Source organism: Notamacropus eugenii, chromosome 3, assembly GCF_028372415.1.
Source record: "Notamacropus eugenii isolate mMacEug1 chromosome 3, mMacEug1.pri_v2, whole genome shotgun sequence".
Taxonomy (NCBI): Eukaryota; Metazoa; Chordata; class Mammalia; order Diprotodontia; family Macropodidae; genus Notamacropus; species Notamacropus eugenii.
Window position 1 is genome coordinate 4,232,153 of NC_092874.1, and position 72,089 is coordinate 4,304,241.

Here is a 72,089-nt window from a genome sequence, read left to right on the forward strand (position 1 = left end):
TTTAAAAAAACGAAATGAATGAAAAAATAACAGACAATGTAAAATATCTTATTGGAGAAACAACTGACCTGGAAAATAGATCCAGGAGAGACAACTTATAAATTATGAGACTGCCTGAAAGCCATGATCAAAGAAAGAGCCTAGATATCATCTATCAAGAAATTATCTAGGAAAAATGCCCTGATATTCTAGAACCAGAGGGTAAAATAAATTTTGAAAGAATCCACTGATGGCCTCCTGAAAGAGATCCCAAAAGGAAAAATCCTAGGAATATTGTAGCCAAATTCCAGAGCTCCCAGGTCAAGGAGAAAATATTGCAAGTAGCCAGAAGGAAATAATTTGAGCATTGTGGAAATACAATCAGGATAATACCATATCTAGCAGCTTCTACATTAAGAGACTGAGGGGCTTGGAATATGATATTCCAAAGGAACTAAGATTAAAACCAAGAATCAATCATCTACCAGCAAAATTGAGTATAATACTTCACGGGAAAGAAATGGTCATTCAATGAAATAGAGGACTTTCAAACATTTTTGATGAAAAGACCAAAGCTGAATAGAAAATTTGACTTTCAAACACAAGAATAAAGAGAAGCATGAAAAGATAAACAGGAAAGAGAAATCATAAGGGACTTACTAAAGTTGATCTATTTACATGCCTACATGGAAAGATAATATTTGTAACTCTTAAAACTTTTCTCAGTATTTGAGTAGTTGGAGGGATTATATATGTATATATATATATATATATATATATATATATATATATATATATATATATATATATATATATCGAGAGAGACAGACAGACAGACACAGAGAGACAGAGACAGAGAGACAGAGACAGACAAAGAGATAGAAAGACAGAGGGAAAGACAGAGACAGAGGACAAAGGGTGATTTTAAATATGAAGGAATGGTATTTAAAAATGAATTAAGGTGTGAGAGAGGAATATATTGGGAAGAGAAAGGGAGATACAGAATGGGGCAAATGATCTCTCACATAAAAGAAGCAAGAAAAACCTTTTTCGATGGAGCAGAAGAGTGGAGAAGTGGGAGGGAAAAAGTGAACGTTACTCACCACAATTGGCTTAACGGGAATAATGTGCCCATTCAATTTGCTATGAAAATTTATCTCACTCAACAGGAAAGTAGAAGAAGAATAAGTGGGGTGTGGGGAGATGATAGAAGGCAGGGCAAATGGGAGTAAGGGATAACTAGAAGTAAATATTTTTCAAGAGGGAGAGGGACAAAAGAGAGAATATAATAAATGTGGGGGGCAGGATAGGATGGAGGGAAATATAGTTAGTCTTTCACAACATAACTTTTATAGAAGTCTTTTACCTAAGGACACATGTATAACCTATATCGAATTGCTTGTCTTCTCGGTGGGGATGGGTGGGGAGGGAGGAAAGGAGAGAAGTTGGAAGTCAAAGGTTTAAAAACAAATGCTAAAAATTGTTTTTACATACAACTGGGAAATAAGATATCCAGGCAATGGGGTATAGAAATCTATCTGGCCCTACAAGAAAATAGAGGAGACAGAGAAAAGGGAAGGGAGTGTTGTGATTGAAGGGAGGGCAGATTGGGGAAAGGGGTAATCAGAATGCACTCTGTCCTAGGGTGGGTGGAAGAGACAGACAGGGAGAAAATTTGGAACTCAAAATCTTGTGAAATGAATATTGAAAGCTAAAAATAAATAAATATATTTCTTAAAGAAAGAAATTGCCTGCTACTGGAGACAAGACAAATCATAAAGAGGATTGCAAAGGTTGGGACCACCTGCACAGTTATGCAATATCAAAATCTCTAGTAGAACTAGGCAAGGTAGGGATCTATCAGCTTGCTAGATAAGGGAGAGAGAGGGTCTAAGGTAAAGTTGCAAGGAAGTTGAGGATGACAGTGTTGATTACATGATGAGGAGATGGGACATATCTGGAAAGTGGTATGAAGACTTGATTTCTAGCAACAGAAGGAAAAATTCAATCTATCAGAATCAGTACAGCCCAGGACAGGAGAAGAGCAGAAGAGTGAATTAGAAAGCACAAGGCAACATGTGGTTTGTAAGAAACATATTTGAAATAAAGATTCACAGAGTTAAAATGAAAGAACAGAGTCAAATTTGTTATGCTTCAGGCCAACGCAAAAAAAAAGGAGTGAGAAGCAATTATAGTCTCAGATGAGACAATAGTAAAAATAGACACTTCGATTATATAAGGAGGAAAACCATATTATGCTTTAAGGAATCATATCTAATTAAATAATATTAATACCCAATATATATTAAACACATTTCAAAGTATCTAGATTCTTTTTTTAAAATTTATTTATTTAAATTTTCAACATTCATTTCCAAAAAATTTTGGGTTCCAAATTTTCTCCCCATTTATCCCTTCCGCCCACCCCAAAACGCTGAGCATTCTAATTACCCTTATCACCAATCTGCCCTCCCTTCTAACATCCTTCCCTTCCCTTATTCCCATCTTCTCTTTTGCCCTGTAGGGCAAGGTAACTTTCTATACCCCATTACCTGTATTTCTTATTTCCTAGTTGCAAGAACAATACTCAACAGTTGTTCCTAAAACTTTGAGTTTCATCTTCTCTTCCTCCCTCCCTCCCTACCCATTCCCTTTAGGAAGGTAAGCAATTCAATATAGGCCATATCTGTGTAGTTTTGCAAATGACTTCCATAATAGTTGTTTTGTGTAAGACTAACTATATTTCCCTCCATCCTATCCTGTCCCCCATTTCTTCTGCTCTCTCTTTTGACCCTGTCCCTCCCCAAGAGTGTTGACTTCTAATTGCTCCCTCTTCCCATTGCCCTTCTTTCCATCATCCCCCCTACCCTGCTTATCCCCTTCTCCCCCGCTCTCCTGTATTGTAAGATAGGCTTTCATACCAAAATGAGTGTGCATTTTATTCCCTCTTTTAGTTGAATGTGATGAGAGTAAGCGTCATGTTTTTTCTCTCACCTCCCCTCTTTTCCCCTCCACTGAAAAGTCTTACTTGACTCTTTTATGAGAGGAAATTTGCCCCATTCCATTTCTCCCTTTCTCCTCCCAATATATTTCTCTCTCACCCCTTAATTTCATTTTTTAAAGATATGATCCCATCCTATTCAATTCACCCTGTGCTCTGTGTGTGTGTGTGTGTGTGTGTGTGTGTGTAATCCCACCAACTACCCAGACACTGAAAACAGTTTTCAAGAGTTACAAATATTGTCTTTCCACGTAGGAATGGAAATAGTTCAAATTTAGTAAGTCTCTTACGATTTCTCTTTGCTGTTTACCTTTTCATACTTCTCTTGATTCTTGTGTTTGAAAGTCAAATTTTCTTTTCAGCTCTGGTCTTTTCATCAAGAGTGTTTGAAAGTCTTCTATTTCATTCAAAGACCATATTTCCCCTGAAGTGCTATACTCAGTTTTGCTGGGTAGGTGATTCTTGGTTTTAATCTTAGTTCCTTTGACTTCTGGAATATCATATTCCAAGTCTTTCAATCGCTTAATGTAGAAGCTGCTAGATCTTGTGTTATCCTGATTGTATTTCCACAGTGCTTGAATTGTTTCTTTCTAGCTGCTTGCAATATTTTCTCCTTGACCAGGGAACTCTGGAATTTGGCAACAATGTTCCCAGGAGTTTCTCTGTTTGGATGCCTTTCAGGAGGTGATTGGTGGATTCTTTCAATATTTATTTTGCCCCCTGGTTCTAGAATGTCAGGGCAGTTTTCCTTGATAATTTCATGAAAGATGATGTCTAGGCTCTTTTTTTTGATCACGGCTTTCAGGTAGTCTCATAATTTTTGAATTGTCTCTCCTGGATCTATTTTCCAGGTCAGTTGTTTTTTCAATGAGATATTTCACATTATCTTCCATTTTTTATTCTTTTGGTTTTGTTTTGTGATTTCTTGGTTTCTCATAAAGTCATTAGCTTCCATCTGTTCCATTCTAATTTTTAAAGAACTATTTTCTTGAGTAAGCTTTTGAACCTCCTTTTCCATCTGGCTAATTCTGATTTTTAAAGCATTCTTCTCCTCATTGGCTTTTTGAACCTCTTTTGCCAATTGAGTTAGCCTATTTTTAAAGGTTTTATTTTCTTCAGCATTTTTTTGGGTCTGCTTTAGTAAGGTGTGGACCTGCTTTTCATGCTTTTCTTGCATCTGTCTCATTTCTCTTCCCAGTTTTTCCTTCACCTCTCTTACTTGATTTTCAAAATCCTTTTTGAGCTCTTCCATTGCCTGAGACCATTGAATATTTAATTTGGATGTTTGAGGTACAGAAGCCTTGACTTTTATGTCTTTCCGTAATGGTAAGCATTGTTCTTCCTCATCTGAAAAGATGAGCGAAGATATCTGTTCACCAAGAAAGTAACCTTCTATAGTCTTATTTTTTTCCCTTTTTTGGGCATTTCCCCAACCAGTTACTTGACTTTTTGGTCATTTGTCAGTAGGGTATACTCTGGGTATCCGTAAGATCTCAGTTCCTCCAACGTAGCACAATCTAGTGTGTACTGGTCTGGGAGTAGGCAGAGATTGCTGTGCTCGGAGCCTTAGCAGTTACCTCTCCACAGGCACCTGGCCTCCAATTCTGCCAAGCCAGCACTGAGGGGCTGGGATTCAGTCAAGCTGTGGAGGCAGGGCCACCATTCAGTATGAGACAAAGACCAGCTGCCTCAGGTAAGATTCAGCTCTTCAGTGCCCCCAGGGGTTTTTACGCTCCAACAGTGGAGCAGGCTGCATGGGCTGCTGTGCATCCTCTGTGGCTGCTGCCTGCTGCCAGAGCTATGGGAAGGCCCTTCTCTCTTCCTGGCCAGCTGAAAAAACTCCATCACTGACCTTTGGTGCCTGTGGGTTGAGGGATCTGCAGACCTGCTGCTGCGACTGGAGATTCTGCCCCCAAAGTGTCCTCCTCCCAGAGCTGAGCCATGCTGTGCCTCTAGGCCAAGGCTGGGCTGGGCTCTGCACTCTGCTCTAGTCTGATGCAACCAATGCTTCCCGTGGGCCTTTCAGGTCACCCCAGGCTGGAAATCTCCTCCACTCTGTTGTTCTCCACTTCTGCTGCTTCAGAATTTGTTGAGAGTCCCTCTCTAAGGGTATTTTATGGGCTGTGTAGGGGCAGCCACCATATGTGTGTCTTTCTACTCTGCCATCTTGGCTCCACCCCCGAGTATCTAGATTCTTAAAAGACATTTATAAATGTCTAAATTATAGGGAGAAGTAAACAGCAAAACTAAAATAGTTAGAAAACTTAATGCACCTCTTTCCAAACTAGACAAAACTAACAAAAATATAAATAAGAAAGAAGTTAAGGATTTGAATTCAGTTTTAGAAAAGTTAAATATGAAAGCTCTCTAAAGATTCCTGAATGCTAAAAAATAAAGTAATATACACCTTTCTCAGAGGTTTATGATACATTTGTAAGAACCAACCATTTCCTCCAGTATTTAAAACAAGGCAAACAAAAAAACCTTCTAATGTTTTGTAAGCCAAAATGGATTGATAATAGTAATATGCTTTGAGATATGACAACAATCTCTACCTGATACTTTACTCTCCTTTGCTTTCTGTTTAGAGAGCCAAGCTTCCTCCTCTTTAGGGTAAATAAAAGATACATAGATGAGTGATATAGATGATAGAACAATAGAAATATGTGGAAAGAATGATATAGACAGATAAATGATAGTACAAAATAGATATTTTTTTTAATCTAGTAGTGTTCTATTGAAGCCAACTTTGGCTGTTTCTTTCATTGTCACTTTATCCCAAGAATCCTTTCATGAGATGCAAAGGGCAGATTCATCTGAATAAGAAGCTTTCAATGACTCACTTTAATGGCACCTTCAATAACATCAAAATGGAAATTTGTCTTTAATTAGGAGGCCCTTACTTTGTGCATCTTTATTGAATTACATCAAGGGGCTCCCTGTTAAAGCACCAGAGAAATTTCAAAGCCCTCATCCAACCCAGTGCCAGGGGTGTGGTAATTAAGGAAATTATATGGAGACAGAGATGATGAGAATCTCAAGGGAAGTTCTACAGGTTTGAAACTCTTGAGAAGGAGCTGCTTAAATCAGGAATAGTTACGTTTCAGAATCTCATCAAATATCATGCCATCTAAAAGAAAAAGATAATATGCACAATCTGAAACTATATACCATTTTGACAAACTGTTCAACAGTTAAGGACTCATTGTTGTGCTTTTATTTAATGAAATTATTTTAACTTATTTTCTTGTTTACCTATTTCTGGAAGTTCCTGTGATGTCCTCTCTTTTGTAGCGAGCATCTCCACCTCCCCCCTTTTTCTTCACCTCCATAACCATCTGAGGCTTTGATTAGGGAGATTTCACCTTCTCTTGCCTGGGTCCCAGACTCTGACTTACTGCCTGGTTATCTCCATACCATACCTCCTCACCCCCACATTTTCCACTTTAATGTGCTATTTCCCCATCGAAATACAAGCTTCTAGAGGTCGAATGTTGTATGATGGCATTTTATACCCCTTGTTTAGCACAGGGGTGGGAAAGCTGCAGCCTCGAGGCCACGTATAGTTTTCTAGGTCCTCAAGTGCCACCCTTTGGCTGTTCTGAACCTGTTCTTTGAAGTTTGGGTTCAGTAAAATGGATGCACTTGAAAACTTAGAGAGCCATATGTGACTTCAAGGCCACAGGTTCCCCACCACTGGCATGCCTGGCACATAGTAGACATCTATTAAACACTTAACTTGTTTACTACACCAACTTATTGCCCTCTTTGGATTTTCTAGCTTATCAATGACCTTCTTAAACTGTCACACCCGGAGTTAAAAACAATTTTCCATATGAAATAAGATATTAATATTGTGACAAACAGTGCAGAAGCTGAGGAGAAATATAAATGTACTGTCTCAGAATCCCAGTAAAATCGGACATCATTCATGACTGCTGCTGGTTTACATTTTAAGTATTTCAGTCAATATTCATTTGTGAGAGCCTTTTGTGCTGAACATTTCTTGCATGTATAGGAATTGAATACCTGTCTTATACTTGATTCACTTTGTGTATATTGAGTTCTTCTCTCCTCCACCTCTTGGTATTAAGTGGTCATGGGGACCCAAGGTACAGGACAGAACACACGCTTTAGGTAAATCTCTGGGGAGCCAGGGTGGGAGCGTAAATAACCAGAGTACAAAATATGAGGCCCAGTCAAGTTCAGTCCTCCTCAGAGGCCCAAATATCCCAGGACTGACTATGGACACAACATGTGTTGATTCAGACAGTAGAGGACACAGGATTCCATTGCTTGAGAATCTGAAACATCCCAAGTATTAGATATTAATTCTAATGGATAAACAGTAAATATGTTAAGGGAAAAAGTACTCCATAAACTCAATATTTGAAATAAAAGGAACTCTCTTGGTAAATAACATATACTGAATGGAAATTTCAATAATTATTTTACTACCAAATGATCCACTGACTTAGTTACTTGTGGTTATAAATAATATCAAACTTTGCTTTTTTAAATGTCAATTTTCTTGTTCCTATTTTTGGTGTATTTAGCACAGCTTAGTACATTTAGTCTTTATTTCTTTTTGCTCACAGGATGAATCCACTTCCTATCTCCAATCTGATGCCAAATCTCATTACTACTTTGAGAACACGTCTCCTATATAGCTCCTGGTCTCCACTCTGGTGCCACCTCACATGTAGACTAGGGAAAAGGCTCAGCTCTCCTTGACTCCAGTCTTGCCTCATGGGTCTGTCTTCCACTAAATTACCAAAGCCGTCTTCCTAAAGGATATTGTGGACTCTCCCTTATACACACACAGACACACACACACACAGACACACACACAAACACGCACACACACATACACACACACACATAGACATATGCACACACAGACACACACTGGCACACACTCACACACACGCTTAGTAAATTCTGCTGGCTTCTTATTACCTCTAGGATAAAATATAAATTGATTTCTTTGGCATTTAAATCCCTTTTTAACCTGACCTCTTCTAGGGTTTCTGATCTTCTTTTTCTTTACTTCATTCCACATATTTTACAATCCAGCATCTCTGGCCTTCTTATTATTCCTCACACAGGACGCTTCATCCCCTGAATTTTGGTTGTCCCTCATATCAGTCATATTCGAAAGATCATGAAAAATTAGGATGACTCCAAAGGACTAGAGAAAGTCAAATGTGCAGAGGATGAGGAAGAAAAAGAAGAGAAAGGGAGAAAAAGGGGAAGAATGAAAAATAAGAAGAGAAGGAAAGAAAGAGGGCAATGGAATAAAAGGCAAAAACATCAAGAAAACTGAACATTAATTTTAAAAGGTAATTGGTGACTATCTAGAGAGGAAAACAATAGCAATCACAAGTAGTCAGAATGTCTTCAGCAGGAAGAAAAAGTCACAAAGGGTGAATCTCATTTCATTTTGTATGGGATTGTTAAATTGTTACATCTGGAAAATTCAGTAGATTCACTTTATCTGGAGTTTATTCATTAATTTTTATAAGACTTTTCATACTGTTTGTAGTGTGTGTATGGGTGTGTGTGTATGGGTGTGTGTGTATGTGTGTGTGTGTGTGTGTAAAACATGAAGAGCTGTGAACTAGGTGATAACATGATTAAACGGATTTATATTGTTACAATGATGGGATCCAATGGTCTGATTACATTTTGGAAGTAGGTCTCCACTGGAGTAGTCAGGGTATCTATGTCTGGTCTTATAGCATTTAATGATTTTAATCACTGATTTGGGTAAATTCACAAATTATTTAAACACCAATGGATGATACAAATAATGAGTTACAAACAATAATGTGATTTTATAAATTCATTTGAATTTAGGACAATAGGAACAGAACTCACTCCTCTCTCTTTCTCTTTCTCTTTCTCTCTCTGTCTGTCTCTGTCTCTGTCTCCCTTCTCTTCCTCCATCCCTCCCTAAGAATTGTTCTCTTTAAAGTCCCAAATCAAGTTGTTTCCCTTGTGTATTGGGATGGCTTCTATCATTCAATCCATGAATGTCCTATTTTATGCCATTGGGGAATACCTATCCTTCACACTGAGGTGCCATGTTCATAACTACAGGTATAAGAGTCATAATTACAGACTTGTCAGTCTGTAAGGAGGAGAAGACTTGAGGTTACTCAGCATCTACACTGCAGGACCCAGCCCAGTTATTGGTGTAGTCTTATTGTGGAGGGTATTCCTTAGCTCAAGAGAGCCCAAGGGGCTCTTCTGTCATGGAACCCTGGGAACAGCTACCTGGAGATGGTAGTACCACAGAATATCACAGGACAGTAAAGTCACATGAGCTATGTTGCAAGAATGGTTGTCATTATGGGGAAATGATCAGACAGTCTCCAAGGATTTGGTTAGGGTTTCCTAAATGCTAGGAATTGTGCTAAGAGGAGGCAATATACATAAAGACAAAAACTTTTCCCACCCTTGAGGAATTTACAATCTAATGGGAGATGAAACACGTGAAAACTATCTGTGTGCAAGATATAAGCAGTGATATTCTAGGGAAGAGACTAACAGAAGAGAGAACAAAGGAAACTCCAAGGAGAAGGTGGGATCTGAGCTTGATTTTGAGAAAGAAAGAGTCAAGGTTGATAAGAAAGAGTAGTCCATAAATGCAAGCAATCAAGTAGGGAGACAGACTACCATGTGTGAAAAATGCCACGTTGGTTACTATACTAGGACTTCAGAGTGTGTTGAGGTGTGTAGAGGGCGGGGGTCAGTGCTCAGGGATGCAGTCATTAATTTGCTCTTTGAAACATATGTAAGATTAGGTAGGGATTTGGTAGGTATTGATGGCACAGTGAGGTACTTTCCACCAAGAAGGAACAGAGGATACATGAATGAAGGGATGAGAGTGGAAAGGGCAACATTAAAGAGGCAGAGCTTATTAGAGGAGTAGAAATTATATGCCCAGGCTTCTGCCAGATTACTGGGATGCAAGGGCTGGGGCGGCAGTTGGGAAGGAGGGCCAGAGCCGAAAGTCAAGCAACACCATTTAGAAATGATTCAGAAGGAAAAATAGATTTTTTATGAATAGTAGAATAGATGAGAAACTTAGCATCCTGAGCGGCCTCGGGACCATCTAGAGCGTCACTAACCTGAATAAAAATCTCCTAAGAAGTGGTCACTTAGAACGCACTTTAAACTTCCTCCAAGGGGGATCTTATTACCTCCCAAGGCTGCTCTCATTTTTACCTTTTTGCCCCTGACGTCAAGCCTAAATTTGAGACTCTACAAAACTCATTTGCTGTTCCTTCTTGACTATTATTATGTAATAATAGTTGTTGTTGCTATTTATTTTACTCTGTAGGTGTGCAACCTGGAGAGAAATAGAAAAGAGACTGGATTTCGGGGCCACTGCTGAAAAATATCAGAGGACTTGTAGAGGATCGCCTAAGAATGAGAATAAAACGGAAACAATCATGGACAGCCTTTAATGAGTGACTTGCTCTGCAGAAAGCCTGAGGATAGAAATTAATTTCATTTCTTTTAGCTCTAAAGGGAAATACAAGATCAACCTACCCAAAAGAAAGCATCCACAGTGGTTATATGCTTCAGAACAACAGCCACAGGTGCCCTGTTCATAAACAACTGACCAAGACCCAGTGCCCTTCCTTTGGCATTTGGGCATACCTGGTCATTGATGTGGCATCTCTCCACTGCAAGGAGATGTTCTTGGGGACAGGCATCAGGTTTTTGTCTTTCTTTGTATCCCCAGGTCTTAGCACTGTGCCTAGCACACAATCATCACTTCATAAACACTTGTTGGTTGACTGAATGAGGTTCATGCTGACAATTTTCCTGCACAGAAATTGGAATCTTCAAACCCTTTTCCCAGCATCACCTTAACTGTGTAGATAATGTTTGGAAGACTAAATATGAGCTGTGCTGTCCACAACTTCCTACGGAGTTTTGCAAACTGAGATGAGCTGGAGAAGACCCCTCCCTACCCTCCAGGAGTTCTCACTTTCCAAGAGTGCTGAACCAAGTTAAGCAAAGTACTGAGCACGGCAATGGTGACCTTTGTCATCCTTCCTCACCTCAAACTCAGCAGGGCAGAGATGGCACTTTCTTCTCCTTTACCTGCCTCCGTACTGGTTGTCAGTGGCATCACCATTCACACTGCTACTGTGGTCAAACCCCAGGGCAGGGGGTGGGAAAGAGATGGCTTCTCTGATTCCTTGTTGCTCTCATCTGCAATCTAATGAAGAAATCTTCTTGACTCTTACTCTATCCAGCAAGCCCTCCCTCTCCTGTGTTCCCACTGGCACTTCCCTAGTGCAACCCTCCACCCCCACTCCCCCTAGATCAATAGGCTTCAAATTTATCTTGCCATTTCCAGTTTCATGGCATCATTGGGACAGGTGATGTGACAAGCTTGGAGTGATTATCAATTGTATAATTGATACCATTCCACAGCCATTTGCTGAGAACCAATTATGAGACAGTAGGGTGGCAGATAGAGTACTGGATCGAGACTCAGGAAGACCCGAGTTCAAAACCTACCTCAGACACTTACTAGGTATGTGAACCTGGGAAAGTAGCTTTACCTTTGTCAGCCTCAGGAACCTCATCTGAAAAAGAGGAAAATGACACCACCGAATTGCAAGGTTGTTGTCAATATCAAATGAAACAACCTTTGTAATGTACTTAGCATATAATTGACACAATAGTTACATGCTGGCTAACTAGCTACTAGTAGTAGTAACAATATTGGTGGTTTTAGCAGCAGCAGCCGTGGAGGTAATGGTGATGGTGGTGGTGATGGTAGTAGTGGTAGTAGTAGTATTAGTAGTAGTAGTAGTAGTATGTCTGAGGAAATGCAAAAAGAAACACAAGTAATACCTGCTTTGAGGAGCTTTAAATCTATTGGGTAAAAAAAGCTTGTACTGGTGAGTCAACACGCAAAAAATACAATAAGATAAAACATTTTCCTTTTTTTAGTTTCTTTTTTTATTTTTTTAAGTTTTCAACATATATTACCACAAAATTTTGAATTCTAAATTTTCTCCCCATTTCTCCCCTCCCTCACACCAAAACACCTTGCTTTCTGATTGCCCTTTCCACCAGTGTGTGCTTCCTACTAACACCCCTTCCTTTCCTTATCCCTATCTTCTCTCTCATCCTGTAGGGCAAGATAAATTGCTATATCCCATTACCTGTATTTCACATTTCCCAGTCGTATGCAAAAACAATTCTCAACATTTGTTCCTAAAATTTTAAGTTCCAATTTCTCTTCCTTCCTCACTCCCCACTCATCTGCACTGAGAAGGCAAGCAATTCAATGTATGCTACATATGTGTAGTTTTGCAAATGGCTTCCATAATAGTCATGTTGTGTAAGATTAACCACATTTCCCTCCATCCTATCCTTCCTCTCATTTCTTCTATTCTCCTTTTCGACCTTGTCCCTCCCCCATAGTGTTTACTTCTAGTTGCTCCCTCCTCCCGTTTGCCCTCTCTTTCATCATTTTCTTCACCCTGCTTATCCCCTTCTCCCCTACTTTCCTGTAGTATAATATAGATTTTCAGACGAAATTGAGTGTGTATGTTATTCCTTCCTTGAGCCAAATATGATGAGAGTAAGCTTCACCTTTCCCCTCTCCCCTTTCCCCCTCTACTGGAAAAAGTTTTTTTTTGCCTCTTCTATGAGAGATAACTTGCCCCATTCCATTTCTCCCTTTCTCCTCCCAATATATTTCTCTCCTACCCCTTAATTTTATTTTTTAGATATGATCCCTTCCTATTCACCTCATCCTGTGCTCTCTGTCTCTGTCTCTCTATGTATGTATGTATGTATATATATATATATATATATGTATGTATTTACATATATACATATACATATGTGTGTGCATAATCCCTCCATCTACCCAGATACTGAGAAAAGGCTCAAGAGTTACAAATATTATCTTTCCATGTAGGAGTGTAAACAGTTCGACTTCAGTAAGTCCCTTGTGATTTTGCCTTCTTGTTTCCTTTTCATGCTTCTCTTGATCCTTCTATTTGAAAGTCAAATTTTCTTTTCACCACTGGTCTTTTCATCAAGAATGCTTGAAAGTCCTCTATTTCATTGAATAAACACTTTTTCCCTTGAAGTATTATACTGAGTTTTGCTGGGTAGGTGATTCTTGATTTTAATTCTAGTTCCTTTGACTTCTGGAATATCATATTCCAAACCCTTCGATCCCTTAATGTAGAAGCTGCTAGATCTTGTGTTATCCTGATTGTATTTCCACAATACTTGAATTGTTTCTTTCTGGGTGCTTGCAATATTTTCTCCTTGACCTGGAAACTCTGGAATTTGGCTACAATGTTCCTAGGAGTTTCTCTTTTTGGATGTCTTTCAGGAGGTGATTGGTAGATTCTTTCAATATTTATTTTGCCCCCTGGTTCTAGAATATCAGGGCTGTTTTCCTTGATAATTTCATGAAAGATGATATCTAGGCTCTTTTTCTGATCATAGCTTTCATATAGTCCCATAATTTTTAATGTGTCTCTCCTGCATATATTTTCCCGGTCAGTTGATTTTCCAGTGTTATATTTTGCATTATCTTCTATTTTTTTCATTATTTTGGTTTTGTTTTGTGATTTCTTGGTTTCTCATAAAGTCATTAGCTTCCATCTGTTCGGTTCTAATTTTTAAGTAACTGTTTTCTTCAATGAACTTTTGGACCTCCTTTTCCATTTGGCTAATTCTGCTTTTTGAACATTCTTCTCCTCATTGGCTTTTTGGACCTCTTTTGTCAATTGAGTTAGACTGTTTTTAAAGGTGTTATTTTCTTCAGCATTTTTTTGGGTCTCCTTTAGGAAGCTGTTGACTCGCTTTTCATGCTTTTTTGCATCTCTCTCATTTCTCTTCCCAGTTTTTCCTCCACCTCTTACTTGATTTTCAAAATCTTTTTTGAGCTCTTCCATGACCTTGGACCATAGCTTCTTTATTTTGGAGGTTTTGGATGCAGAAGCCTTGACTTTTATGTCTTCCCCTGATGATAAGCATTGTTCTTCCTCATCTGAAAGGAAGAGAGAGAATACCTGTTCACCAAGAAAGTAACCTTTTATAATCTTATTTTTTCCCTTTTGGGGGCATTTTCTCAACCAATTGCTTAATTTTGGGGCCCTTTGTCAAGAGTAGGGTACACTCTGAAGACCTGTAAGTTCTCAGTTCTTCCAAGGTGACACAATCAAGGGAGAGGAGTTACTGCCTGGCCTCCTCACAGCTGAGATACAGATCAGCTGCTCAGTTCCCCAGGGGCTTTAAACTGAGCTTTCCAACAATGAACACTGGCCTGCTGCTGTCACTGCAGCCACTGCCACAGCCTGGGACTAGGGCTAGGGGAGGACCTTACTCCCTTGTCACAGAGGTGAAAAAGCCCTCCCACTGACCTTTGAAGTGTTTTTATCGATTGTGAGTTCAGGGATCTGTGAACCTCTGGTGCTGCTGCTGGGGATTCTGTCCCTGAGGCCTGCTCTGGCCCTGCTCCTCCTGATGCCACATGGCCAAGGCTCAACTGTGCTCTACTCAAAGTCCAGTGTGACAGACCTTTCCTATCAGCCTTCCAGGTCACCCTGGGCTGGAAATCTCCTCCACTCCATCATTCTGTGGCTTCTCTTGCCCTATAATTTGTAGAGAGTCTTTCTTTACAGGTATTTTATGGGCTGTGGGAGAAAAACTAGAGTATATGCATCTTTCTACTCTTCCATCTTGGCCCTGTCCCCCCTAAAGCATTTTCCAGAGGAGAAAAAGTAAACTCTGGTGATCTTGAAAGGCCTCCTGAAATAAGAAGTCCCAAGGCTGTTCTTTGAAGAAGGCTTACCATTGCACAAGACAGAGGTGAGGATACAGTGTATTCTAGGCATGGGGAACCATCTCTGCAAAAGCAGACACCTGGAAGCTTGAATGGAGAAGGGAGCATGAAGGAAGGAACTACTGGACCATTTTGGCTCCAATAAAGTACACAAAGGGACACAGAGAGAAAGATGATGAGAGGTGGGTAGAGGCTATCTAGTGTAGGTTTCAAGTGTGGTGACAATTTTTCATTTTATCCTGGAAGCAATAGGTAGCAACTAGAGATCCCCCTTATGCTCTTATTCCTTGTAGCTGGATCCCATTTCTGTGGCCACAGTAAAGCAAGTCTAGGAGAAAATGGAAGAAATTAATTGCTCGATCTAAAATAGCTCTGGGCCTCTGACCAAGAAGAAAACCTCCCTAAATCTGCCATATTTTAATGAGCCTTAGTCATGTGTCCTTGGCCAAACAAGGTTGAGTACTAATAGGAAGAGACAGACATGCCTGTATAATATTGTACACAGGATGCAGATAACATGCAAAATTATTTAGAAACCTTAAAATCAGATAAGGCAATGAAGCAATATATAATAAAATCGTCTCTCACATAGCTGTGCCCTTGTGGTTGGAAGACACAGGAAGGCACATCTAATAGACACTCTTCCTATGCCCTGAAATGCCATTCACTGTGCTTACTTCCACACAGTTGGTCCTCTGGGATGTGAACAATGTATTGGAGATAGAACAGCACTGGTCATAGCCAACATTTGAAACATGTCTCTCCTAGGGCTAGTGAGAAAGGAAAGACTCAGGAACTTTCATTCCCTAACTTACTTCCTATCCAAACTCCTAAAAGTTGCTATTTTGACTTTTTTGGTGATTTTCTAATCATTTTATTGCTGACTGGGTCTTGCTGCATCTCACCTAGGCTTGTTCACCATCACTCGTAGAGCAGTGTGACTGAATTCAACATGAAGGCTTAACAAGAGAAAGTCTGCTATAAACATACTACTCTAGCACTTTTTCAATGACAAAATTTCCTTCATCTGGGACATACTGCCCTCTGTTTCATATCTAAAAACAAAAACTTTTTCTACCTCATGCGGCAAAGGAAAGACTGGTAAGGCACTGCCAGATCCTTCCTACTCCCTGCCCTCTAGTCCAATGATCTTTCTAGTATACTACATGTCTTGATCAAGTATTCCATGATCAGAATGTCATAACTTTGTCATGTGTTAATCTATTATAATTTCAGATAAATAATCCTAAATTTCAAATATTGTTCACAGTCATAAAGCAATATAGATTCAAAAATCAATAAATAGCATGTAATGACAGAAGAAAAAAAAACTTTAACAAAATCAAATAAGATAGAAACTTGTCACACTAATGTTTTAAGTTACAAGACTTTTTCACTGGTGAGTATGGTATGAGGTTAAGGGGAGAATAAGCACATATAGGTTCACTTTGAAGATACATCAATTACATTATAGCTTTAACATTGACTAATTATGACTAAAAGCTCTCTCTCTCTCAATGTAGGCATACATAAAGACATATATTCTATTATTTATGTAGCAAAACTCACTTGGATTCTTTTGGAGATATCACAGAGAAATAAGGAAAAAATATGCTTGTGGCTGCTAATTTTAAGTAGCCACTGCCAGTAATTATTCTAATGCTGATCCCTGAAGGAGATATGAAAACTAAATCACATTGCAAATGGGCACATTTATATCCAGCTATTTTTATATATCCAGCTCACCTCTTCTAATCCTCTGCCTAGGACCCTGGGCAAGGGGTTGAGCTGTATTCAAGGGCAAGTTTAAAGTAAAAAGGCCAAGGAAGGGCTTAAAGACAGCAAGAGACAACTACATTTTTCAGGACCTTCACTGAAAATACATGCTAGAACTTTCCATGCTTTCAAGAGGGGATCACCAATAACTTCTAAGAGTCAAAGAAATGTTGGAAAGGTATATCTCAGTGAAAATTCATGGAAACTTTTCTTACTAATATCTTGTTCAGTCAACAAGGTTTTATTAAGTACCTGTTGCATGTCAGACACTGTGCTAAATGCTGGAAATGCAAAGGAAGACAAAAAAAACCTCCTTGATCTTAAGAAGGTTGTGGTCTAAAGATAGAAGCAACATAAAAACAACAACATCCACATAAGATATATCAGATAAGTTGGAGATAATTAACAGAAGGAAAGCATTAGCATCACGGGAGTTTAGGAAAGGCTTTTTGTAGATGTTAGGCTTTTAGCTGGGACTTTAAAGAAACCGAAGGCAGAAGAGGATGAAGAAGACACATTTAAGCTGGATGGGGGGGACACTGGAAATCTATGCAGTCAGGAAATGGAGTGTCTTTTCTATGAAGAACAAGGAGTTCAGTGTCACTGAATCCCAGAATATATGTGTAAGGAGTAAAAAGACTAGAAAGGTGATGACAGGACAAGTTATGAAGGGTTTGAATGGCCAAGAAAGGATTCTGTATTTAATTCTGTTGCCAGTAGGCAGACAGTGGAGTTAAAGGGGCAGGACATGATTAAATTTATGCTTTCAAAATATTAATAATTGCCAACATTTATATACCACTTTCAAGTTTGCAGAGTGCTTTACAAATATTATCTCACTTAACTTTCACAACAGTCCTGGGAAGTAGATACTTTATTATCCTTATTTTACAGATGAGGAAACAGAGGAAGATCAGTTTAGCAGATGAGTGCAGGATGGATTGGTTTAGAGAAAGGCTTGAAGAAAGGAGATGAACTATCAAAGTATTGAAACCATCTAGGCACCAGGTGATGAAGGTTTGAACCAGGGTGATAGCAGTGTCAGAAGACAGAAGGAAGAATGATATCATGAAGAGATATCATGAAGGTTAACTCAACAGGACTTGGCAAAATATTGAATAAGAGAAAGCAAGGAGCTGAGGATAACAATTTAGTAGTAAAGTGGATTGTTCCCCAGACTGGTGGTATTCAGTGTCTTCTGCAAACCAAACAATTCCCTGAACATGTTATTGATCAATGGGTGAAAATTGGGCAATTGACTCAATGGACAAAAAAGGAGAGGTCTTTTTTCTACCTGATCCTCTGCCCCCCTTCCCTACACCCACTCTCTTTCAACTAGCCCACATGAAGAGGATATCTCTAAAAATGATTGATGTATGTCCATTTGAATATAGCTGTGACAAAGCATATCCTGGAGGCTTCAACGGTGGGTAGAGGACCATCAAGAGAACAGGAGACATCTTTGTGACCTGGGGATGTTTGATCAATAAGAGAGGAGACTTGGTCATGAGAACATGAGTCATCATCAGTGACTTGGAGGACTTTAACCTGAAAGAGGGGTGGTAATTTCCCTGCATGGACTCAAAAAACCACAAACACTGGGTGAAGTTCTCAAAGAGGACAATACAGGATGACATAAAACAAATTCATCACTAACACTGTGTGCCATCCACTGCACTAGGCAGTGAGAATTCCAACACAAAAAACTAATTCCATCTATTACAAAGAGGTGACCCAGTAACAGAGAAGATGAAAAGGATGTGGGTCACTATAAGTAGAAAAAGGAAATAAATCAAACCAAGTAGTTAATATGAGGCCGTTTGGAAGGTAGCCATTAGAAGATGGAGGATTCAAAGAAGCTTCATAAAGAAGATATGGCCTGAGCAGCATTTTAAAGGAAGACAGACTGTATGGGTGGAGGGAAAGGAGAGAGTATGTTTGAGGCATGGCATCATACAAACTAATGCAATACAGAAACACAGAAATAGGCAGAACCAACAATCCTAAACCAGAGTACAAAAACAGAGCCATTGCAAAGTGATAGTTATAAATGAGAAACAAAGAGTAGTCCAAAATGCAGAGTGCACGAGGGAGAATATTGTTCATTAAGACTGAAAAGACAAATTGTAGCCACGTTTTGTAAAGTGTTGAAAGTTCCAGAGGAGCTTAAATTTTATCCATGAGGCAGCGGGAGTTAATTGTGTGGAGGTGAGGAGGAGGTGATATGACTAGATCAGTGATTAAATACACACACACACACACACACACACACACACACACACACACACACTGGCAGCTGAGTGAAGGAAGGGCTGGGTGAGGAGGTGTTAGGGGCAATTAGGAGGCTGTAGCGTTAATTTGAGTGATAAGATGTTAAGGATCTGCACGAATAGGGTAAGTGTGATATGAAAAGAAGGGGACAGATGGGAGACATCTGAAGATATTCCTATGGCAATACTGGATGTCGAGGTGGAAGGAGTGAGAATTAGATGACAATGGCAGGAGGCTGAGCTGCCTTACAAAAACCCTGAGAAGTAGGTGCTATTTGTATTGCCATTTTAGAGATAAAGGAAAGAAGGCAGCCATTGGTTCAGCTGAAGGGCATGCCCAAGTGCACAGAGTTAATGCCTGCAATCGAATATGAACAAAAATTCTCTTGATTACTAATCCAGCTCTCTGGTCACCATATGTCTGAGCTGCCTTCCTTTACTCTGGGACAAATTCAAGGCACCAAAGGAGGAGGTTCAAGCAAACCTTGTATCACTGCCCCACATGGGGAAGGCAGGGTATTGCTTCCCCTTGTTTCTCTGTTCACCTTTCCTGCACTGGGCAGCCACAGTAGCTGATTGGGCCAGTGTGGACTCAGCCTCATTACATCCACATGTATAGCAACAGATATGATACAGACAGTCTTTGAGGAAGCAGGAGGACAGGGGGGCATTTTATGGCAATTCCTGGAGTGGGACTCCCTTGGCAGTGTGGCTAGATGAAAGAAAGGAAGGCAGGGGTTTAGCTTGCAATGATTCCCATTTATTATGGTCTTCACAGAGAACTAGATTTTGCTCTTTGCTTTTTCTCTTCCCACCTCCTGACTTAGGATGTTTACTTTTAGGCTTTCTTCATCATCATCTGAACACTGGTATTCAAGGTCAACCTGTCCTGGGTTTCCGAGGGGAGCTTTGTAACAGGACCTGGATGAAGGAGCTAATTGGAGCTTCAGCCCTCATCTTACCACATGTGCCTTTGAAAACCAAATGAAATTCCTTTCGTTGTCTCTTGGCTAACCAGAAATATTGTGGGCATCCCTGGGAAAGTGAAAAGACAAGTAACTCGGATGAGTCTAAGAAGTCTGTCTGGTCCTTGCCTTGCACACCAAAGGTCTGATATAGCATTACCTGGAGAATTGAAAGAACCATTTGTCTTTGTCTTTCTGTTCCTCCACACAGCCACTACAATATCTTATTGTTTTTTGTTTTTTGCTTTTTTTCTGAGGACATCACCTACCTGACTCCCTGCTCTCAGTTTTGGTGCCTCTGCTTTGCCTTAGGATGAAATACAATCTCCTCTGTTTGGCCTCCAAATTCCCTTTATGATGACTCCAGTGTGCCTTTGCAGGGTGATTTCAAGCTATTCCCATTCACTCTCCAATCCAGTGAAACTGGACCCAACGGAATATAGGCCTAGATCTGCATGCTCAAATGAAACTATCATCACGTCCATGTGGGAGCTCCCTCTACTAAAATATAGTTTGAAATTCTTCTATCCCTGACCATCTGGCATAATGCTCATCCACGTCATTCCTTTCAGTGACTGGAGGCCTTCTCTAATTTGTCTTGGTGCCAAAGGAGCAATTCTAGTCATCTGCATTTTAGTCCTTGCTCTCCCCAAGGGACCAGCCTCACTTCTTTTTTTTTGAGCAATGGTTTGATGGCATCTTTTCCTCTTGTTTTTGTGAGTTCTCCTTAAGTATGTGTGGCAACCTGCTCATATCCATAATGAATTTTGGAGGCACTGATGTTCTAGGTCCTGGCAGCTTTGTGTAACTCTGCCTCAATTAAAATCCACTTCACATGTAAGTCAGAACACCTCAGGATGTCATTGGTCCTCTTCAAAAATGGACAAACAACAGCATTAGCCCCATCACCTCCAGGATCAATTATAAAATCTTCGACTTAAGGTTCAGAGCTTTTCATGGCCTGCCTCCTGCTGTCTTTCCAGTCTTCCCAAACACGTGCTCTTCAATTCACTGACACTGGTGTTCTAATTGTTCTACAACCGAGACACTCTTTCCCTTGGCTCAAGGATTTTCTCTAGTTATCTCACGTCTGAAGTACTCTTCCTCATCTTCACTTACTGGATTCTTTGGTTTCAAGCTCCAGCGAAGATCTCACTTTCTTCAGAAGCCATTCCCAACCGTAATTCTACTGCCCTTTCTTTGTTAATTATCTCCCACTTATCCTGTATATGGCTTGTACACACACACACACACACACACACACACACACATTGTTCACATATACTCATCCTGTATGTGACTTGCTGTCTTTCCCCCTTAAATTACGAGTTCCTTGAGGCCAGGAGCTTTCTTTTCTCTTTTCGCATTCTCATCACTTAGCACAGTGCCTGCTGCATAAAGGTACCTAATAAATATTTATTGACTAATGATTTTTATTTCTGTTCTTATATCCTCCAAAGGATCTTTAATGATATTGATATGGAATTGAGAAATACCTCATTGTAAAAGAATCTTTAAACTAGCCTTTTCTTCTACTGAGTCAAATGACTTTTTTAAATTAGCAAACACTGCACATCGTGACATCTGCCATTCTCCATATACGTTAAGAAGGTCTCTGTCCTCTAAGACCTTACATCTTCACAGGGGAATATAAGGTCTGTATATAGGAGAGGGGTAGGCAAATAGAAACAACTTGAAGCTAGACATCAGAAAACAGGGTAAAGGGAGTAATATGGTCATTTTTTACACGTCCTTAAAGTGAATTTAAATGAGAGTGTGCACACGTTTAAGCCTGGTATAGAGATGGACAGGAAGTGGCAAGATGGTTCTGGAAGCCAACTACATAAGATGAATGTTCTCCAATCAGCATTCTGAGTTGTAGAGGTATGTGATATTCAAGATATGGAACATGAATGGAGATACCATGTCAAGAAGTAGTCACTCATGGTCAATGATGAGTCACTAGTGCTCTTGGAATTTGGGGCTTGTCCTATTTGGACACAGAAAAAGGAAGGAACTGAGAAATTTCAGGAAAGGGAAAACTGAAGCAAGGCCACAAATGAGTGACAAAAAAGCAAAGTAAGGGGCAGCTACACGGTGGTGCATGCGGAGAGCACTGACCCTGGAGTCAGGACGACCCGAGTTCAAATTCTACCTCAGACATTTGATACTATCTGTGTGACCCTGGGCAAGTCACTTAACCCTGATTGCCTCCCCTCCCTCCCACTCAATGAGCAAAGTAATCCCAAGAACCTTAAGGCCAACACACAAAATAAAGCTCAAACAGCTTTGAACTGAGCCTCCAGGGTACAGAACCCCATAGGCAGCCCAAGTGAGAATCCTACAAAGCAGCAATACAATGCAAAGGAGGTAAATTATGAGGCAAAAATATGCAAAAGGTCAACTGTCAGAAAGCCTGCAGGGAATAATGGTCCAAGAGGTTGGAAGGCCAGTCAGGAGACAGGTAGGCAGTAATAGAAGCAGAGCAAACAGAAGGCATCAGGCACAGGATGATGTTGGAAGTGGTATATTTTAACCCAGACTGCAGACTTCTGATCTGCTTCCTGCTAGAGTAAGAGCCAATCCAGGAGTGAGACCAGGATGAAATAACATCCTTTGGTATGGCAGGGGGTGCTACTTCATGGTTTTCATAACTAAATGACCAGAATGGAGTTCAGTGTCACTGTACCAAGGTCAGCACAACCATTATGGCTTCATGTCAAACACAGAAAAAGTTTCAAGTGCACCACAAACTAGTATAAACCTGGGTACATGTCACGGTACCCCCATGACAGCTCAACTCTCCCATCCAGACTGTGTGATCCTTTGGTATTCTCTGGCTGGTGCCACTAAAGAGGAAATTCCCTTTTCTCCATTTTCATGGGGAGGGGAGAAGGGAGAGGACAGCAAATGCATTCTCCCAACCCATTTCCATACTCTCTAAGCTAAGCATAAGAACAAGAATTGGTATTTATAAAGTGCTTTGAGGTTTGCAAAGTGTTTTATCCATGCTGAGCATTAGCTATCCTGGCCCACGTGCCTGAAAGTCAGATATGGCACATCTCCCCCCTCTGCAGAGTTCTCCAACAACCGTGAAGGGGCTGAATGGGTCTGGGCAGCTTGCAGATGGCTCCAGCTCCACTGATGGGGCTCAATGTGGTCCCCTCCACACTATTTCCATTTAGTAATCTGTGCTTCAAATCATATAATCCCAAAAATGCAAACTTACACCCCAATCCATGAGGGTTAAGGCCCTCTCCCCCTCTTACCAGCTTAGTCTCTGGGAGAGAAAGGGAGGAAGTTCCTAGCTTAGCTCAGTTGCTACAGAGCATAGAATCAGTTCCAGAGCCAAAGCCTCTCTCAGGCTCAAGACCCTTGTGCTCTGGATTGGTTGAAAATCCCTGCCAGGTTGGTCAGGCTGGTGGCAAAAGCCCATCTACAGTCCTGACTCCAAGGGCACCAGAACTTAGAGCCCCCATTCTAAGGATTTGTCCTATTCTGACTACACAGCCAGTCAGAGGAGGCTACTCACATCCACATGGAAGGGGAACTCAGGGAAATGAAATGGCTGCGTATTAGGAAATATGGGCATCCCCAAGCCCAAATACATACATACATACATATAGCATATATACACACATATGTATGGATATGTGTATACATACATATATACTGCATGCATATGTGTGTATATATGAAAGAGACACACATATCCATGCATACATATGAATATATGTGTATGTATGCACATATGTATATGAAATATGATTCTCACAGCAACCTTTTGGAATTAAGTGCTATCATTATGCCTACTTTGCAGATGATGAAACTGAGACTAAAATGTCATGTGATGTGATCAGGGTCACACTGAATCAGGACTGAGTCAGGATTTAAACTGAAGTGCTCCTGGCTCGAAGTTGCTCACTTGATTGTCACCTGTCCCAGGCTGATGTGAAGCCAGGCCTGGATGCTGAGCACCATCAGGAAAATGTCAGCACCTTATATATGCGAAGGCAGACACTTCTCTTTCAGAGCAGCCAGTGTGATACAAGCCTACATGTGTTTGTTTATCAAGCATCAGCCCCGGGCAAGGAAGTTCCAGGCTAGGGACTGGGTCTATCTTTAAGTGTAGATCAACATCAGAATTGTATCCTTTAATTAAGGGTCCCACAATTGACTAAAGTGCTGATTTCAATTCTGGGACACAATTTAAATGAATAAATATTAATAGAGCCCAGGATAATTTGTGCTAATTTTATGACATTTTCTTCTGGGAAATCAAAGCTTGTTCCCAATGAATGCAAGGGGAGAAAGTGTAATACCCACCATCCATCAAGAGTAATATTGGGTATGAGAAGCCTATCTCTATAATTTTGGGCTCTTGTAAGCCTGTCTAATGAATGAAGCTTCCAGGGGACTTTGTAGAGTGATCTGCTTAAAGAATGTCCAACTATCAGGGACTGTGAGGGGTTCAGAGGTATCAGGACTCACTGTTTCATCTCTTTTTTCTTTTCAACACCTATGTGAAGATCACAGAAGCAGTTGATTTTCACTTTGAAGTGGGAGAAACCAAGGCACAAAAAAGTCAAAGGCATTCTCTTTCCATAGCAAAGCTGGGACAATTCCTCTCGTACCTCCTCACCAGCGGCCTGATTTCCATGGGTCCAGGCCGCTAAGCTTGGAGAGGCCAATGTATCTTGGAATCAGAAACAAAACTTTGTCCATTTCTTGGTTAAAACCCCTGAGACCTATTTGACTGCCCAGCTGATGATGAACAAGCCAATTAGATCATTTTAATTTTCATTCCATTTTTTACTCCATAAGCTATATTTCTGCTCCCTGCTATGACTGACACACACTGACTGTCTTATGCTCCTGCCCACAGTTAACATTCCTGATATCCAAGAGGAAATCTCTGGTGGAAGTTCTGAGAGAGGAGCTGGAGAGAGGGGCCCCTATGAGCCTGCTGCCTTTAATTACTTCATCTTGTAAAGAAAAAATTTACCTAATTGTTGGACTAGTTCTCTCACGCCAATGTAGAAAAGAATCCCTGATTTTGAATTTTGACTAAAATTGTCAGAGTAAAAGCATAAATAGGAAGATTCCTAGAGAAATTACAATACATGTACACATGGGGCACATACACACACACACACACACACACACACAACCGAGCGATTATATAGAATTGTCTGAAATAGGCACAACTGAGAGAGGGAAAAAGAAGATCGAAACTAATACATATTTCTCTGTCATTCTTACAAAACAGGAAGGAGAAAGAAATTAGTTTTCACCTGTATTATCCACAATTACAGTATTCCATGTTATCAGACAGAAGATACATTTCTTCAAGGAAAAATTACCTCCAAACACACCTATGTGAGCCAAGTCTCATATTTCCTTGACAAAAAGCAAAACTCTTAATCAAAAGCACTTTACAAAGCAATGGTCCAAGTTGCAAACCTGAGCTTAGGAAAATGCACTTAGGAAATGACAAAATATTCTGGAACATGTCAACATCCTTCAGAGTGGGTCCTTCCCACACTTCTAATGAGTCTGATCCCAAGGGCCAATTCCCATTCTCTCCCCTGAGAGTCCTTCAGTATCAAACCTTTCCCAACATCAAAACCCTCGGTGCCTTTTTTTCAAACGAAAGGTCTACATCTGGCACAGTCAACATTCCAGCACAATCCAACAGAATGATGAGGATGAGAATAATAATGAAAACAACTTCATATATCATCTCCTTTGATTCTCACAAAAACCTTATGAGATAGGCATTATTATTGTTCTTATTTTGAAGATGAGTAAAGTGAGGTTGAGAGAGATGGATGACTTGCCCAGAGTTATACAAGCTAAGGGCTTCAAACAGCCCAGCATTCTGTCCACTATACCACTGAGCGTCCTCAGTCCACAGCCTTCTCTCTCCCATGTCTTCCGTCTCCAGTGCCTATGATAGACTACCCCCTTCTCCACAGGGGGTAACCTTTCCCCTCCTTTAGGACTCCAAAAAGATGGAATTTCCTTCATGAAGTGTTATTTGCCCCTGCTCGCCTTGCAAGACGGAACAAAAAGCATCTCAACCTTCCCAATTCTTCGCAAGAGTCGGGCTTCCCTGTTTTGAAAAGAAGTTCTTTATCTGAACATTTTATTTGTTCTGGTGTTTAGATTTCCTGCTGCATCCTTCCCTTCTTAGCTGCCATCTCATAACAAAGTTTTGTCTTTTATTTTTAAGAAAAGGGGAAAAATAAAGGCCAAAAGTAATGCCTTACATGCTGTTTTACATTTCTATTCTGAAACTGCTAAAGATTAGTTGATGAAGCTACTTTTTTCCTTTTTTTGCAGCCTTCCTCATTCATTCTTCATACCTTTGCAACATCCATTTTACTCGGTTGCTCTTTCCATTTACACTGACATTGTGATCATGCATATTGCTTGCCTGACTTGCTTTGTTTGATTTTCAATCATTTCAGTCTTTCCATGTTTCTCTGTATTAATCCTACTCTTCATTCCTCATTGCACAGTGACATCTCATTATTCATGTGATGTCATTACCAATCCAGGTATAGCTCCTCCCCCACCTCCTAGTCTTTGACTTTCAGCTCACCCACAATTGAACTCAGCACCTCTCCCCAGAAACTGTCCTTTCTTTCTAACTTCTGTTTTACTGTCCAACATGCACCCAGTCACTCAGATTCACACTCTAGATGACATGCTCAAAACCCCTTTCTTATCCCCTACTTCTTGTCAATTCTGCCACTTCGGCATTCCTCATAAATGATCCCTTCTCCGCTTTCACACTGTCACCACCCTATTTCAGTCTCTCATTGCCTCATGTCTAGAAGAGGTAAAGGATGGACTACCAAACTGAAGGTCTACAGAGTCTTTGAACTGACGTCATTGTGCTGTATCTGTGAAACCTGGACAGTACACCAGCACCATGGCAGGAAACTGCCATTTGAATTGCCTTTAGAAGATTCTGAAGATCACCTGGAAGGATAAGATATCAGACACTAAGGTCGTTTCTTGAGCTAAACTGCCAAACATTCAAATTCTACTGCAGGGAGAGTACAACTCAGATGGGCTGGCCTTGTCTTTCAAATGCTAAAACTACGTTTGTCTGAAAAACTGTTTTAAAGAGAACTCACACAAGCCAAGTACTCACCTGGAGGTCACAAGTGATACAAGGACACTCTTAAGGTCTCTCTGAGGAATTTTGGAATCAATTGTGAGACATTGGAGATAATGGCACAAGACACTCCCCCCAGCATGATGTGCCCACATCAAAGAGGGCCCTGTACTCTATGAGCAAAGCAGAATTCCAGTAGCTTAAAAGAAACAAGAGCTATGCAAATTTAGAGACATCTGCACTCCAAATATTCATGTGGACTATTTGTGTCTGACATGTTCGTAGACTCTAGAACATGACTCTAGTAACTAAAGTCTTCTGAGTTCATACTAGTTTCATCAGTCACAGTCCGACACATGGTACCTTGACCCCAACATAATTATGTCATTTTGGTCCTTTTCAAGGACAAAAGACAGCAACCAACTAACCAACCTGGACAATTGCAATAGTGTTCTACTTGGTCTTCCTGCTCCAAGGAATTACCCCCTCCTTCTTCTACTCCTCTGCTAAAGCACAATAGCTTTCCCAAATCCCAAGGCCCTGCCACCCTCCTTTGCAACAAACCACAGTGACTTCCTAATATTTCAGCAATCAAATGTCATAGCCTAAGTTTGACTCTAAAAGGCCTTCAGAACCCTGCCCCTCACCATTCCAGTATTCTTGTAAGCAACACACACACACACACACACACACACACACACACACACACTGAAATCTAGTGACATTGACTTACTTGTTGTTCCTCAAAGAAGACATTTCATCTCCCAACCTCAAGGATTTACACGCATGCCCTCAATAGTCAGTCTGTTCTCCCTCCTCACTTCCTCCTTCTGACTTCGTGGGCTTGCTGCATGTCCCAGCTAAAAATCCCACCTTCTACATGAGAGTTTTCTTAATTGCCCTTGATTATTATTATCTCCAAATTAACATGATAGATAGGTAGGTAGGCAGGTAGATAGATAGATAGATAGACAGACAGACGGACAGGTAGGTAGATAGATAGATAGATAGACAGACAGAGAGACAGACAGACAGACAGGTAGATAGATAGATAGATAGATAGATAGATAGATAGATAGATAGATAGATAGATAGATAGATAGATAGATAGATAGATGATAGGTATGTAAATGGAGAAATACACTTCTTTCTTTCTGTCTTCCTTCCTTCTTTCCTTCCTTTCTTTCTTTCTTCCTTGTGCATTGTTGTTTCTATGGTCTCCTCCATTAGACTGTGATCTCGTTGAGAACAATGCACACCTTTGCTTTTCTTTGCATTCGGCCAGTACCTGACACATATTAGGTCCTTAATGATTGATTGGTGACTTAACTATCACAAAATGCTACAAATGTGATGGTGTATTCCAAGACTTTCTTTTAATCATTGATTTCCTGGGCACATATTTGCATCAGTGAATTCTTTGCATCAAAGGATATGAACATTTTAGTCAATTTATTTGCACAATTCCAAATATTTGGGGAACAGCTAAGTTGTGCAATGGATCGACTGGTGGGCCTGAAGTCAGGAAGACCCATTTTCATGAAGTCAAATCCAGACTCAGACAGTTGCTGTGTTACCTTGGACAAGTCATTTACCCTTGTTTGCTTCAGTTCCTTATACATAAAATGAGCTGGAGAGGGAAACCATGCCAATATGTTCACCAAGAAAACCCCAAGAGGGGTCCTGAAGAGTTGAGTGTGACTGAAATGACCAAATAACAATAAATACTTTACAAAATGGTTTTACTAATGCACAACTCAACCTAAAATATATTTTTGCACATCTTTTCCCACAATTCATCCAATGTTGCCTATTTCCACCTTTTACCAAGTTTGCCATTTTGCTGTGCATGAGACAAATTTTTGGAATTGCTTTTATTTGAATTTCTCTCATTATTAGTGATGTGGAGTATCTTTTAATCTGGCTAGTAGTTTGAAAATCTTTTTTGGACAGCTGTTTGTTTATATCCAGAGCTATAGTAAGCTTCTCAGAATTGTGAATTAGAGTCGCTTTCTCATTCTCCTCTATACTGTATGATATCATTACAAAGGATGTTCTAGTCTGGCCAAATCACCCAACCACTGGATGCAGGGCAAAGTATGATTGAATAGAACACAGACACTCTAAGGGCAAGGGAGGTTTTATTTTTGCACTGGGCCTAATGAAGTGTCTGGAATCAAGTATGTATTTACTGTAAGCTTGCTGCTCTTTCTTCCTTTGCTTCATGCTGGTTTTTCATCTCAGGTAAACAGTTCCGTTGAAGCTTCTCCATTCCAAAGCCTGGGGATCACACCCCAAGACCAAGCTCTTCATTAGAATTATCTTTGTATTCTCCACATTTAATACCATATATTGAACACTTAGCAATTAATATGTTTTACAAGGAATGAATGCATAATCAAATGAATGGATGGATGTCTAATCACTCAGAAAGACTCTGGTCACTTGAAGACTCATGGCTCACAGCCACTATTCTCTGCTTCTTTGCCTTATTTGAAAGATGTCAGACAAAAATTTGAAACAATAACAGGCAGAACGATGTCTTAAATTACCAAAGGTTGGGGGCGGTTTCAACTAATACTACCAAAATAACCCAATGGATATAATTAACATTTGTTGAACTGAACTGAGATCCTTTGACAGATTTTCATCACATTAGCACTACCTTCTAATGCAACAAAATGAAATGGATTACTAAGAATACCATATTGAATTCAGCCAATGAATTCTCAAAAAACCAGGGAATTTGATCATGGTACCCTTAGTCATGAAGCATCTGCAAATATCGCAATATTTCACCACAGATAAAAAGAAAATAACCCTCAGTAGCATGTCCAGAACATAGCTGGAGAAAGCAGGGAGTAGGTTATAGTGCAAATATAGCCTATGCTTTTATGAGTCTGTTTCGATAAAAGGACTCTCATCTACAGAAAGGCACAGGAATATCTACTGAAAGGTCATTGTCTCCTTTAGTTCAGATTTATAAAGTACCTGCCACACTTCAGTGAACTTTACTGTAGTGAGCAGGTAAAAATGGAAAAATTCTAAGCATGCATGATTAAATAAAAGGAAACCCTTCACTGCTGTAGCTTTTTCAACATGGTTAGAAATCAGTAATTCGCACCTGACACTTATTTCTATCATCATGACAACCTTGAGCAAAGGATAACTGATGGTGTTCATTTCTACTGCTGGACAAGTAATCAGGGGGGTGAATTTTTTCTCTCCTTATTATTCTGAATGGAGAATTTGAATGCATGTTTCCATTTATATCTGCTAAGTACAATTTCACAGAGGCCCTTTCCCCCCACTTTCTGATTCACCCACATCAAACTAAAAATACAATCAAAGCTGTTCTTTTAAATCCCGCCATGAATCCTAACTCCATCCCACTGCCATTACTCTTTAACTCCCATAATTATACTCTTCCACTGCCCTCTGACTCTCTAAGGACTCAGGGCAGGCTGGCGTGGAAATGAGCCTCATTAATTTCTGTCTCTAGAATGGAGTCTTGTAACTAAAGGTTGGCAGCTGTTTCCTACTGGTAACTGCAGGAAAGGCTTTAGGGACCTGGATCTCTTTTGCAGTTTGGGGGATGCTACTGAAAAGAGGACAAGGATTGGACGGATTGGCCAGGAGTGTATGTTGGGTTCAGTTCAATTAAGCAGATATTTAATAGGTGGCTGCCATATGCGTAGCACTGAGCTATGCACAGGAGATAGAATGATAAAAAACTGTTGCATTTGTTGCACTAAAGATGGTAAGTATATCTGGAGATAAACTAGACAAAATCCTTAGAGTACTTCCAGAAAGCATCTCTAAACTGCCTCCATCCAACTATTATTAATAAAATGTGCTGGGCATATTAAATAAGTATATTCAGTTGCATATTTCATTATGCATATCTAATTATATACGAAGTTGCATGTTCCACTTTCCCGTATATAAACTACTTAAAGACTTTAAGGAGAAGTGATTTCGCTGGTGTAGGTTCTCCATCCAAGGTAGAAGATTGCCTGTGCTTTACTGAGAACTAAGAGACTGAGACTTTGGCCAGTGACTGCAATTTAGCCAGAACTAACTAGTGACCTTTTTTTCAGTAATATCAAAACGACTGAACTTATTATCTAATTAGCAAGAAAACTAAATCAAAGATGGTGTCCCTTTCCTCCCCAGCTAGTACACTCCTGCTGAATTATTGCCCCAAGTCTACTCATACAGTCTAGGGATCATTCTCACTCCAAGACCAGTCCTTGAATTTTTCTTAAAACGATCATCTGATCATATTTTCATGATACTTACCCGGGGAATTAACATCAGGTATGAAAAATGCTCACTACAGCCCTGTGGAATATAGCATCTGTGTGGGTAGGTATGAAAGATTATACCTAAGAATTATTTTGTCCACTCTTCTTCATACAATAGACATGCCAGCCAGTACTCACACCTTTCCTTATCAAGGCAGACCTTTCAGAGTGACTGTCTGATGGAAAAATCCTACATTGAAGGTAGGGTACAATGCCAAATGTCTATATTGTCCAGAAATTTCTAAAACATTCCATGTCAAACATTCCATCAAGCCATATTCATCTATACTGGAGGAAAAAAGAAGACAAAAGAAGAATGGGGTGGTAGTAACTGACAATGGATGAACGGGAGGGGCTGTACAATCTTTGTTTCCTCTGCCAAGGGGAATGGTATTGGACTGCAAATGGGCCCAAAAAGGCTCATAGAGATTTGATGCCCAAGATATAGCAGGTGATAAGAGAGAATTTGGATGTTTGTAATGAGTACATCTCACTAGGTTTACTAAGCTATACCATAGGGTACAGATATAACTGACTACTAGAGTTGTTCAACCATATTCAATGATATCCTGAAAACATGGAAGATAATATGGGCCCCACTGCATCAGAGAAGGGCAAATATTATCCCAACTTTCAAAAGGAGGAATGGAAGAGAATCTGCAAAGTATGCATCAGGGAATTTGACTTCAGTTTTTGATGAAGTTATACAAGAAATGTTGCGTGAAAATTGAAATAAAGAAACAGTGACAACAGATGTTCAACATGACTCCATTTAGAAGACTTGCTAAATTCATTTTGTTTCTGGTTTTTGATAGTGTTAGTGGGATAGTGGATTAAGGTACCCTGTAGTTATACCTGGCTTTTTAGCAAACTTCAGATAAATTTCATACACAAAGAAAAAGTGGAGACGTGGCCTATGGTTGGACTTGAGCTCATTGAATTTTCACATTAAGAGATCCATCATCAAAGTTTTATGTCATAGAACTGATTACTGAGTCATGTGATCAATATGATGGATGATTACATGTTTTCACTTATCCTTATGACATTTCAAAATTTCTAGAAATATAAAATGAATTTCCAAAGTATCCATAGGATAGAGCACCATGAACATTGAAGAGACAGTTCTGTAATGAACTGATAATGGAGAAGGCTTTTTCCTGGGCACTAATGTGCGTATCCACAAGAGAGAGGCCTGGACCCAGAGGCTTCTGTCTCACTCTTTTCTTCCATTGTCCTGCAAAAGTGAAAAGCAGAGTCTTGCTCCAGCTGAGTCAAAATCATGGCAATGTTATTAGCTAGGAAAGAGTTCAACCAGTAAAGTGAGGGGCAGAGGGAGCCAAGGAGCAGAGAGCACTGACCTGCGGAGTCAGAATTAAGGAGTAGAGCATACTTGGGGACAAAAGGAATGGAGGGACATGGAAGCAGGGTAGAGAGGAAATTGAGCCAAGATGACATGAATATACATGTGTGATACCCCACTAAGTCCAACATCCAACTGAGGTGAGGTCTTTTCCTCTACTATGTCATTTGGGGAACAGGGGGAGGCAGGTGAAAGTCACTACCCAGTGGGGGAGAAGGATAACACTACTTTGAGTTTCAACCCCGGGGACATTGCCATCCAAGGGCAGAAAGGCAGGAAATAAGTTATTAGGAAATACAGGGGGAAATAGAATGCAAGTATGAATGAATTCTGAAGGATTAAAGCTTAATTAAATAGTTTAATCATAGGCAAAGACACCAAGAGAGTTGATCTTAATAACAAAAAGAAATATAATGTCCAGATGAGCAAAGATTCTGGTCATCTATAAGTAAATCTTATAAGAAAAAGGAAAATGGAGGTGGAGCCAAGAAGGTCTAAGCTCTTAGACAAATTCCTTCCAACACCTCCAAAAAGAGAATCTGATCAGATTTTGGAGGGGCAGAATCCAATAAGAGACAGACTGTGACAGATTCACAGCACAGGACAGAATGGGAAGGTCGACAAGAAGGACCTTGTCCGCGGGACTGGAGGAGCACACAGCACACAGGCTATAACAGTGCATCCCCGCCACAGCAGGGAGGAGTAGGAAGCCCTGGACACTCTGAATCAGTGACCTCGCTGCAGAATCTCGGGCATATCAGCCCAGGATGGGAGTCCAGTGGAACTGAGAGAGTGAGAGCCTCAGAGCTGCAGGCATTTGCAGCTGCTGCTCCTGAGACTATGAACCCACAGATCAAATGTCTATACATCACCTACTTGAACTTCCGGGAGTCAAGATGGTAGAGAGACCAGTAAATTCTCTCGCCCCCTCCCCTTGTTGATCTTGAAAGGCCTATAAAATATTTCCCCAGAAAAATCTTGGAATAGTGGGTTCAGCAGAAGGGGCAAACAGTCTGTTAGCACTTGAGGCTAGGAAAATCACTAAGGAGGGTCCCTGTTGCTGTGGGTGAAGGGGACAAGTGCAGGATCAGAGCTGTCCCAGACAGCCCCAACTCAGCAAACTGGGAGGATATTCAGATCCCCAGGGAGGTGGAGCCCTGCAACCGCCATCGCCAGGAAGCCAAGATTGCCTCAGCACTGCAGGGGAATCGAGAAGAAACTAGAGCAGATGGGTTCACCAACCTCTGAGCTTGCCTGTGCTCTAGCTCAGCAGAGGAGATCTACTGTAGCCAAACCACCCCTCCCCCACACTTAACACAGCTAGCTCTGGGACAACTCCCAGGGAATCCCAGAAAGACTTCACCTGACTTCTACTGCCTCATACAAGCCAGCTCAGCACCAGGTAAGTTGAAGCATTTTAGCTTCTAGCTGAAGGAACTAGAGGCCACCACCCACAAAGCCTCAAGTTCAAGGCACAAGAAATGTGGGACAGAGCCCCTTGTGCCATAAAGCAGAGATCTACTTTAAAAGCCAGGAAAAGGGTGATCATCATCATCTTGAGTAAGAAGCAAAGCAGTAAAGAAAAGACCATAGAGTTGTTCTATGGGGACAAGGACCTCAAAGAGGTCAGCATTGAGACTGCACTCCCATCTGAAACTTCAGAAGGGAACATGAACTGGTCCCAAGCACAAAGAACACCATTGGAAGAGCTAGAAAAGGATCTTAAAAGCCAAATTAGAGAAATAGACAAAAAATTGACCAATGATTTTAAATATATGAAAAAAGAATTCATGGAAGAGGGCAGCTCCTTAAAAAGGAAAATTGGACAAATGGAAAAGGAAAGACAAAAATTAACTGGAGAAAATACCTTCTTAAAAAGTGACAATTGGACACATGGAAAAGAAGACGCAAAAGTTAACTGGAGACAACAATATGATAAAAATTAGAATTGGGCAAGTAGAAGCGAATGACTCTATGAGACATCAAGAATCAGTCAAACAGAATGTAAAACATGAAAAGATAAAAGAAAATTTGAAATATCTAACTGGAAAAAAAACTGACCTGGAAAATACATCCAGAAGAGAAAATCTAAGAATTACTGGTCTACTATGAAGCCATGATAAAAAAAGAGCCTGGACAGCATCTTCAAAGAAATCATCAAGGAAAACTGCCCAGAAGTCCTAGATCCAGAGGGCGAAATAGTCATCGAAAGAATCCACCATTCATATCCAGAAAAGGATTCCAAACTAAAAACATCAAGGAATATCGTTGCCAAATTCCAGAACTATCCAGTGAAGGAGAAAATACTGCAAGCAGCCAGAAAGAAACCATTCAAATATAGAGGAAATACAGTCAGAATCACACAGGATTTTGCAACTTCTAAATTAAAAGATCAAAGGAATTGGAATACGATATTCTGTAAGGCAAAGGAGCTGGGAGTATAAGCAAGAATCAATTACCCAGTGAAGTTGAGAACAATATTTCAGGTAAGGAGATGGACATTCAATGAGATCAGGGATTTCCAAACCTTTTTGATGAAAATGTCAAAACTCAATAGAAAATTTGATCTTCAAACACAAGTCGCAAGAGAGGCATAAAAAGGGAAAGAGCGGGGAAAGACTTGTTATTCAATATGAGCATACTGTTGACATCCCTATAAGGGAGCATGATATTTGTTAATCTTGATAAAAGCATGTTTATTATTACATATAAAAGGGATACACATATGTAGAGGGAGCCGGTATAAAGTAAATTATGTGATGATATAAATATGATTTGAGTGTGAAGGGATTGTAACAGGAGATGTGAAAATGAGGAGGCAGAAAATGACAAATTACATCACAAGAAGAGGTGCAAAATCATGTTGCAGAAGAGAGGAAGAGGGGAGGGAAATGAGCATTGCTTGGTATTTACTCTCATCTGATTTGGTTCAAGGAGGGAACAAAAAATTTAAGTATATAAATCTAACTAACTCTATAGGCAGTAGGAGGGGAAGGGGGAAAGAAAAGGGAGGGGAGACTAAAAGGGAGAGAAGGAGTAGTAAGAACAAAAGGGAGTAAAAGGGAGGGGCCTAAAAAAAGGGGGGAGGAGGAAGGGAAGATTGTGGGAAGTGGCTGTCAAAAATTGAAACTCTATTGTGGAGGGGAAGGGAGAAGAGAGAACTAAAAGCAGAAATGGAGGGAAAGAGGATGAAGGAAAAGAAACAGATTGTAATCATAACTGTGAGTGTGAATGGGATGAACTTTCCCATAAAATGGACACAGATAGCATAATGGATTAAAAACCAAAATCCAACAATATGTTGCTTACAGGAAACACATTTGAAATGGGGGGACACACGAGGTAAATGTTAAAGGTTGGAGCTGAATTTATTGTGCTTCATCTGATGGAAAAAAGCAGGGATAGCAATACTGTTCTTGGACAAAGAAAAAGCAGTAAAAGATCAATAAAAAGAGATAAGGAAGGAAAATTTATCCTGCTAAAAGGCACCATAGACAATGAAGCAATATCATTACTTAACACCCATGCTCCAAGTGGTATAGCATGGAAATACTCAAAGGAGAAGTTAAGGAAGTTAGAAGAAGAAATAGACATCAAAATTACACTAGTGGGTGACCTCAACCTCTCCGTCTCTGAACTTGATAAATCTAACCTCAAAAGAAACAAGAAAGAAGTTAAAGAGGTGAATAAAACTCTGGATAAGGTAGATATGATAGATCTCAGGAGAAAATTGAATGGGGATAGAAAGAAATATGCTTTTCTCTCAGCGGGATATGGCATATACACAAAAACTGATCATGTATCAGGCCATAAAACCTCACAAACTAGTTCAGAAAGACAGAGATACTGAACGCATCCTTCTCAGATCATAAGGCAATAAAAATTATATGTAATAAAAGGCCATGGAATGACAGATCAAAAATTAATTGGAAACTAAATAATCTAATCCGAAAGAATGAGTGGGTTAAACAACAAAATCATAGAAACAATCAACAATTTCATTCAAGAGAATGACAATAATGAGACAACTTACCAAATGTTATAGGACATTGCAAAAGCAATTCTTAGAGAAAGTTATACATAGATCAATGAATTGGGCATGCAGTTCAAAAACGTAGAAAGAGAACAAATTGAAAATCCCCAAGTAAATACCAAATTAGAAATACTGAAACCCAAAGGAGAGCGTAATAAAATTGAAATTAAGAAAACTTGAACTAATAAATAAAACTAAATGTTAGTTTTGTGAAAAAAATAATAAAATTGACAAATCTTTAGTCAATCTGATTTTTTAAAAGGAAGAAGAAAAACAAATTACCAATATCAAAAATGAAAAGCGTGAACTCACCTCCAATGAGGAGGAAATTAAAACAATAATTAGAAATTACTTTGCCCAAATGTATGCCCATTAAATACAACAATATAAATTAGATGGATGATTATTTTTAAAAAAATATAAATTGTCCAGATAAACAGAAGAGGAAGTTGAATACTTAAATAACCCCATTTCAGAAAAGAAATTGAACAAGTCATCAAACACCTCCAGGGTCTGATGGCTTTACAAGTGAATTCTATCAAACATTTAAAGAACAGGTAATTCCAATACTCTACATATTATTTGGTAAAATTGGGAACAAAAGAGTGCTCCCAAATTCTTTTCGTGATACAAATATGGTTTTGATACCTATAGCAGGAAGAGCTAAAACAGAGAAAGAAAATTATAGACCAATATCTCTAATGAATATAGATGCAAAAATTTTTAATAAGATTTTAGCAAAACGAATACAGCACCTTATCACGAGAATAACACATTATGACCAGGTAGGATTCATACCAGGAATGCAAGGCTAGTTGAATATTAGGAAAACTATTAGCATTATTGATGATATCAATAAAAAACTAACAGAAACCACATGATTATCTCAATAGATGCAGAAAAAACCTTTTGACAAAATATAACACTCATTCCTATTGAAAACATTGAAGAACATAGTAATACATACATCTTTCCATAAAATAAAAGCAGACTCTACTTAAAATCATCAGCACACATTATATTCAACAGGAATAAGTTAGATGCATTTCCAATAAGACCAGGGGGTGAAACAAGAATGTTCATTATCACAACTATTATTCAATATGGTACTAGAAATGTTAGCTGTAGTAATAAGAGAAGAAAAAGAAATTGAAGGAATTAAAACAGGCAAAGAAGAAACTAAGTTATCACTCTTTGTAGATGATATGATGATATACTAGAGAATCTCAGAGAATCAAGTAAAAAACCACTTGAAATAACAAAAAACTTTGGCAAAGTTGCAGGTTAAAAAATAAACCAACAAAAATATTATGTATTTCTATATATTACTAACAAAATCCTACAAGAGGAGATAGAAAGAGCAATCCTATTTAAATCAAGGGTACACAATATAAAATATTTGGGTGTCCACCTGGAAAGCAAATCCGACGACTGGATTCTATTCATATACAATACAATTAGAAAACATTTTTCACACAAATAAAGGCAGACCTAAGCAAGTGGAAAAACAGTTACTTGTGGGTAGGCCAAATCAATATAATAAGAATGACAATTCTACCTAAATTAATTTACTTATTCAGTGCTATACCAATGAAATTATCAGATAATTATTTTCTAAAGCTAGAAAAAATATCAAAATTCGTCTGGAAGAACAAAAAGTCCAGAGTACCAAGGGACCTAATGAAAAGAAATTCTAGGGAAGGTGGCCTAGTTGTCCCAGATCTCAAATTGTATAATAAAGCAACAATTATCAAAACCATTTGGTACTAAGAAACAGAGAAATAGAACAGCGGAATATGTTAGGTACTGAAAACACAGTAGTCAATGAATATAGCAATCTGTTATTTGATAAACCCAAGAACCCTAGCTGCTGGGATAAAAACTCACTCACGACAAAATTTTCTGGGAAAACTGGATAACAGTGTGACAAAAACTGGGAATAGATCAATCCCTGACAGTGTACACAAGAATAAAGTTCAAATGGATACATGACCTAGGTATAAAGATTGAGACTATAAACAAGTTTGTGGAGCAAGGAATAGTTTCTTTATCAGATTTATGGAGAGTGGAAATATTTTTGACTAAACAGGAGACAGAAAACATTATGAAGTGCAAAATGAATAATTTTGATTACAATTAAATGAAAAGTTTTTGCACAAATAAGTCCAATGCAACCAAAATTAGGTGGGAAACAGAAAACTGGGAAAGAATTTATGCGACTGGTGTCTATGATAACAGCCTCATTTCTAAAATACATAGAGAACTGAGTCAAATTTACAAGAATATAAGTCATTACTCAATTGACAAATGGTCGAAAGAAATAAACAGGCATTTTGCAGAGGAAGAAACTAAAGCTATCTATATTCACATGAAAAAATGCTCTAAATCACTATTGATTAGAGAGATGCAAATAAAAATAACTCTGACATACAACATCACACCTATTAGATTTGCTAACATGACAAAACAAGAAGATGATAAATGTTGGGAAGTTGTGGGAGAGTTGGAACACTAATTCATTGCTGATGGAGCTGTGAGCTGATTCAACCATTCTGAGGAGCAATTTGGAACTATGCCCAAAGCGCTACAAATGTGTACATACCCTTTGACCCACCAATATAGTATCTAGAACTGTATCCCCAAGAGATCATAAAAATGGGAAAAAGAGTCCCACATGTACAAAAATATTTATAGCACTTCTCTTTTTGGTGGTCAAAAACTGGAAATCAAGGGGATGCCCATCAATTCAGGAATGGCTGAATCAATTGTGGTATATGAATGTAATGGAATAGTATTGCGCTATAAGAAATGATGAAGAGGAAGATTTCAGAGAGGCCTGGAGAGACTTATGCTGAGTGAAAGGAGAACCAGGAGAACTTTGTACACAACAACTACAGTGTGCGAGGAATTTTTCTGGTAGACTTAGTACTTCATTGCAATGCAAGAACATAAAAAATTCCCAGTGGTCTCTTGAGGTAAAATGCCTTCCACATCCAGGGAAAGAACCACAGATTTTGATCTCAGAATCTCATTTTCTCTTGTATTATATTTTGTGTTGTTTTATGATTTCTCCCTTTCATTTGAATTCTTCTATGTAGCATGACTAAGGTGAAAAAGTATTTAATAGGAATGTATGTGTAGAACCTATATAAAATTGAATGCCATCTCTGGGAGGGAGGGGGGAGTGAGAGGGAAGGGAAGGGGATAGAGAGAAAGAAATCTAAGATATATGGAAGTGATTGTAGAACACTGAAAACAAGTAAAACAATTTTAAAAAAGGAAAATGAATCAACACTTAAGAAAGCAGAGACATCCACTAATTTCCAAGGGAACATGGAACTAGAGCAGGAGATTCCTGACTGGTTTAAAATAAAAATAAGAATTGTGTGAGAAAAATTTAGAACTCACACTGAAGAAATAATTGGCAGGATAAAAAAAAATTAGCAGTGGCAATTCTTTTCAAAGAAACAAAAGCGAAAATGAGAAATTGGGAATGCAAATTCACAGAAGTAGAGGATGTTCTAGAAGAAGAGAATAAAAAAGCAATAATATTTATAGAACATACAAGCAAAGAATATGGTCTCAAAGACTGTTCCATAGAGACCATTTAAAAAGTATAGGTCTCTCAGAAGTTGACAAAAACAAAGAAGAAGAATAAAAGAAAATCATCCAACAGAGAAAAGTTTTAATCAAAGGAGCTGACAAGTCATTTCCAGAAAGCACTTGTCAGGGAATCACAGAATTTTAGATATAAAAGTGACCAGAGAGGCCACTGAAAGGGAAAGCTAAACAGAAACACATTTATGTAATGCCTACTACGTGGCAGGCAATGCCCTAAACACTTCACAAATACTATATCATTGAATCTAGCCTGGATATATTTTTGTATTTTTTTAAATTTTAATTAATTTATTTATTTTTCGTTTTCAACATTCATTTCCATAGGATTTTGAGTTCCAAATTTTCTCCCCATCTCTCCCCTTCCCTCACCCCAAAACACCATCCATTCTGATTGCCCCTTCCTTCAATCTGCTCTCCGTTCTATCACACCCCTCCCTTCCCTCGTCCCAATCTTCCCTCTTTTCTTGTAGGGAAAAATAGATTTTTATACCCCATTATTTGTATTTCTTATTTTACAGTTGCATGCAAAAACAATTCTCAGCATACTTTCCTGAAACTATGAGTTCCAGCTTCTCTCCTTTCCTCCCTCCCCACCCATCCCCACTGAGAAGGCATGCAATTCTATATAGGCTATATATGTGTAGTTTTCCAAAAGACTTCCATAATAGTAACTTTGTGAAAGACTAATTATATTTCCCTCCATCCTATCCTGCCTCCCATTTGTTCTACTCTCTCTTTTGACCTTGTCTCTCCCCTAAAATGATGACTTCTAATTACTCCCTCCTCCTATTATCTCCCCCTTTTGTCATCCCCCAAACCCCACTTATCCTTTTCTCTCATACTTTCTTGTAATGTAAGATAAATTGTCATGCCAAATTCAGTGTGCATATTATTCTCTCCTTAAGCCAAATATGAAGAGAGTAAGCTTCACTTTTTCACTCTCACCTCCTCCCTTTTCTCCTCCATTGAAAATTTTTTTCTTGCTTCTTTTATGAGAGATAACTTGCCCCATTCCGAGTCTTCCTTTCTCCTCCCAGTATATTTCTCTTTCACCCCTTAATTTTATTTTTTTTAGCTATCATCCCCTTCACTCAACTCACCATGTGCCCTTCATATATATCTATTTATGTATATATATAATATATATATGTGTGTGTGTGTGTGTGTGTGTGTGTGTGTGTGTGTGTGTGTGTGTGTGTGAATATAATCCCTCCAATAACCCAAACACTGAGAAAAGTTTCAGGAGTTATAAATATTCTCTTTCCATGTAGGAATGAAAACAGTTCAACTTTAGTAAGTCGCTTATGATTTCTGTTTCTTGTTCACCTTTTCATGCTTCTCTTGATTCTTTTATCTGAAAGTCAAATTTTCTATTGAGCTCTGATCTTCTCATTAAGAATGCTTGAAAGTCCTCTATTTCTAAGCATGCCAAGATGATGGAGTAGAAGGATGCACATGCACTAGCTTTAACCCCACAGCCCATAAAGTACCTCTAAAGAAAGACTTTCAACAAGTTCTAGAGCAGCAGAAGCCACAGAACAATGGAGTGAAGGAGATCTCCAACTCAGGGTGACCTAAAAGGCCAACGGGAACAGTCTGTCCCACTGGATGCAGAGCAGAGCCCAGCCTAGTTTTGACCATACGGCATAGCACTGTGAGAACAACACTAGCAGGCCTAAGGGGTAGAAACCCCAGCAGCAGTAGTGGTGATTTGCACATCCCTCAAACCATAGTCACCAAACATCAGTAAGAGGATTTCTTTGGCTGGCCCAAGAAAGGAGCAGTGTCTTCCCATAGTTCTAGTCTCAGGCAGCAGAGGCTGCATGAGGCAGCAGCAGCACTCACAGCAGCCTGAATCTATTGTTGGATAATAAAACCCCTGGAGGAACTGAGCAGCTGATCCTTCCCTCAGCCCTGTGTGAAGGCTCTGCCCCGACCTAATACTCATAGAGGAATTGAGCAGCTGATCTTTATCTCACACTGAATGGCAGCCCTGTATCCCCACTGAAAGCCTCTGAGGGAATTGAGCAGCTTATCTGAATCTCAGCCCCTAGTGCTGGCGTGGTGCACCACGGTGGTGGCGTGGAATACAGGTGATTGTGAAGAGGAAACTCTAATACTTACAGATTCTGGGAACAAAAGCTTCTGGTTGCTCCCAGATCAGTGTACAGGTTTGATTGCGCCACCTTGGAGGAACTGAGATCTAAAAGATCCCCAGAGTATACCCTATTGTTGACAAAGGACTCAAAAGTCAAGTAACATGTTGGGAAAATGGCCAAAAAAAGAGAAAAAATAAGAGTATGGGACGTTATTTTCGTGGTGAACAGATATCATCTCCCATACTTTCAGAGGAGGAAGAACAATGCTTACCATCAGGGAAAGGCATAAAAGTCAAAGCTTCTGTATCTCAAATATGCAAAATAAATATTCAATGGCCTCAGGCCACAGATGAGCTCAAAAAGAATTTTGAAAATCATGTAAGAGAGGTGGAGGAAAAACTGGGAAGAGAAATGAGAGAGATGCAAGAAAATCATGAAAAGCGAGTCAACAGCTTGCTAAAGGAGATACAAAAAATGCTGGAGAAAATAACACCTTTAGTTTAGGCTAACCCAATTGGCAAAGGAGGTTCAAAAAGCCAATGAGGAGATGAATGCTTTAAAAAGCAGAATTAGCCAAATGGAAAAGGAGGTTCAAAAGCTCAGTGAAGAACATAGTTCTTTAAAAATTAGAATGGAACAGATGGAGGGTAATGACTTTATGAGAAACCAAGAAATCACAAAACAAAACCAAAAGAATGAAAAATGGAAGATAATTTGAAATATCTCATTGGAAAAATAACTGACCTGGAAAATAGATCCAGGAGAGACAATTTAAAAATTATGGGACTACCTGGGAGCCATGACCAAAAAAAGATCCTAGATATTATCTTTCATGTAATTATCAAGGAAAACTGCCCTGATATTCTAGACCAGAGGGCAAAATATATATTCACAGAATCCACTGATCACCTCCTGAAAGGGATTAAAAAACAGAAACTTCTAGGAACATTGTAGCCAAATTCCAGAGTTATCAGGTCAAGGAGAAAATATTGCAAGCAGCTATAAAGAAACAATTTGAGTATTGTGGAAATACAATCAGGTTAACACAGGATCTAGCATCTTCTACATTAAGGAATTGAAGGGCTTGGAATATGATATTCCAGAAGTCAAGGAACTAGGACTAAAACCAAGAATCACCTATCCAGCAAAACTGAGTATAAAGCTTCAGGGGAAAAAATGGTCTTTCAATGAAATAGAGGATTTTCAAGGATTCTTGATGAAAATACCAGAGCTGAATAGAAAATTTGACTTTCAAACACAAGAATGAAGAGAAGTATGAAAAGGCAAACGGGAAAGAGAAATCATAAGGGACTTACTAAAGCTGAACTATTTACATTCCTACATGGAAAGACAATATTTGTAACTTTTGAAACTTTTTTCAGTATATGGGTAGTTGGTGGAATTATACACACACACACACACACACACACACACACAAATGCAGAGAGAGAGAGAGAGAGAGAGAGAGAGAGAGAAAGGGAGAGAAAGACAGAGATCACAGGGTGAGTTGAATAGGAAGGGGAGAGAGAGTAATATATTGGGAGGAGAAAAGAAGAAATGGAATAGAGCAAATTATCTCTCATAAAAGAGGCAAGAAAAAGACTTTTCAATGGAGGGAAAAAGCGGGCAGGTGAGAGGGAAAACGTGAAGCTTAGTCTCATCACATTTTACTCAAGGAAGGAATAAAGTGCACACACATTTTGGTATGAAAACCTATCTTACAACACAGGAAAGTGGAGGAGAAGGGAACAAGCTAAGAGCAATGGGAGGAGGGAGCAATTAGAAGCCAACACTCTTGGGCAGGGACAAGGTCAAAAGAGAGAATAGAGGAAATGGAGAGCAGGATAGGATGGAGAGAAATATAGTTAGTCTTATGTAACATGACTATTATGGAAGTCATTTGCAAAACAACATATACATATATATGTATATACATGTATATGTATATGTGTGTGTGTGTGTGTATACACTCCTTATATTGAATTTCTTGCCTTCCCAATGGGGATGGGTGGGGAGGGAGGAAGGAGAAGTTGGAACTCAAAGTTTTAGGAACAGCTGTTGAGTATTGTTCTTGCACACAACTGGGAAACAAGAAATACATATAACGGAGGTACAGAAATTTATCTTGCCCTACAGGACAAAAGAGAAGATGGGGATAAGGAAAGAAAGGGATGCTAGAAGGGAGGGAAGATTAGTGGTAGGGGAAAGTAGAATGCTCGGCACTTTTGGATGGGGGAACTCCAATTTGGAACTCAAAATTTTGTGTAAATGAATGTTGAAAACTTAAAATTGATAAATTAAAAAAAATAAAATCCTCTATTTCATTGAATGACCATTTTTTCCCCTGAAGTATTATACTCAGTTTTTCTGGGTAGGTAATTCTTAGTATAAATTGTAGCTCCTTTGACTTCTGGAACATCTTATTCTAAACCCTTTGATCCCTTAATGTAGAAGCGGCTAGATTTTGTGTTATCCTGATTGTATTTCCACAATACTCAAATTGTTTCTTTTGGGCTGGTTGCAATATTTTCTCCTTGACCTTCGAACTCTGTAATTTGACTACAATATTCCTAGGAGTTTTTGTTTTGGAATTCCCTTCAGGAGGTGATTCGTGGATTCTTTCAATATATAATTTACCCTCTGGTTCTAGAATGTCAAGGCAGTTTTCCTTGGTAATTTCATCAAAGATGATGTCTATGGCTGTTTTCTGATCATCCTTTCAGGTAGTCCCGTAATTTTTAAATTCTCTCTCCTGGATCTATTTTCCAGGTCAATTGTTTTTCCAATGAGATATTTCATATTGTCTTCTATTTTTTCATTCTAATTTTTAAAGAAATATTTTCTTCCGTGAGGTTTTGAACCTTCTTTTTCACTTGGTTAATTCTGCTTTTTAAAGCATCCTTCTCCTCATTAGCTTTTTGTACCTCTATTGTCATTTGAGTTAGTCTATTTTTAAAGGTGTTATTTTCTTCAGCAATTTTTGACTCTCCTTTAGTAAGCTGTTGACTTGCTTTTCATGATTTTCTTGCATTGTTCTCATTTCTCTTAACAATTTTTCCTCCATCTACCTTACTTGATTTTCAAAATTCTTTTTGAGGTCTTCCATGACTTGAGACCATTGCATATTTATTTTGGAGATTTTGGTTGCAGAAGCCTTGACTTTTATGTCTTCCTCTGATGGCATGAATTTTTCTTCCTCATCCAAAAGAATGGAAGAAAATACCTGTTCATCAAGAAAGTAATCTTCTATAGTCTTATTTTTTTTTCCTCTTTTTGAGTCGTTTTCCCAGACAGCTACTTGACTTTTGAGTATTTTGCAAAAGAAGGGTATACTCTATTGGTCTATTCATTCTCACTTCCTCCGAGGTGGCACAATCGAAGGAGAGGTGCTTACTCTTCTCCTGGCCTGTGCTTTGATCTGGGAGTAACTATAGGCTTTTCTGCCCAGGATCTGTGAATAGAATTTTCTCTCCAGAATCTGTACCATCTCCACCACACCACCAGTGCTCCTTCTCACCCCAGGCGGCCACCCAGGTCAGTTGCTCGATTTCTCCAGGGGTTTTGGGCTGAGGGTTACCAAAATGGATGATTCTGCACCTGGGACCAGAGCTAAACTGTGTTCCCTTCTCACACAGGTGAAAGACCTTTCTCACTAACCTTTGAAGCAGTCTCTAGTGTTGTTGGTTGAGGAATCTGGGAACCACAGTTGCTGCCCAGGATTCCGCTGGTTGAGACCTGCTCTGATCCTCTCCCTGCTGGGCCTTGTGACCAGGGGTGGGCTAGGCTCTAAGGGCTGCACTCTTCTCCAAGACTGATGCAATAAACCCTTTCTGTCAGTCCCCAGGCTACCTTGAGTTGTATATCTCTTTCACTCTGTAATTTTGTGGCTTCTGCTGCTCTAGAATTTGTTGAGAGTCATTTTTACAGGTTTTTTTTAAGTGTGAGAGGAGAGATTTTACAGGTCCATCCTTCTACTCCATCATCTTGGCTCCGCCCCCTAGCCTGAATTTTTTTTTGAAAAGAGACTCTTTCTCAAAGGATTTTTCTAGAGTTCATCCATAATCTATTTGAGATCAAGTCTCTCCTACTATTCTGTTCAGTTTTCAATTAGGAATTATTTCCTTTGTTTTTGTATTTCTTATTTTTCTTTTCCCATTCCTTTTATCCCAACATCCAATTTAAATTCACTTATTTACAGATTCTATCCATAGATCATAGCTTGGGCTTCTATCAGCTTGGAAGATGATCTCCCTAGGAGTGCCTGATATTATACTTTTCAACATCTGCATTTGTTACTTTGATAATGATCTAGATGGCTACTTTACCAAAGTCACAGAGGATACACCCCTGGATAGATGGCTAGCTGGAGGGAATAGTCAGGATTCGTGAAAAGTAGTACTATAGAAAACTAGGTCAAATTGAATAAGAAGGCATGGAATTGGATAAATGTGAAATCTTATATTTGTTTCCAAAAATCAGCTAGGCAAACACACAATGGTTTGACAGAAGTTTGCCTGAAGAATATTTGGAAAAATTTTGGACAATTATCTTGGTTTATTGATAAGTCAATGTGAGTCAACAATTATGTATGATAATATAGAAGCAAAAAATATCGGTTAATATGATTTTAAGGATATATTGTAGGAATCATAATAGTAGAGAGCTGAGACAAAAAAATGATAACTCTTTTTGGTCGTACTGACTTGTCTTCCATTCTGAGCACCACATTTTATGAAGAACCTAGATAAGGCAGAATGAGTCCAGGAAAATGGTGTCCTAGATGCTGATGGGCTTTGAAATCACATTCTCTGTTTGACTAAAGTGAAGTTACTTAGTTTAGAAAAAGGAAGGCAAGACATAAAAGCTGTGTTCAAGGGTTTGCAGAGTGATCAAATAGAAGCCTGTCACCCCTGGTATCCTTCAAGTCTCATTGAAATCCCACCATATCTAAGAAGCCTTTTGAGGTCATCATTACTGCTAGTGTTTTCTCTCTGAGTATACACTTAATAACCCTGCATATGTCTTGTATGTTTATAATTGTTGTTTTAATATCACCTTCACATTAGATTATGAGCTCCTTGAGGGTAGGGAGTTTTTGTCTTTCTTTATATACCTAGTGCTTAGAACCATGTCTGGCACATAAAAAGCTCCTAGTAAGTTTATGTTGACAGTGCACAGATTGTACCAGCATGGACTCAGCCATAGAAAAACCTAGCAGGAAGCCCCAGGCAGTCTGAAGAAGCAGCAGCACTGCAGATTTTCAAATATATCAACTCATGATGGGAGTCCAAGAGGAAGAGAGTGAGAGTACCACATATCCCCAGGTAATTTCAACAACCTTTCCTGAGACTATCAGACCACACATTAAATGTCTGTAAGTCACTTACTTGAACTTCCAGGAGCCAAGATGGTGGAGTGATCAGCAAATGCTCTACCCCTCCCCTTGTTGACCTGGAAAAATCCAGAGAATATTTCCCCAGGAAAAATCTTGGAACAGTGGGATCAGCTGAAGGGGTAAACAATCTCTTATCCTGTGAGGCTAAGGCAGTCACAAGGGGGGGGTCCCTCTTGCTGTGGCTGAAGGGGACCAGTGCAGGACCACAACTGTCCCAGACAGCTGCACCTCAGGAAACCCAGCGGAGATTCTGAGCCTCAGGGGTTGGAGTCCATAATCACCAATACCAGGATCCCATGTGTGTGTCTGCATAGCCAGGGAAATTGGGAAGTTTCTAGTGCAGACGGGGTTCACCAACCTCTGATCTTGCCTATTCTCTAGTTCAGCAGGGGAGACCGCCTGTGGTCAGACCACCTCTTCCCCCACACTAAATGCAGCTAGATCCAGGGTAACTCTGGGGAAACTAAGAAAGACTTCACCTTGACTCTGCTTTGGCGCAGCAGCCAGCTTAGCACCAGGTAAACTGCAGCATTTTAGCTTCCATCTGAAAAAGTCAGAGGCCACATTACACAAAACCTCAAGCTCTAAGCACAAGAACTGTGGGGAAGAGGGCTCTGTTCCCCAGAAGCAGAAATCCATTTTAAGAGCCAGGCAAAGGGTGATCATCATGAGCAAGAAGCCAACCAGAAAAGAAAAAAACCATAGAATACTTATATGAGGACAAGGACCAAAACACGAATACCAAGGAGGACAGCACTGAGACTATACTACCACCTGAAACTTCAGAAGGGACTATCAACTGGCCTCAAGCCCAAAAAGCATTCTTGGAAGAACTCAAGAAGGATTTTAAAAGTCAAATTACAGAAGTAGAAGAAAAACTGGTCAATGATTTTAAATTTAAAAAAAGAATTCACTGAAGAGAACAGATCCTTCAGAAGGAAAATTGGACAAATGGAAAAGGAAGTACAAACCCTAACTGGAGAAAATAACTCCTAAAAGGAACAATTGGGCAAATGGAAAAGGAGATGCAAAAGTTAACTTAAGAAAACAGTCTACTAAAAGTTAAAATTGAGCAAATAGAATCTAATGACTCCATGAGATATCAAGAATCAGTCAGAATCTAAAGAATGAAAAAATAGAAGACAATGTAAAATATCATATTGGAAAAACAACAGACCTGGAAAACAGATTGAGGAGGGAAAATCTAAGAATTGTTGGTCTATCAGAAAACCAAGGTGAAAAAAGAGCCTGAACAATACCTTCCAAGAAATCATCAAGGAAAACTGTCCCAGAGGTTTTAGATCCAGAGGGCAAAATAGTCATCGAAAGAATCCACCATTCACCTCCTGAAAGAGATCCCAAAACTAAAAACATCAAGGATTATGGTTGCCAAATTCCAGAACTATCAAGTGAAGGAAAAAATACTATAGGCATCCAGAAAGATACAATTCAAATATCAAGGATCACACAGTTGGGATTACACAGGACCTTGCAGCTTGTACATGAAAAGATCGGAGGGATTGAAATATGATAATCTGTGAGGAAAAGGAGCTGGGACTACATCCAAGGATCAATTACTCAGCAAAATTGACCATAACATTTCAGGCAAGGAGATAAAAATTCAGTGAAATAAGGAATTTCCAACTCTTCCTGATGAAAAGGTCAAAACTTAATAATAAAAAAAATTGATCTTCAAACACAAGTGTCAAGAGAGGCATAAAATGGTAAACAGAGAGGAAAACTTGTTATTCAATATGTGCAAACTGTTTACTTCTCTATAAGGGAAGATGATTCTTGTCAGTCTTGAGAACTGTGTATTTATTATGATATTTAAAAGAGATATACACAGACAGAGAGAGTGGGTATAAATTAAATGATGTGATGATAAAAATGTAATTTAGGGGTGTGAAGGGATTGTAACAGGAGATGTCAAAAGGAGGAGGCAGAAAAAAAGTGAATTACTTCACAAGAAGAGTCTCAAAGACAAAGTAGAGGGAAAGAGGGGATGGAGATGAGCATAATTTGAGATTACTCTCATCTGATTTGGTTCAAGTAGGTTCAGTTAAGTACAGAAATCTAACTATCTCTATAGGCAGTAGGAGGGGAAAGGGGAAAGAAAAGGGAGGGGGAACTAAAAGGGAGAGAAGTGGTAAGGCAAAAGGGGAGTAAAAAGGAAGGGGACTGAAGGAAGGGAGGGAAGAATGAGGGAGGTAGTTGTCAAAAAAAAAGGAAATTCATGCTGACTTGACCAGATGAAAAGAAAAATGATTTCTTCTGTTCGTTCAAAGGGTTTAAAATAAGTAGCAACTGGAAGAAGTCCAAAAAGACCAATTCGGGCTTGCTAATAATTAGATATGTTTCAAAGTAGGCAGGGGTGCTTCTGACTATCTCACCTGAAGTTTTTAAGACAATCCTGCATGGTCAGCTCCTTTTCTACTTTATTTTTAATTTATGGAATAAAACAAGCATTTTCATAACGTAGTACAATATGAAAAATGATTGTACATGAAACTACAAATCTACTATGTGCAACTTGCTATTTCTTTCGAATATACAACAAAAGGATCGTTTAGCAGGGATTCTTGTTCAGGTAGAGTGTGAACTACATTCTTTTTAGGTTCTTTCCAACATGGACATGCTGGACTTCTGTGATAGAATGACAAGAGGCAAAGGCTAGACAAACAAGTGACTCACTTCATGGAGAATCATCAGAAGATAGTGTATAACCTAAATGAAAATATGAGAAATAACTAACTCATTTCAAATGGCTTAGAAGAACAGAGAGGAAGAAAAAGAAATAGAGATAGTGTCAGAGACTAAAAAGTAAATATGAATGTTATCGTGATGGAAATATCAGAGCTGATGGAAATGGAGAAAGAAATTAGGCAAGATATTCATGAAGAGGCTTTTAAACGGATGATTTAAAAAAAAAAGTTAAGGAAGAATTGACCCTAGGGAAAAAATTGTTTGAAGAAGTTGATACCAGGACACATAAGTGAGACATCTTGGTCTTCAAGTATTTAAAGAGCAGCAATATGAAATAGAATAGACTTGTTCTACCCTAGGTCCCAAGAGGCAAAACCATAGGTAATGGATGGAAGTTAGAGAGAAACAGATTTGAACTGGATGGAGAGAAACATTTCTGAGTAGAGCACAGGAGGGATGAAGTGCCTTTGGGTGTTGGTGGATTTGAAGATCTTTCAGAAGAATTTCCATAGATATTTGTCTGCTATGTGGCAATGGGGGAGGGAGGTCCCTTTGGGAGAATGTGTCAGATGAGATGGAATTGAAAGCCTGCTCCAAATCTCAAGCTGTAATTCTTTGACCCTATAATTCTTTACTAAAGAACACTATTCATTAATGGTGTGTATGTATATGTATATACATATACAATGTGTGTGTTGTGTTTGTGTGTGTGTGTGTATGTAAGTGTTGGAAAAGGAGTGCCTTCCTATAACTCACCTACCTGAACCCTTTGTTGTCTGTAACCTGCCCCTTGTATTCTGAACTCCCACCTCTCATTGTATCAGAGAAATTAACTGAAGACCCCTGACTGACACCCCCTCCCTTAGAGACTGTGTTTCTATTTTGTCTGGCATACTTAAGTGAATCTGCTTTCTCCCTTATGAAAACAGAAGTTCTTTGAGGGAAGAGACTGTTTTGGCCCTTGTAGCCAGCATAATACTGAAACTACCAGGGCTGTTCAATGAATGTTGATTGATTGGTGTTGGCTCAACCTCATGATGCTCATGGGCTGGCCTTTCAGTACTCCAGTTCTTCCTGTCAAAATCATGTTGAAAACCTCTTTCCATTGTTCTTTTGTCACGCTCACTTAGGGCCCAAATTGTGCATATATTTTGTCACTACTATAAAGTACAGTTATCTTTCTGTAAGTTTCCCTTGATTCTTGTTTGGTGGCAAATAGGACAATCAATACAGTGATAGACTTGGAAGCAAGATGCTTCCAAGACCCTTGTTGAGATTAAGAATAAGTCAATTAAGCTCTCAGAGCCTCAGTTATCTCATCTGTTAAACAGGAATGTGAATACTTATCCATCTCAAAGAGCTGTTTTGATATGTTCTTTAGAAATGAGGCATCTTAAATATAAAATTAGCATGAGTAAGGCTCCATTAACTCTCTAGTCACTTCTAGCTCTGAAATCAATGATTTAGTCACCCATCTTCTGAGTATTTATGATAAATGTGATTACAAACTGTTTGGGATCAGAAACAATGTTCAGGAATGGCACTAAGGAGCAGCCCACAGCTCAGGCTATGCCAAGACAAGTATGATTCTAGTTCCTTGTGGTATGGCCTCCAGACGTGTTTTTCAACACCATTTCCTCCTTGTAAGGCTGGTTAAAACTTAATCCAGTGTCGAGAAGATAAGAATGTCTGAATTTAGTTCATTCTACCACCTTTCTGCGGTAACTCGAAAAAGTTAATGTGTTCATGCTAATTGATTGGGGCATTTGAAACTAGGGTATCCTCAATGTGTGCATGGGCTACTACAAAGTAGCTTACATAGTAATTACCTACAAGAATCATGGGGCACTTTTCTATCCAAGAGTGATTTTAAAAGTCCCAAGATTTCCTAGGTAATGCTTAGAAAGACTCCAAAAAGAAATGGAATTTGTTTTAACCAAGCCCACACAATTATCCAAAAATACTTCTGTCCTAAGGACTCAGAATAGATATATAGGATAAGATTACTGACTCTACACCAAGAGTCTTGTTATTGGTGTTACTAACCTTGTTTCTCAGGGATGGATCAAACCTAAGTTAATCAAGCAATCAGTAAGCATTTATTAGGCATCAAATGTTTTCTCAGAACTGTCCAAAGGCACTGGGGATGGAATATAGACTAGACATGTTATTTTACTTGTATAAGGTTCTCCCAGAAAAAAAAATTCCTTCTACTAATGCAAGCCAGAACTTTCTGCACAACACATAGCCTTAGAGAGTTGCCTTGGAGGGCACTGAAATGTTAAGTGATTTGCCCAGTACAGTCAAAATATATGAGGTAAGACTTGAACCCAGGTCTTCCTAAACCCAAAGCCGCATCTCTGGCCACCTGTGCGCAATGGGGAAACAGAGTCCAAAATAACTACCATCTCTGTTCTCAAAGAGATCACATAACATAGAAAATGGCAAGTACATATAAGTATCTACAGAATCAATTCAAGAGCATTAGGGGAAACTGAGGGTATCCAGAAAGACCTCCTAGAGGAGTCACTTTGACCTGGGTTCTGGATGTAGACAGAGTGAACTCTAGGCATGGAGGACAATCAATGTAAAAGCACAAGATACAGTGAATGCAGTGTCATGTCTAAGGGAGGGAAAGAAGGCCAGTTTTACTGGAGAAAAGTCTACATGAAGAAGAGTAACATGGAATAAGGCAGAAGAGATAAGCTGGAGTCAGGTTGGGAAGGCATTTTTCACCAGAAGGCAAGCTCCTTGAAAAATAGAATGGGTTTGTTTTTGTGTCCACAGAATCTTGTACAATGATATGCATGCAGTAGGTGCTTAATAAATGTTTAATCATTACATTAAAGTAGAAAGTTTTTACAGAACCTCAAAAAAATAACTAAGAAAAGCAATCTTTCACTGAAGATTTCAGGCATGAAAAAGGGTGAGCGGTCCATTGGGAAAGGATCATTGTCTATCCAGCTGGTAGGTCTGGACTGGCCGGGAACCCTTCTCATCAATGTTTGTGACACCCAGACCCACCTCCTCCTCAAAGATATGCCATACTTCCAATTTACATAATTCATGAAGTGGGCTAACTTACCAGAACATTTCCCAGAAGGATAAAAAAGAAGAAAACCTGAGGATTTCTTCAGCAGGGATGAATTACACAGACAGCTCCCACCGTAGCTTTGTTACAGTGTAAGCTGTATTTATTCATGCCTGCAGTGTTCAAGTGGGGACATATCATTGTGAGATTTGAGTTAGAAAGTCAGCAATTTTACTATACCATAATGGAAATTTATTATAATCTGTTTTTATCTGTTCTTTCTCAAAGAATTCTCTAGCCCCTTAATCTATCCCCCGCTCTGTGTTTGTTAACACAGTTGCCTGTCTTTCAATTATTTCTTACAAGATTGCTGCTTAATGCAGAGTAATGAATAGACAAAAAGTCCCCCCAATCTATTAGGTTTCAGCTGAGGTAGACATTTTCAGGCAAAGCTTCCTTCCCAATTTCCCTTTTTTTGATTAACATACACACATGTATGCACACACATACAAATAAACACAGGCCACCCAGGATCAGATTCTGTACAGTGGAAATAGGGAAGGCAATTCAAAAGATCTTTGTGTGTTGTCATAGGGTGAGCTGAGCAAAGGTCAGACTCTCAAAAGCCCTTTTCCAAAGTCAAATTCAGGATCATTGTTGATTGTCCCAAATTTAAACTAATAAGGAATTCAGGAAATGAAGTCTCTGTGACTCACTTTTTTGGACAGAGAAAAAGATAGCCTGTCCAACAGTCACATATTCAGGGTGATTTTAGCCACCCTCCTTTTATTGAGCATTTTGCTCTGGAAGTTTAATCAAAAAATATATGATTCATTTTTCACCAAATCCTGTAGAGAGTTGGGGAACGTTTACGCAAAATCTAATAAAGACTTTAGAGATATTCTCTGACCAAAGACTTAAACTAGGTCATAAATTATGGATGAATTCTAAATGTTTGATAAGAAGGAACTGGGAAGATTCCATAAAGGAGGGCTGAAGGATCACCATGATATCAGGCACAATCGTCTTCCAAGGAGGCCGAATGAACGTAATAACAAGACTGATCATGCACTACAGCCTTAATGAATCTAGGGGTTTAGTGGAGGGCTCCTCATGTCCCTCCCTATCTCTCATTAGTTTCACATAATCTAGTAGCTTGTTAAGATTTCAAATGCTGTCATACCTGGGCCGGGGGGAGGGAAGAGGGAAGAGCAAAAGTTCACTTATGCATATCTATCCATACACACATACACACACACACACACACACACACACACACACACACATTCACCCAAAAACACACTTCCATATACACAGATCTTCCATGCCTTCTAGCAGTGATATATTTCATCTTATCCAAAGTTCTGAACCCAGGCCCCTGAGAATGCCCACCTTTGAGCAACTCTGCATTTGGCTATGGACCACATGCCCCTAAATCTGTCAGCTGACACTCTCATTTGATTTTGGCATACAGGTAGTGCATATCTACGAAGGCTGTCATGCAGAGAAAGTGCCCAGCTAAGGTTGAGTGGGAAGGCAGGAGATGAGCCTGCAAGGCAGTCATTCAGGACACATCAAAGGAAGAGAGCAAATTTCTCCAAGAATAGGAATAGGCAAAAAGGAGTCCTGGTGATTGTCCCTGTTCTGGGCCGATGGACGTAGTTCACTGGGGGATAGAGACTGCTGTTGACAAAGGCAGTATCCAAATGTTCAGATCCTGTTCTATTTTTGTTTTCACTTTTTCTACCATCAGTCATGGAAAAATAAGTGGCAACAGCATGACACTGGCTCCTTTTGATCACGTGGGAGACATTCTCTGCTTCAGTGAAACATTCTTAGAAGCTAATGGTCAGTCACATGGGGCAGAAAATATGCAAAAAACTACATCCAACCAAGCTATCTACAGGATACATTGGAAACACAGCTATCCCTTCCAAATCACAACTTTCCCCATGGCAGTTTCAATATATCACAGGCTGGCATAAAAAGTTAAATGGGGATTTTGCAGGAGTTTTGTGAAAGTCACAGATGACATGCAAAGGCAAGCAGATGACACAGAAAAATTTTAGAACTTAGAAATGCATAAAATATGTATATAGTACTGTATAATATCGACCCAAACTTTGCAATAAGGTGTATAAATACACCATAAAACAAAAAAAAATCAGACTTCTCTGGTACAAAGGGAGAACCAAAAAAAAATTATGCAGATTTTCCAGATCCCAGAGTAAGAGTTTGAGGGGAGATGTTGTGCCCTTAACCCTCACAATGTGGAAGAAATAAATGTATTTGACAGAATGAAGGCATTAGAATTAAAGGGCTTAAAGAAAGGTTTCCTGGGGAAGTCATGGAAGTCAGATGTAGAGATGAGGAAGGAGAAACACTGCATGTGGGAGACAGCCAATAAAAATGTGGAGAGTAGTGAATGAGTGTCTTGTTTTATGAACAGCAGGAAGGCTAGTGTAAGTCACAGAATAAAGGAGAGCAGAGAAGGTACAGGAAGACTAGAAAGGTAGTAGTGGGATTTTGATCAGTTTGTTTATTCCATTTGGACCAGGAACTCTTCCTGTGGAAGGGCCCTCTAGCAGTGCAGGTCAACACTGTACGGGCTTAGAGAGCTGCTGGAGCACTGACTCACCAGGAATCACATCATCAGTATATGCCAGGAGTGGAACTTGAACCCAGATTTCCCTGCTTTCTAGAGGGGAGTTTCATCCAGAAGGCCACCCTCTGGGTTATTTTAAAACATTAACAATTTGAACAGTGCCTGCCATAGTCTTGGCCTCCCAACTCATTCCTGATCCTGTTCTCCAGGAGCCTTGGCTGCAGTCAATGAGAAGCTGTAGAACCCCCAAAGGGCACTCAGGATGGGGAAGACCTTGAATCTTGAATGCCATGTAAGGATAACTGGATGGAAGTGGCAGATTTAGCCTACTTCGAAGATGGCCATCAATGAGAGAGATTAGCCTTATTCAGTTTGGTCCCAGAAGATAGAACCAGAAGATGTAATCAGGAGGCTCATTTGGTCTTTATGTCAGAAAAACAAACAAAAAAGCAACAAAATCTCTGAAGAATTCTGGCTGTCCCAGAATGACTTTGACAATCTAGAGTAGTGTTCATTTCCATTTCTTTTAAGGTCTTCAGGCAGGGATGGATGATCACTTATCAAGTATATCATAGTGAAGAATCTTTTTCTGTTTGGTTTGAATTACATGATCACTGAGGTACCTTCCTACTCTCAAATTACATGGTCCAATAAAATAAAATCTAACTTGCTTTGTGATTTAGAGGCTTTCCCAGTCTGGCTCTCACCCACATTTCCAGCCTAGTTATGCAGAGTCTAGCTTTCACTCCAGACAAATTGGTTAATATGCTTTTCTGTGGACACAGCATGCCATTTGCCAACTTTGTAACAACTTGGAATTATCTTCTTTGAATGGTTAACTCCCTCTAAGACAGCTTATGTGTCCTCTCATGTAGGAAATTTTTTCTGATGTCCCAGTTGACAACACCTTGAGCCAAATTCTATTGTATTTATTTCATATTTATTTATCTACATTCCTCTAGGAAAATAGAAGCTCTTTGAGGGTAGGGATTCTATTGCATGTAAATGAGGTAATATATGCAAATAGTTTTGAAATTCTTGAAGGAATTCAAGGCATCAGTGTGATGTCCACATTTGACTGCATCCCAAAGACCTTTGACACAGTGACTGGCACACAGCATGCACTCTGCAATGCTTCTTGAGAGATGGTGTTTTCTTTAAGTTGTTATCACTGTTGATCTCAAAGAGTTCATTTTGTGTGTCACTTTGGGGAACAATTTAGCATCTGTATTAAATGATAGATATTAGCAGATTAAAGAAGGGGGGAAATTGTTTTTGAATTCTGCAGCTGAGCCTTGATTCACTATCATTCTGAATGCTAGAGATTAAAACTCCCATGGTTCAGTGGGGGCAGGGGAAGTCAATAAGCACAGGATTTCATGCTATCCCATGGCCCCCCAAGCCTTCTTCAGAATAAAGGGCCTCCCAGTAATGAATATTTTAGTTGGAGGGGAGTAATTGAGGCTGCCACTGCTCACCCACCCCTGCCTCCAGCACATAATGCCCTGTTCATCTGTGTATTACACACTATTTATGCCTCCTGTAACCTTGCCAAGTCCTGCTTCTTTACAAGGTTTACTCCTGCTGCTCAGGGGAAAATAGACTGGAACAATCCTCTTTGGGAGCTGGAGCGGCTGTCTGTGAGTGAATACACTGCCTTCCCAGAGCAGAAATGATCCTGGTGATCCCTGTACATCAGACAGAAGCTCAGAAAAATACTATGGCTTAGAGAGCTCACATCAGGATTTGCTTAGCAGGTGAGGGCCAACCTGGTCTCCTGTGTCACCTAACATTCTGCTTCCTGGCTTCTCAGTGGCCCCAGGGACTAGGGAAGCAGCTCAAATTTCAGGGGAACTGCAAGGCCCAATAAGTCTAACCCTTAGCTCCTCGCTTTTCAAAATCAAGCTGTCAATGAATCTCTATTTAGCAGGACATTTCCTAGAAATGCTCCTTCGTGGTTCAGTTCCTGCTATTTATTCCACACTTCTGAAAACAGCATGTTCTTCTAAGTCTACATTCATGATTAGAGTTGTAGAGTTAGAGAATAGGGTAGGTGACTCAGGAGCTTTCATGAGACAGACACTAAAGAAGTTTATCATCCAGATGACAGTGGAACCAGGATTTTGGAAGACATATAGGAAATTGCAAGGGGAGGTAGGTGATTCAGTGAATACAATGCTGGAACTGGAGTCAGGAAGACTCGTCACCAAATTTGGCCTCAGACACTTACTAACAGTGTGACCATGGGCAAGTCAATTAACTCTATTTGTCTCAGTTTCCTCATCTGTAAGATGAGTGAGAGAAGAAAATGGCAAATTACTCCAGTGTCTTTGCCAAGAAATCCTCAAATGGGGTCAGAAAGAGTAGGGCATGACTGAAAATGACTGAATAAAAACAACAACAGGAAATCATCATCTTACTAATATCATTTGGCAGATAAATGGTGCTACTGTTCTCAGAAGAAAAAGAGATACAAGAAATTATGAACTAGAAGAACAGATCAATGAATTGGGCATGCATTGAAAAAAAACTAGAAAAAGAACAAAATAAAAATCTGCAATTAAACAGCAAATTCCTAAAAAATATCAAAGGAGAAATTAATAAAATTGAAAGAAAACCATTGAGCTAAAATAAAATTAGGAGCTGGTTTTATAAAAAATAAAATAAAAAAACCATTCAGCCAATTTGATCTTAAAAAGAAAATCCAATTACCACTATCAAAAATGAAAAGGGTGAATGAACCACCAATTATGATGAAAGTAAAGTCATCATTAGAAGTGGTTTTGCCCAGTTATGTGGCAATGAATCTAACAATTTAAGTGAAGTGAATGAATATTTACAAAAATATAAATTGCTCAGAATAAGAGAAGAGTAAGTAGAAAACTAAGTCCTATCTTAAAAAAATAAACTGACCAAGACATAAATGAGCTCTTTAAGAGAAAATCCAGATGACCAGATAGATTTATAAGCAACTTGTACCAAACATTCGAAGAACAATTAATTCCAATAGTAAACTGAAAAATGCAAAGAAGTTCCTCCAAACTCCTTTTACAATATAATATGATGCTGATAACTAAGTTGAGAAGACCAAAAATAGAGATATAAAACTATAAATCAAAATCCCTATTGAATATTGATATCAGAAAGGAGATGACAACATTATATCACAAAAACCATTTGCTCGGACCAGGTACAATTTATACTAAGGATATAGGTCTGACTAAATATTAGGAAAAATTCTTAGCAGAAGTGAGAATGTCAATGACAAGGAAAAGAAAAACCATATTATTATCTCAATAGATGTAGAAAAAGCTTTTGAAAAAATACAACACTCATTTCTATTAAACAGTAAAATGCAAAGGAACAAATGGAACATTCCTTAAAATTATAAGTAGTATCTATCTAAAACTATCAACAAGTATCCCTTAAAATGTGGATAAGTTAAAAGATTTCCCAATAAGATCAGGGGTGAATCAAGGATACCCATTATCATCAACATTATTCAATATTGTACTATAAATGCTAGCATTAGCAATAAGGGAAGAAAAGGAAACATGAAGAATTAGAATATAAAATGAGGAAATGAAATTTTAATTCTTTGCAGACAATATGATGGTATACACTGAGAGACTCCTTGAGAATAAACCAAAGAAAAAAAACTTAGTAGAAATTACTTTAAAACTACAGCAAATATTGAAGGATATTTTAAGGATGCTAATACTAAAGGATAATTTAAATTATCAGCACTTCTATATGTTACCTAAAGAAGTCCATCAGACAGAGATAAAAAGAGAAATTCTATTAAAAACAGTTGCAGACAATATAAAATACTTGAGGATTTACCTGTCAAAACAAATTCAAGAGTTAAAATGAACACAATTGTAAAACACTTTTCACACAAATAAAATTGGATCTGAACTATTAAAGAAACATTAATTGCGCATGGGTAGGCTGAGCAAATACAATAAAAATGACAATTCTATATAAATTAATTTACTTAGTGCCAACCCAAATTTCTGGAAAAAAATTAGAAAACTAAAAAAAAGGTAATAACAAAATTCATCTGAAAATAAAAAAAATCAAGGATATCAAGGGAATCAATGAAAGAGAACAACATGATGGAAGGTTGACTAGCAATACGTGATCTCAAGCTGTCTTACAAAGTCATAATCACCAAAACAATCTGTAACTGGCTAAGGAATGAAGCGATTTATCAGGGAAATAGATTAAGTACACAACATATGATAGTAAATGATCACAGTAATCTGGTGTTTGACCAATCTAAAGATCCAAACTTTTAGAACAACAGTTCACTATTTGGCAAAAATTTCTGAGAAAGGGGCACAGCCAAGATGGCAGAGTAAAAAGACGCACATATTCTAGCTCTGCCCCACAGTCCACAAAATATCTGTAAACAACGACTCTCAACAAATTCTAGAGCAGCAGAAGCCATAAAATGATGGAGTGGAGGAGATCTCCAGCCCAGAGTGACCTGGAAGGGTGACAGTAAAGATCTGTTGCAACGGATGCAGAGTGGAGCATAGCACAGCCTGAGCCACCTGGCACCAGGAGAAGCAGTATTGGAGCAGGCCTCAGGGGGCAATACCCAGCAGCAGCTGAGGTTCTCACATCCCTCAACTCACGGGAGCCAAAGGCAGCTTCAAAGATCAGTGAGAGGGCTTTTTCACCCTCATCGACAAGGGAGCAGGGTCCTCCCTTCCCCCAGCCCCAGGATGTAGCAGCAGCCAACTTCCAATAATGGAGCTTAAAGCCCCTGGGGAATTGAGTAGTTGATATGAACCTCAGCTTTGAGTGACAGCCCCACCTCCACCTAAAGCCACTGGGGGAATTGAACAGCTGGTCTGAATCATAGCCACGAGCCAGACCAGGAAGTAACTCCTCTCCCTGGATTGTGCCACCTTGGAGGAACTGAGATCTTAAAGATGCCCAGAGTGTATGCTACTCTTGACAAAGGACCAAAGAAGTCAAGTAACTGGTTGGGAAAATGCCCAGAAAAGGGGAAAAAATAAGACTAGAGGTTACTTTCTTGGTGAACAGATATTTTCCCCCCATCCTTTCAGGGGAGAAAGAACAATATTTACCTTCAAGGAAAGACATAAAAGTCCCAAATATCCAAAATAAATATGCAATGGTCCCAGGTCATGGAAGAGCTCAAAAAGGATTTTGAAAATCAAGTAAGAGAGGTGGAGGAAAAATTGGGAAGAAAAATGAGAGCAATGCAAGAAAATCATGAAAAGTGAATCAACAGTTTGCTAAAGGAGACCCAAAAAATGCTAAATAAAGTAACATCTTCAAAAACAGACTAACTCAATTGGCAAAAGAGATCCAAAAAGTCAATGAGAAGAATGCTTTAAAAAACAGAATTAGTCAAACGGAAAAGGAGGTTCAAAAGCTCACTGAAGAAAATAGTTCTTTCAAAATTAGAATGCAACAGATGGAAACAAATGGCTTTATGAGAAACCAAGAAATTACAAAACAAAAGAAAAAGAATGAAAGAATGGAAGATAATGTAAAACATCTCATTGGAAAAACAACTGTCCTCGAAAATAGATCCAGGAAAGACAATTTAAAAATTATGGAGCTACCTGAAAGCCATGATCAAAAAAAGAGCCTAGACAGCTTCTTTCATGAAATTATGAAGGAATATTGCCCTGATATTCTAGAACTAGAGGGCAAAATATATATTGACAGAATCCACTGATCACCTCCTGAAAGAGATTCAAAAAGAGAAACTCCTAGAAATATTGTAGCCAAATTCCAGAGTTCCCAGGTCAATAAGAAAATATTGCAAGCAGCTAGAAAGTAACAATTCAAGTACTGTTAAAATACAATCAGGATAACACAAGATCTAGCATCTTCTCCATTAAGCAATCAAAGGGCATGGAATATGATGTTCCAGAAGTCAATGGAACTAGAATTAAAAGCAAGAATCACCTACCCAGCAAAACTGAGTAAAATGCTTCAGGGGAAAAATTCATTCATTGAAATAGAGGAATTCATTGAATAGAGGACTTTCAAACACTCTTGATGAAAGGACCAGAACTGAAGAGAAAATTTGATTTTCAAACAGAAGAATCAAGAGAAGGATGAAAAGGTAAACAGGAAAGAGAAATCACAAGGGACTTACTAAAATTTAACTGTTTATATTGCAACAAGGAATGATAATACTTGCAACTCTTGAAACTTTTCTCAGTATCTGGGTAGATGGAGGAATTACACACACTCACACACACCCATATACATATATACACAGAGAGAGACAGAGAACAGAGGGTGAGTTGAATAGGAAGAGCTCATATCTAAAAAAAATAAAGTTAATGGATGAGAGAGGAATATATTGGGAGGACAAAGGGAGAAATGAAATGGGACAAATTATCTCTTGTAAAACAGATAAGAAAAAGCTTTTTCAATGGAGGGAAAAAGGGAGGAGATGAGAGGGAAAAAGTGAAGCTTACTCTCATCACATTTGGCTCAAGGAAGGAATAACATGGACCCTCAATTTGGTATGAAAACCTATCTTACAATACAGGAAAGTGGAGGAGAAGGGAACAAGCAAGGTGGGAGGGGATGAAGAAATGGAGAGCAAATGGGAGAAAGTACCAATTAGAAGCAAACATTCTTGGGTAGGGACAAGGTCAAAAAAGAGAATAGAAGAAATAGGGGGCAGGATAGGATGGAGGGAAATATAGTTAGTCTTACACAAGATGGCTATTATGGAAGTCATCTGAGAAACTACACATATATAGCCTATGTTGAATTGCTTACCTTCTCAGTGGGGATGGGTGGGGAGGAAGGAAGGAAGAGAAATTGAACCTCAAAGCTTTAGGAACAAATGTTGAGAATCGTTTTGTGTACAACCGAGAAATAAGAAATACAGATTATGGAGCATAAAAATGCATCTTGCCCTACAGGACAAGAGAGAAGATGGGGAGAAGGGAAGGGAGGGGTGTTAGAAAGGACAGCAAATTGGTGGAAGGGGTAATCAGAATGCAAGGCATTTTGGGGTGGCGGTAGAAGAGAGATGGGGAGAAAATTTGGAACTCAAAATTTTGTGGAAATGAATGTTAAAAATTTTAAATTTAAAAATTTAAATTAAATTTAAAGAAACAAAAGAATTTCTGAAAAAATTACAAAGTACTTTGGCAGAAACTAATTATAAACCAATATTTCACATGGTATCCAAAGACAAGGTAAAAATAAGTTCATGATTTAGACACAAAGGTGATATCATAAGCAAGTTAGGGAACCATGGAAAATTTTACCTGTGATATCTATAATAAGAGAAAAATTTAAGACCAAGCAAGAGATAGAGAGCATTTGAGGATGCAAAATAGATAATTTTGGTAACATGATGTTAAAAAAGTTTTTGCAGAAAAAAAATCGTAGCTAAGATTAGGGAAAAAAGCACAAATTTGAGGGGGGATATAGTAAGTTTCTCTGTTGAAGGCCTTACTTCTCAAATATATAGAAATCTCAATCAAATTTATAGGAATACAAGTCATTCCCTAATTGATAACTTGTCAAAGGCAGTTTTGTCTTTGAATGGGCAATTTTCAGATAAGAAATCAAGACTATCTAGAGTTATATGAAAAAAAGTCCCAAATCACTATTGATCAGAAAAACAAAAATAAAAACAAGTCTGAGGCAACACCTCATACTTATCAGATTGAATAATATGACATAAAAGGAAAATGATAAATGTTGGAGATGTGAGAAAATTAAGACAATGCATTGTTGGTGGAATTGTGAATTGATTCATCCATTATGGAGAACAATTTGGAACTATGCCAAATGTGTTATAAAAAGTGTGCACACTGTTTGATCCAACTATACCACTATTGAATCTTTATCCTCAAGTTCTTTTTAAAGAAAAACGAAAAAGATTCATATGTACAAAAATATTTATAGCAGCTCATTTTTGTGGTGGCAAAGAGTTAGAAATCAAAGGGCATCCTTTAATTGAGAAATGGCTGAACAATTTGTGGAATTGTGTTTGTCCTTCATTCTTGAAGAGGACCGTGATATCAAGATGATGACATGACTTGCACTTGACTTTTATTTGAGTGAAGGAGGGCTGTGCAAGGTCACAAGCCTCACTGTATCCTCCAGAGCTATCAGGAAGATGGCCTATGATGCAATGTATGACCGTGGTGGTTTTAGGCTAAAGTGTTATCAGATTTTCACTTTAAGTGAGATACACCCATTCAATAAATAGGCCTCTTTAGGTAGTTACTCATGGGATGACCCCTTTAACTAAAGAAAAGAAATAACAAAAAATTCAAACTGGGAGGTAAAGACCCTCAGGGTTCCTGAATAAAGAGAAACATCTACTATTTAGTATTGGAGAGGACAAAAAGAGAAGAGAAGGCAGGAGAAGAGAGGAGGGGAGGGGAAGGGAGGGCAGGGGACAGGAGGAGAGGAGAGGACAGGAGAGGAGCTACTACTCACTCACAGGTTGTGTTTGTCCTTCGTTCTCAAAGAGGACCATGACATCAAGATGCTCTGGAGGAGAAAGTGAGGCTGGTGGCCTTGCACAGCCCTCACTCACTCAAAGTCAAGCTTAAGTTGTGGAATATGATGTGATGGAATACTACTGTGCGATAAGAAATGATTTCTATGATGTTTTCAGAAAAACTGGGAAGATTTAAATGAACTGATGCAAAGTGAAGTGAGCAGAACCAGGAGAATATTGTACACAGTAACAGTAATATTGAATGATGATCAACTGTGAAAGACTTAACAATTTTCAGCAATACAATGATCGAAGATTATTCTGAAGCACTTAATATGAAAAATGCTATCTACTTCCAGTAAGAACTGGTGGAGTCTGAATGTAGATTGAAACATTTTTTTAAGCTTGCTTTATTTTGCTTGTTTGTTTTATTGTTGGTTTTGGATGTAAATTTTATTTGCAACATGGGTAATAAGGAAATGTTTTACATAACGGCATAATCAATATCAAATATGTAAACTGTAAAATCAATATCAAATTGATTGCCTTCTCAAGGAGGGCTTAAAGGAGAGTGAAGGAGAGAGAAACTGGAATTTTTGTTAAATGAATTTTAATTTTTTACATATAATTGAGAAGATATAAAAGAAGATATGAGAGTTTTGTCCCCATATTCTGTTCTCTTTAAACTTCTCGCTTTAAACCTCTTCCTATACAGACACAGATTTAAGTTGATTTTTTTCTCATCAGGAAGCCGGAGGTCTATGGTATTACTGGATGCAACATTAGGAAGATACAAAGGAACAACAAAATGAATTTCTCAAATATTGTGGAGAAAATTTTTACATGATATCTGAGGTACTTCATTCTCCATGAACACCCAAAATATGTGTATAAAATACTTTCTCTGACTTTGATCATAGAACATAACAGGATTAAACACAACCATAGAAAAACAACTCATGGGTCTTTTTTCAAAACTAATTTCATTCTTAATTTATGGAATAAAACAAGTATTTCTATAACATAGTACAATGAAAAAGATTATTTCACATGAAACTGCAAATCTACAATGCATAACTTGCTCTTCTTTTCAAACATGAAGCAAAATCATCATATAGATTTCTTTTTTTTTTTTGGTTCCTACCCTTCCACCTTAGAGATGGCACAATTAGACACAAACAGGTGCATATAAGTGTGTAATATAGATACATACACATACATATACACAAACATGTTTATGTATATATTACAGATGTACAATTATTATGTACATACTTCTATTTATCAGTTTTTTCTCTGGATATAGAGAGTACCTTTCTGCTTATGTATTTTATAGCTAATTTGACTGTAATATTAAAAACAATATTCACTCAAAGTCATTCTTTGAACAACATTACTGTTGTTCAGTACTACATTCAGCATTCTCTTGGTTCTTCTCCTTTCACTCTTCATTATTTCATGCAAGTCTTTCCAAGTTTTTCTTAAGTCAATGAGCTCATCACTTCTTATTGTCTTTTTTTAATACAAAAATCACTCCAAAAAAATTAAAACCTGGAAAAATAATTGGATCTGACTTCTGAGGACCTTTTTTGATTTTTTTTCAGTTGAAGTAAGTTTATTTACTAAGAAAATTTAAACCTAAGGTTTGTAAAAAAAAAAAAAAAAAAAGTATATGCCTTTCAATGGGATCTTCTGTTACATTTGAGCCTCTTCCTTTTTCCTTAATGGACCAAAGACTGAAAGTGAAGCCAAAAGGAGAAAAGGAAAAGATATCATTACATATTTTTCTTATTCTGGTAAGACGGGCTCGCCAACAGTATGATATTTACTACTTTCATGAAAGATATCCTATTTGCCTTTCAACAAATAAACAAAAAGTTCTATTGGATAGCCATTTTCTTTAAATTATCTGGGGTTAGCTAGATGGCACAATAGAATCCTGGGCCTGGAGTCAGGAAGACTCATCCTTTTCAGTTCAAATCCAGCCTCAGACACTTGCTAGCTGTTCAACCCTGGGCAAGTCACTTAACCCTGTTTATCTCAATTTCCTCATCTATTGAATGAACTGGAGAAGGAAATAGCAGACCAATCTAGTACCTTTGCCAAGAAAACACCCAGTGGGGGTCACAAAGAGTTGGACATGACTGAAACAACTGAACAGCAAGTCCAACTAAATTATCAAGTGTTCAAATGGCCTTGATTTAATTATTTTGAGAATTCAACACTACCCACACTCCTCAATATCACTCAAACAAAGCTGATAGCAATTTATATAATCATAAACAAATACAAAAATAGATGAAAAATGTGTACCAGATTATTGCAAGCAGCTAGCTGGACAAGCCAATCATCACGTAGGAATATACATAGGTATGTGGCAAACAGCAGATAAATATATGACAGCTATATAGTTCTTTTACAAGTCATGAAAGAGGACTTGTTTAAAGACAGTAATAAGAGAGAAATTATTGTTTGTGTTTGTTTTATTTTTAGCAATATTGAAGAAGAGACAAAAAATAAAGAAAGAAGGACACTGCTTCTCTGAGTGAATAGGATGAAGTTAGAAAACAGGGAGGAAGTAGTGGTGACTTTTTTGTATATGCTTTATCTACTAAGGATATTAATACTTGAACATAAATGACAGATCAAAATTGCCTAATAACACAAGATACAAGTAGAAAATTAAACAAGCATTTAGTTGTCCTTGATGAGTTTATTTTTATGAACTTAGGTGAACTAAAATTTAATATGCATTAAAAGAATTAGTAAATTTAATTGCTGAGTCACTATCAGCTATTATTTTAGAGACCATAAAAAGTAAAAGGGATAAAATAGTCCAAAACAATGGCAAATATAATCCCTTTTATTTTTTTTCAAAAAGAGGAGGAACAAAGAAGAGTTTACAAGCAGGGAGCCAGGGAGTAGGATTTTGTTCCTGACTCAATTATCAAATGTATAAACAAAGGGATAGTTAGTATTCATTTGCAAAATAAAGGAATAATCACAAAGGACCTGTATAGATTCATAAAAAAAGAATCATCCCAATTTAATCTAACTACTAACCAGTCTAATAAGCTAGGAAAATGCTCTAGATAGAGTTTACCTGTATTTTAGCATAATATTTGGCAAAAATCTCTGATTTTTGCCATGCTTGTAGACAAGATGGAAAGATAAGAGAAAAATAATAGTTATTAAGGAAAAATTGTTCAAATGGCTGAACACAAGCAACTGTCATCAACAGTTCTAGAAGGAAGAAATAGAACTTAGAAGGAAGTACTTAGTAGAGTGCTCCAACTACCTGCAACATTTAACTTTTTTCAATAGCTGGGATAAAAACAGTGAAAATATGTTTATAAAATTTTCAGGTGACCTAAAATTATAAGAATTAGCCCACACAGCAAATGACCATCTGCTTCCAAAAAGCCTTCGATAGAATTATTCCAAATTTGATACATTAGAATTTAATAAAGATAAATGTCAAATCTTATACTAAAGCTAAAAAATCCTTCCAAAACGGGAAAGGTGTGACTAGGCAACGATTTGAGAAAGATCTGGGAGTTTCAGTAAACAACAATCTCAATATGAATTAATGGCTGCTAAAAAAACAGTTAATATGATCTTAAACATCATAAAGCATAGAGTCTTTAAGAATTTGAAAAATTAATCAGTCTGATAATCCCAATTACCAGCCATGGTTTTAGAGGACTAAAGATGAATCACAAAACCCAATCATCTCTGACATAAAAACAATGGACTCAAAATTAAATAGACTCACTTTTAGACAGTACAAATGTAAGAATTTGTTTTTTCTTGACTATGAACATTTTTTACAAGGGTTTTGCTATTTTTTTCTGCAGTGAAAAGGGAGGTGGGAAGGAGGGAAAATCAGATGTCATTACTTAGAAATATACAATTTTTAAAAGAAACACACTACCCGAAATGTGTGAGGCAACAGCTTCTCTGTATTCTTCCTAATCAGACCACATCTGAAATTTTGTGTTCAGTTATGTTCACTATGATTTAGGAGGCATCAATAACCCAAATGGTATTCAGAAGAAGACATCTATAACGGGAAAGGCCTTGAGTCCTTGTGAGAATAAGTGGAAGAATTTGAAGATGTTTGTTAAGACTGAATAAAAGAAGAGAAATGAATTCCCTCTCTCTTCCTTGTCAAAAGACAGAATGATATGATAAATGGCTAGTGTCATTTTTTAATCTGAAAAAATGGGTATAATTCTGTCTACATTATGAATTTCTCAGGGTGTTTGTGAGGATAAGATGAGACCCAGAAAAGGAGAAAAACCTTTGTAACAGAAGAGTACCATGCCAAGTTGTGATTATTTATAGCTAATACTGTGCTTGGGTGATCTGTGTTTTGCGTCCTTGGGTGGTAAACAGAAAAACAAAATGACGTTAGAGAACTACAGAATCAACATGTTGTCATACATAATAATTCTATTGCAAACTTGAGGTGGCTTTGTCAGAAAACTGGGAAGCTATCCATGGTCCTGATTTTATGATTGGATAGGTTATGGAGTTAAAGAATATTCCCTTTTTCGCTAAGAAAAAATATTAGTTATTGATTATATAAAAATTACTACATTATGAAAATCCATCCTTTAAAATGGTACCTTTAGGAACTTGGATGTAATTAACTCGTGGATCACTATAATGGACATTGCAAATAATTTACTAGCGCTGAAAAGGAAACCTTGCTGTAGTCCAGAGATCCCAAAGTAGACAGAATTTGCACCAATTGCTGAAAAAATAGAAATATGCTGCTACAAGACATTGTAATCATATTTTTCCCTAATGATAGACATGAATTGACATGACCACTTAATATGATAATATTTAGCATACGACATGGTACTAGGTAACAGAGCATCAAGCAATGTTATAACATACCCCAACTGATGAAAATTATCATTGTCCATGGGATCCTTTCAGCCCTCATTCTCTTCAAATGACTGAAAACCTTTCTCTCTATCCCTACAAATAATACCTCAGTCCCTGACTGACTGAGTGACTCTGAGAAAGTTCTTGTGTCATGCTAGGGCTCCAATTCCTCACGTGAAAGATAAAAGGATTGACAAAAAATTAGGAAACTAAATGATCCTAAAGAAGGAGTGGATTGAACAACAAATCATAGAAACAATCAACAACTTCATTCAAGAGAATGACAATAATGAGACAACGTACTAAATATTATGGGATACTGCAAAAGCAGTTTTAGGAGAAGTTTAATATCTTTGAATGCCTACATGAATGAAACAGAGAAAGAGGAGATCAACGAATTGGGCATGCAGCAGAAAAAGCTAGAAAAAGAACAAATTGAAAATCTCCAAGCAAATATCAAATTAGAAATGATGAAAACCAAAGGAGAGATTAATAAAACTGAATTTAAGAAAACTATTGAACTGATAAGTAAAACTAAGAGTTCATTTTATGAAAAAGCCAATAAAATTGATAAACCTTTGGTCAATTTGATTAAGAAAAGAAATAAGAAAATCAAATTCCCAATATCAAAAATTAAAAGGGTGAACTCACCTCCAATGAGGAATAAATTAAGACAATAATTAGAAATTATTTTGCCCAACTGTATGCCCATAAATTTTATAATATAAATGAGATGGATGAACATTTTAAAAAATATAAATTGCCAGATAAACAGAAGAGGAAGCTGAATACTTAAAAATCCCCATCTCTGAAAAGGAAATTGAACAAGCCATCATTGAACACCCTGATAAAAAATCTCCAGGGCCAGATGAATTTACAAGTGAATTCTACCAAATTTCATCAAACATTTAAAGAATAGTCAATTCCAATACTATATATGTATACATATATATACACTATTTGGAAAAACTGGGGAAGAAGGAGTTCGACCAAATTCATTTTATGAAACAAATATTGTTCTGATACCTAAACCAGGAAGAGACAAAACAGAGAAAGAAAATTATAAACCTATTTCTCTAAAGAATATGTATGCAAAAAAATTTAAATAAGACATTAGCAAAATTAATACAGCAACTTATCACAAGAATAATATATTGTGATCAAATAGAACTTACACCAGGAATGTAGGGCTGGTTCAATATTAGGAAAACTATCAGCATTACTGATCATATCAACAACAAACCTCACAGAAACCACATGATTGTCTCAATAGATGCAGAAAAAGCTTATGACAAAATACAACAGCCATTCTTATTGAAAACATTGGAGAGTATAGGAATAAATGGAAGCTTCCATAAATGATAAGTAGTATCTACCTAAAACCATCAGCAAGTATTATATGAAACAGGGATAAGCTAGATGCATTTCTAATAAGATTGAGGTAAAACAAGGATGTCCGTTGTCATCACTGTTATTCAGTATGATACTAAAAATCTTAGCTTTAGCAATGAGAGAAGAAAAATAAATTGAAGGAATCTGAATAGGTAAAGAAGAAACCGTTATCATATATCCTAGATGATATGATGATATTGAGAATCCCAGAGAATCAAGTAAAAAAGCTATTTGAAATAATAAACAATTTTGGCAAGGTTACAGGTTACAAAATGAATGCAGATAAATCATCTACATTTCCGTATATTACTCACAAAGCTGAAAAGCAAGAGACAGAAAGAGAAATTCCATTTAAAGCAATGTGAGATACTATAAAGTATCTGGGAGTCTACCTGCTAAAACAAATCTAGGGACTATATGAACACAATTACAAAATACTTTTTGCACAAATAAGGTCAGATCCAACTAAGTGGAAAAACATCACTTGTTCTTGGATAGGCCAAGCTAATATAATAAAAATGTCAATTCTACCTAAATTAATTTACTTATTCAGTGCCATACCTATCAAACTACGAGATAATTATTTTCCAGAGCTAGAAAAAATAATACCAAAATTCATCTGGAAGAACAAAAAGTCCAGAATATCAAGGGAACTAATGAAAAGAAATGCTAGGGAAGGTGACCTAACCTTACCAGATCTCAAATTGTATTATAAAGCAGCAATCATCAAAACCACTTGGTACTCGCTAAGAAATAGAGGGATAGACCATTGGAATAGGTTAGATACTCAAGACACAGTAGTCAATGAATGTAGTAATCTACTATCTTGTAAACCCAAGGATCCCAGCTTCTGGGATAAGAACTCACTGTTTGACAAAAATTTCTGGAGAAACTGGAAAACAGTGTGGCAGAAAATGGAAATAGATCAATGCCTGACACCACACACAAGAATAAAATTCAAATGGATGCATGATTTAGGTATAAAGACTGATACTATAAACAAATTAGAGGACCAATGGATAGTGTATTTTCCAGATTTATGGAGAATGGAGAAATTTTTGACTAAACACGACACAGAGAACATTATGAAGTGCAAAATGGATAACTTTGATTGCATTAAATTGAAAATATTTTGCACAGACAAATCCAATGCAGCCAATATTAGGAGGGAAGCAGAAAACTGGGAAATAATTTTTGCAA